General features: G+C 43.2%; 1 long non-coding RNA gene across 1 annotated transcript; it reads right to left on the bottom strand.

Annotated features, from left to right (window-relative positions):
- Nucleotides 1-38,615: 38,615 nt before the first annotated feature.
- LOC124668570 lies at nt 38,616-42,437 on the bottom strand. The gene is made up of 2 exons (XR_006991743.1): nt 39,567-42,437; nt 38,616-38,953 (listed from the first exon to the last, which is right to left on the bottom strand). It is a non-coding gene; the product is annotated as an uncharacterized LOC124668570 (long non-coding RNA).
- Between the last annotated feature and the right edge of the window lie 29,652 nt (nt 42,438-72,089).

Below are 72,089 nucleotides of genomic sequence, written 5' to 3'. Positions count from 1 at the left end.
TCACCCACCATTCTGCCTGGGTTCAACACGTTATCCAACAGAGCCGATACCATCAATTCTCTTGACAGAATCGGCTCGGGGGGCACCCAGGTAGATAAAATACGAGGATATGCAACGGAAGCATCTCATCTTCTGGTGATGGGTATTGGAATATGGGGGCCGATGCACGGGTCGGCCGTAATAATATATGAAAATTCGAAAATTTGCGAGCACAGCCGATGCAGCAGGCATCGACTTCAGAATCAAGAAACAGCCGATGCGTAGCCATCGACTCTAGTTGTGCGATGATTATCAAGCCTCCACCAAATCCAGGATTTCTAATCTGTGGGGCTAGTTCAGCTGAAACGGAAGATTATCGGCTGTCGGAGGAAGGAAGAGGATCGGCTGTGGCGCATTCTCTCTGACATTCTCGCCTCGAGTGAGGCTCGGGGGCAGCGAGGCTCGAGTAAGGCTCGGGGGCAGCAGGCCTAGTGGATGCTCTGTTTAAAGAACCGATGGGGATACCATCGGCTGATCCTTCATTGCAACCTTCTTCACAATGATGGGTACTGAAAAGGATTATTGGGTTTGGTTGGAAAAGTTCGAAGGTTTTCCCGAAGATCCTGCATTTTCCGCCGGATTTAGAAAATCATCGGCTGAAGAAGAGAAGGGTGAATTTCAAAGGACCGATGCGGTGCGATCGGCTCATTACGCATTAGCAAAAGGGACGAATCGGCAAGGTCAGTAGGAGAGAGAATCGGCTCAATTAAACTCAGAAGGAATCGGCAAAATCAAAATTGGGGAAAAGTTCTTCATTGATTATGATGAGATTTCTTACATAAAGAGCTAATTGCTCTCAAAAGGGAGATACTAGGGGATCCATTGCCCTATCTCGCTACTACGGCCCTATTCTAGAGGTCCTATCTATGGGCCATCACTGCCCTCGTCGTCGCCGTCGTCGCTACTATCGGCGCTGCTCCCGGCGGGCTCGTCGTCGCTCCAATGGCCGCCGACCGGGCCCTCGTTGTCTTCATCTTCTTCGTCAGCATCGTCCTCGTCGCTGTCGAAGTCGCTAAGATTGCCCGGCCAAGGGCAGAACCGCTTGGCCGGCGGCTCGTCGGAGGAACTCTCGTCATCTTCCTCCTCCCCCTCTTCCTGCTCCTTCTCCTCCCCGGAAGAGGTGAAGTCGCAGGAGAAGCTGTCGTCGTCACTCTCCTCCTCCGCTCCCCCGACGGCGAGGAAGCGGAGGTCGCTCTCCCCGTCCGTCAAGGACTGGTCGTCCTCGGACCAGATGGAGAAGTCGTGGTCTGACTCCTCTCCGGCTGCAATGGCGCGGCGGGTGTTGGCCGCGTGGACCGCCGCCGCGTCGTACTCCGGCGTCGGCTCGCGGGACGTGGAGGATTGGCTGGCAAGATCCGATGGGGCAGAGGAGGAGGAAGACATGGTGGCTGGGAGGGTTTTTTGGAGTGCTAATGCGGAGGAGATACCAAGGAGAACTGTTCAGAGCGGTTAAATTGAAGGAAGATATAGTGGAAATTCAATGCCACAGCAGTTTCCGAGGAAGTGGTGCCTAAAACAAAAAAAAAACAAAAAAAAAAACTGCCAGGTCACGCGGAGAAGCGAGAAGGCGAGGCATCACCATGAGGGATACTGCGACGATTCTGCCACGACATGACCCGACGAAGGAAAGCAGAGTGATTTTGGAATTACCAATTCCAAAACCAGGGGGGCATGTGTTATCACCAGAATTTAACCGAGTCAGAGGTGGGCCGCAATCAAGATGGGCTTAGAGGAAGTATACATGGAGGATTACGTGGATCGGCCTTTTATACCAAGTTGGGCTTAATTGCCCGTGTATCTGTAACATATTAGATCTATTTTAGTTTAGAGATAGAATCTTATTCGTGCACGGTTTGGTGCACGCCCACATTAGAAAGTCCGCTGGACTATAAATATGTACCTAGGGTTTATGGAATAAACAACAACTCACGTTCAACCCCAAAACAAACCAATCTCGGCGCATCGCCAACTCCTTCGTCTCGAGGGTTTCTATCGGGTAAGCGACATGCTGCCTAGATCGCATCTTGCGATCTAGGCAGCACAAGCTCCACGTTGTTCATGCGTTGCTCGTACTCGAAGCGCTTTTGATGGCGAGCAACGTAGTTATCATTAGATGTGTTAGGGTTAGCATTGTTCTTCGTTTAAGCATGCTTACGTAGTGCAACCCTTGCATATCTAGCCGTCCTCACGCCTGTCTCAGGCGTGGGGGCGGCACCCCGCTTGATCATTATTTAGTAGATCTGATCCGTTACGGTTGCTCCTTGTTCTACAAGGATTAGTTTAATATCTGCAATAGTTAGGCCTTACAAAGGGGGGGAGGATCCAGTGGCACGTAGGGTGGAGTTCGCAAGTCCTAAACGGGATGTTCCTAGGATCAACTTCATGTTGGTTTTTTGGCCTTGTTTAGGATCGGCTTACGAGCACCGTGCGTGGCCGCAAGGCCCAACCTGGAGTAGGATGATCCGATTATGCGGTGAAAACCCTAAATCGTCGTAGATCTCATTAGCTTCATCTTGATCAAGCAGGACCACCAAGTATTCGTGCACCCCGTACGGATCATGGGTGGATCGGCTCTTCGAGCCGATTCACGGGATAACCCGAGAGCCGATCGAGGCTCGTATTTAACGTTTACATGTATGCCCTGCGAGGAAACTAAGCGAGGCATCCTCATCACCTTCCTGACCAGGTATAGGTCGGGTGGCACGCCCTTGCACTTCGCAACGCCGCGTGTGACCAGAAGAGCATTGCGGGCCGTCGCTCGGAGGGGTCTCAGCCAGCCGCAGCTCTAGGCTCTTCCCGGCTCTACGGTGTTGACAAGGCCGCTGCCCGCCGGTGGGTTTTGGCAGTCAACACCACCTTAGCGCTTTGGCTTTTGTGCAGTTGACACTGGCATGGAAGCTATCCTCTTCCTCTCTACCACAAATGTTGCAGATGCTGTCTAATTCAAGGGTCCTTCTGAACTTGTTCTTTTTTGTAGGAAGATTATCCGACGCAGCTCTCCAACCAAAGATTCTAACTTTGCTTGGAACATTTGCATTCCATATTGGGTTCCACACATTCCTGCTGTTGTCTTTGCTTTCACTACATCCAGCCTTCCACCTAATGCCATGGTCTAAATTATAGGCGAGCCTATATGCACTCTTAACCGAGAATTCACCAGTTCTCTCGTAGTGCCAGGCAAGGAAATCCTCACATGGTCTGTTTGGAATCTTTTGTTTGAGGATCCAATCAGCATCTTCAGTGTAGCATATTTTCTTTATCAACTCTTCATTCCACTTGCTTGAATTTTGATGGAAGAGTTGGTCGACACGTCTGATTCTTGTGTTTGTTTTAGCGATCCAATTATCTCTCCAGATGTTGATACTTTTCCCATCTCCTACTCTCCAGATCAAGCCCTTTTTGATCAGCTCAAGGCCAAATTCTATCCCTCGCCAAGTTCTCAAGTACCTTATTTTAGGTACTACTTATTTTTAGGTCAGTAGTTAGTACATTGAGATAAAATAGATGCTAAGTATGGTTTGTGTACGTTTATTTTCGGTAAATCCTTCCTTGTTGTTTGTTCAAAATATTAGTGTTTCAGCTGTGGCTTGTGGCCGTTGAAGTCCACTCTGTTATTTTAATATCATGATATTTGCAAATTTGAGGCACCTTCTAAAACACCATGTTAATGCACATCATGAATATTACCTGCACGATCAGATCTGAAGTTTACAATACTAGGTAGTTATTGTGCAGGTGCAACTCCCGTCTCAATTAATTAATTTAAATAACAGTGCAACATATTGACCAGAAGATTAAGTCTTACCCTGTCACCAAATTCATTTGATTACCAAGTCGCCAATTTTAACTCACCAAATTATTGATGTGTTCTAACCCACTCACCTGTAATTTTGCAATTTCGTATATGCATCTCTCCTTGAAACCAATATGTATCAAAACAAATAGAGCAAATAGAGCTCCGGCAGCAAAATATGTCTCTCCCCTCTCTCTCTCTCTCAGTCATCTCTCAAACGAGTAGCAGAGGCAGCAAGGACTGCGTCGTTTTATTCTTTCCATTCTACTCAACCTTATTAGGTGGACCAGCGTCATCTTAAGTAGATGGGACTGGTACAAAAATTAGGTTTATCTTCCTGATAACACTATCATTTTCATTATTAGCCGGATCCATGTCATCTTCATGACTTCATAGACACTATCTTCTTTGTTGTTGTCGGACTCGTTCGCCATATTCTTCTACATATATATCATCTACTTCACCATCTTCTATTATCCACAAAAATGTTTCTTCACCAACAAGTGTTGTTACAAACTCGTGTAATAAAAGTAGATCAAACAAAGAATAAGAACACATATTTTACCTGGAAAATCCAAACTGAAAAAAACATAAAACCACGGAGACGCTCTTACTATAATTGAGAGGAGTATTACAATACACAAGAGGACAAACCCTGCACGTGCTATCAATGAGCTCTTTTACGGTGATTGGGACGGAACCCCGTCCACTCCGAATTTTCTGAACCCTTGATTAAAACAACTCATATCATTTAATTAGCATGTATGATACTTCGACAGCCAAAACTGTACATATGAGCAGCCGATTATTTTTAATCCCAATGGTCGATTACTTTTAATCCCAGCGGTCGATCACTATATGTCGACCCTTCCTGTTCAATTGCCAAGTTTGGGCGCCGCTGCCACCATTGACCTGTAAGAGCACCATCGCCACGTGGCACTCCCCTTTGAAGGCCTGCCTCCTAAAGACCACCGCACGCCTCCCAGCAACCGAATCCTACGATTCTCCCGGCGCAGCCAGCTCGGCCGCCGCCCCCTCATCAGGTACGAGATCCCCGGCCGACGCCTAACCGACACCTTATCCTCCGCGCCCAAGGTTGATGCGCCATCACTCTCTTCACCGGCTGGTTCTGAGCCGCCAGCCTCCACAGTAGGATCAGACTTGGAAGCCGCCATGGCGCCACCCTCCTCGCCCGCGGGATCGGACGCCACTCCTCAAGGTTAGTCAATTTCTTCATACTTTCCTCATTTAGATGCATTGTATAAAATTACTGTCATGATACATCAGCCAATATAAGAATACGAGCTATTGTGGATTGTTGTAGGAGACAGCAGCAACCTTGTAACAGTATCGCTTGCCTCAAGAATGGCTGATCCTTCATCTAATTTAGAAGACCATTGCAATTCGTCAAGTCATTCTCCAGACTCTTCTCCAGTCTGTGGATGGTAGCACAACTACCTACCAGCATAAGCCACACTGTAAGTTTTTCCCTGCGGTCCTTGCTCTGCTACAACTACAATTCAGTTTTATGCATGAGAAAGAAAAGGGATAACTTACCGCGTGTATCTTCATCAGGAACTTCTCAAGACAAGTGATAGCTTAAAATAAAATTCAGCTCCATGCAGTATATTTCCAGATAAGAACGGGTTTGCGATAGGGTGATCCCTTGTCTCCTATCCTTTTTAATATTGTGGTGGATATATTGGTTATCATAATTGAGAGAGCAAAAAATGATAATCAAGTAGGGGGTCTTATTCCTCATCTTGTTGAGGGGGATCTCTATTTTACAATATGCCGATGATACTATCCTTTTCTTGGAACATGACCTCCAGAAAGCTGTGAATATGAAACTAATTTTATGTCTTTTTGAAGAACTATCTGGCCTCAAAATTAATTTTCATAAGAGCGAAATCTTTTGTTTTGGTAAGGCAAGGGATGAGGTTGATCAGTATAAACATATATTTGGATGTGATGCCGGTGCATTACCTTTTAAATATTTAGGTATACCTATTCACTATAGAAAGCTTAGAAATTCTGATTGGTACCCAGTGGAGACCCGATTTGAAAGCAAACTAGGTTGCTGGAAAGGCAAATTACTATCCTATAGTGATAGACTTGTTCTTATCAGTTGTTGACTGCCAAAACCCACCGGCGGGCAGCGGCCTTGTCAACACTGTAGAGCCGGGGGGAGCCTAGAGCTGCGGCTGGCTGAGACCCCTCCGAGCGACGGCCCGCAATGCTCTTCTGGTCACACGCGGCGTTGCGAAGTGCAAGGGCGTGCCACCTGACCTATACCTGGTCGGGAAGGTGATGAGATTGCCTCGCTTAGTTTCCTGCAGGGCATACATGTAAACGTTAAATACGAGCCTCGATCGGCTCTCGGGTTATCTCGTGAATCGGCTCAAAGAGCCGATCCACCCATGATCCGTACGGGGTGTACGAATACTTGGTGGTCCTGCTTGATCAAGATGAAGCTAATGAGATCTACGACGATTTAGGGTTTTCACCACATAATCGGATCATCCTACTCCAGGTTGGGCCGGATGGCCACGCACGGTGCTCGTAAGCCGATCCTAAACAAGGCCGGAAAACCAACATGAAGTTGATCCTAGGAACATCCCGTTTAGGACTTGCGAACGCCACCCTACGTGCCACAGGATCCTCCCCCCTTTGTAAGGCCAAACTATTGCAGATATTAAACTAATCCTTGTAGAACAAGGAGCAATCGTAACGGATCAGATCTACTAAATAATGATCAAGCGGGGTGCCGCCCCCACACCCGAGATAGGCGTGAGGACGGCTAGATATGCAAGGGTTGCACTACGTAAGCATGCTTAAACGAAGAACAATGCTAACCCTAACACATCTAATGATAACTACGTTGCTCGCCATCAAAAGCGCTTCGGTACGAGCAACGCATGAACAACGTGGGGCTTGTGCTGCCTAGATCGCAAGATGCGATCTAGGCAGCATGTCGCTTACCCGATAGAAACCCTCGAGACGAAGGAGTTGGCGATGCGCCGAGATTGGTTTGTTTTTGGGGTTGAACGTGAGTTGTTGTTTATTCCATAAACCCTAGGTACATATTTATAGTCCGGGGGACTTTCTAATGCGGGCGTGCACTAAACCGTGCACGACTAAGATTCTATCTCTAAACTAAGATACGATCTAATATGTTACAGATACACGGGCAATTAAGCCCAACTTGGTAAAAAGGCCGATCCACGTACTTCTTCTATATATATTTCTTCACACCCATCTTCGATCGCGGCCCACCTCTGACTTGGTCAAATTCTGGTGATAACACATGCCCCCCTGGTTTTGGTAATGATAATTTCAAAACCACTCGTTTTTCCTCGGAGGGGTCATGTCACGGCGGAGCGGAAGCTGTCGCAGCACGCCTTATCATGACGACTTGCCTTCCCAACTTCTCTGCACGATTTGACAGTTTTGGCACCATGTCCTCGAGAACTGCTCGGAAATTAAAACCCCCACCTCCTTCTATTTGGCCACAACGAACAGTTCTCTTCTTTACCCCTTCCGCGGTAGTGCTCCAAAAAACCCTCCCCGCAACCATGTCCTCTTCCTCTTCCTCTTCTTCTTCGTCGGATCCTTCCCACGTGTCTTCTCCCATCCGAGAGTCGACGCCCTCGTGGGGTACACAAGCGGCGTATGACATCCTTGCCCCGACGAAGTGGGACAAAGAGGACCATGACTCCTCCGTCTGGTCCGAGAATGACAAATCCCAAACCGATGGGGAGAGCGACCTCCGCTTCCTTGCTGACGAGGAAGTAGTGGAGGAAAGCGAAGACGACCGTCTCTCTTGGGCGGACTTCACCACCTCCGAGGAGGTGAAGGAAGAGGGAGAGGAGGAGGAGGATGAAGATAGCTCCTCCGACGAGCCGCCGGCCAAACGCCGCCACCTCCGGCCGGGAACTTCAGCGACGTCGACAGTGACGACGACGCCGACGAAGAGGACGAAGACGACGAGGGTCCTATCGGCGGCCGCTGGAGCAGCGACGACGAGCCGGCGGGGAGTAGCACCGGCGGTGGCGACGACGACGACGAGGGCAGCAGCGGCCCCTAGATAGGGTCTTAGCATAGGACTAGCAGTAGCAGACGGGGCAATGTATCCCCCTGGTCTTCTCTTTTGAGGGCAATCAGCTCTTCTCTGTAAGAAATCTGGCTCATCAATGAAGAAATTCCCCAACTCGATTTTGCCGATTCCATTTATGATAATTTAGCCGATTGTCTTCCCTCCTGATTCTGCCGATTGCTACACTAGACCATACCCAACAAGCCGATGGCATCGCGCCGGCCTCCCACACTAGATTTTGAGATAGATCCATCTAGACCCAAACTCCTTGCCACACAAGTCCAAGCCTTATTCGCGCGAATCCACGAGATCTCATTCAAGATGACATGTTGGACCTAGCGGCAAACCTCCTGAAATAATGTCGGGTCTCCTCTTCCTTATTCTCTCCGAATTCTGCTCGTTCAGCTCCGACAGCCTTCCCTCTACAATAAACACCGTCTTTTGAACGAGCCGATACGAAGAGCGGGCCCACCTTGACAGAGTTGGTTAGACCTCGAGGGCGAGCTGCCCCCGAGCCTTAGCCACGGCGAGGGTAAAGGATGGATCATCACCATTGAGATTTCGGGCGGGCCCAACCCTGTCCAAGAGAATTACCCCGCGAGGCCACCGACCGATTACCTCCCTTCCATTGAGGGTCCATACGGCCGATCCAAGCAAGCTATGATAATTTTGCAACATAGGCACCGTTCTTCGAGTAACTTGCGGTGCGAGTTCGGCCGATCCCAACGAGATCGGCTCCCCGGAGCAGAGACCTTCAAAGTGAGCTGCCCCCCGGGCCTTCAAGGTAAGAATAGCAGCGAGCTGATTACGTCAATCATCCTTGGTTTCTAACTCACAACGCCGTATCAACTGATTTAGAACAAATCGGCTTTTTTAGAATGAGGGAATTCCAGGACGAGCCGCTCTCCCCCGAGCTTCTTTAGTCCAAACCTTGCGCCTTGCTGATCGGATCAGCTCATCATCTTCGGCGAGGCTGAAGCACCTTCCGGTGAGAACGTTTTCGTGTTTCTGACGCTCTCCAGACTCTTGGAGGGAACTACCCCCTCTGCTCTTAAGTCGATGCCTGCTGCATCGGCTATGCCTGAAATTTTTCGAATTTTTTTTTTTATTTTTCCGGCCGACTTGTATATCGGCCCCCCCATGTTCCAATACCCATCAACAGAAGATGAAATGGTTCTGTTGCACACCCTCGTGCTTTATATACCTGGGTGCCCCCCCGAGCCGATTCTGTCAAGAGAATTGATGGTATCGGCTCTGTTGGATAACATGTTGAACCCAGGCAGAATGGTGGGTGAGGATATTCCCGGCCGATTACCGGAATCGGCCTCCACGTTGTTTGCTCGGTGAAGGTCTTGTAATGCTCCTTTACAGATCCTTGGGGCCGATCACAAGGATCAGCCTCGCCGACTTGCACATTGCTTGGCTTACACTACATGGTCAGGCCAGTGGATAAAACTAGCTTAACCCTTCCCTTCGTCACATCGATGCGCTCGCAATCGTCCAATTTGATGCCTGAAAGGGGTTCTTGGCCTGCTGCTTCCCATGCGTTCATGCCAGCCGTTGAAACTTCGGCCGAGTCGTCGGCTTGGACGACCTCTACCTCATCCCCATCCCACGGTATTATGCATTGGTGCATCGTGGAGGGAATGCAGCAGTTGGCGTGGATCCAATCTCTTCCTAGCAAAACAAGCATAACTGCTCGTGCTATCAACGATAAAGAACGCCGTGGGGATGGTTTTTCTTCCTACGGTCGGATCCACATTCGGGACTCCTTGTGCTTCGGATGCTTGGCCGTTGAAGTCGCTCAACGTTACGTTGGTCTTGATTAGATCCGAACTCGAGCGTCCCAGCCGACGTAGCATAGAATACGGCATGATGTTAATCGCCGCTCCGGTGTCCACCAAGCATCCCGTTTACAGGCCTCCCATCAATATACCCTCGTAAGTACGGGGCCTTCGGATGCCCGTAGCTCCTGTCTCGTGGCTTCTCAAAGATAACCGGCCGTGGGCCGCAGATCAAGTTGTGCCACGGAGGTCTCGTCTAACCCCGGGGCATTGAACTCCGAAGGGAGGATAAACACCATATTTGTGCCAGCCGATGTTTCATCATCGGCTTTTCTTCGTTCGGGGCGCCACTCTCTTCTTCGTGGCTGACCTTCCTCGTCCAAGGTTCGCAGAATTTTGGCGGCCAGATCGGGCCGTGCCCTCCTTAGCGTGCGCAGATATAATCTTTCAGTTTCTTTCAACCCTTGCGGACGCTGGACTCTTTGCTTCTGGGAATGGCCGAGCCCATCGTGGTACCATCCGGATCGACGATATTTGTATTCTTCCCTATCGTCCTCTAGCTCCTCGAGATCTTCCATCTGAGGGGACTCGGCACGCTTGTCCCGATGCGGGAAAGGCCCTAGCCGGCTGAACGCAGACACGTTAGCGGCACCCTTCTTTCTTGGTTTGCATTCTGGGCAGTCCTCGATTGTTGGCAATCGGCTCATCCCTGAGTCCCAGCAATGTTTGAAAAACGGGCAGTCCCCAGTGCTTATCCATGTCACTCCGTCCGCTTGGCCTCCCTTTGGCGCGACGGCCGTACCCGTTGTTGCTTCCACCATGTTGGCGGTACCTTCCGACCTCGGCATCAGACCGGACATTCCTCTCATCGTCGGCGTCGTAGCGCCAACGTCGGTCTTGGTGTCGCTCGTATCTGCTGAGAGGGTGCTTGGAGTGTGGGCGTTGATACCGCATGCTTTTTATTCCCTCCCTTGCCAGGTACCGCATGTCCTCACCTCGGGGTTGGCCGCGCGGATCGGCCCCCTCTTCATCCTTGTCACGGGAGTGGCTGCTTCTGTTTCCCCTTTGTCATGGCGGCTTGCAGATCCTGCCACATTGACACCAAAGGAACACTTTGGCCGATCTATGGGGTGTCTGAGATCCACCGTGTCGACGCCGGGCCCCGGGCGTGGGTTCCTACCAAGCCCGACACTGTGCGGCCGGGTCTTCTCAGTGGAGCCGATGAGTTCGGCTCCACGGGTTGCCTTGATCCCGTCATGTTCCCTTCTGAGCTCCTTGGGTAGATCCCCATGCTTCAGAGACTTGGTGCGCTCCTCCAACGGGGTGGAGAGATCCCTCTCCTCGAGCGCGCCTTCGGGCGTGGAGCCCCCCCCCTGACGCCATGGGAGTGGGTTCGGTGGGAGGAGCCGAAGAGTGCGGCTTCGAGGATGGCTTTGATCTCGTCGCATGTGACTGGCGTGCCGTCCGCCATCTCAGATGTAGATGGCGATGTGGTTGATGTAGACGATCGTCCCACCGGTCGTGCCAGAATGTGTTGACTGCCAAAACCCACCGGCGGGCAGCGGCCTTGTCAACACTGTATAGCCGGGGGAGCCTAGAGCTGCGGCTGGCCGAGACCCCTCCGAGCGACGGCCCGCAATGCTCTTCTGGTCACACGCGGCGTTGCGAAGTGCAAGGGCGTGCCACCTGACCTATACCTGGTCGGGAAGGTGATGAGATTGCCTCGCTTAGTTTCTCCGCAGGCATACATGTAAACGTTAAATACGAGCCTCGATCGGCTCTCGGGTTATCTCGTGAATCGGCTCAAAGAGCCGATCCACCCATGATCCGTACGGGGTGTACGAATACTTGGTGGTCCCGCTTGATCAAGATGAAGCTAATGAGATCTACGACGATTTAGGGTTTTCACCACATAATCGGATCATCCTACTCCAGGTTGGGCCGGATGGCCACGCACGGTGCTCGTAAGCCGATCCTAAACAAGGCCAGAAAACCAACATGAAGTTGATCCTAGGAACATCCCGTTTAGGACTTGCGAACGCCACCCTACGTGCCACAGGATCCTCCCCCCTTTGTAAGGCCAAACTATTGCGGATATTAAACTAATCCTTGTAGAACAAGGAGCAATCGTAACGGATCAGATCTACTAAATAATGATCAAGCGGGGTGCCGCCCCCACACCCGAGATAGGCGTGAGGACGGCTAGATATGCAAGGGTTGCACTACGTAAGCATGCTTAAACGAAGAACAATGCTAACCCTAACACATCTAATGATAACTACGTTGCTCGCCATCAAAAGCGCTTCGAGTACGAGCAACGCATGAACAACGTGGGGCTTGTCGCTGCCTAGATCGCAAGATGCGATCTAGGCAGCATGTCGCTTACCCGATAGAAACCCTCGAGACGAAGGAGTTGGCGATGCGCCGAGATTGGTTTGTTTTTGGGGTTGAACGTGAGTTGTTGTTTATTCCATAAACCCTAGGTACATATTTATAGTCCAGGGGACTTTCTAATGCGGGCGTGCACTAAACCGTGCACGACTAAGATTCTATCTCTAAACTAAGATACGATCTAATATGTTACAGATACACGGGCAATTAAGCCCAACTTGGTAAAAAGGCCGATCCACGTACTTCTTCTATATATATTTCTTCACACCCATCTTCGATCGCGGCCCACCTCTGACTTGGTCAAATTCTGGTGATAACATCAGTTCAGTTTTAACAAGCTTACCGATGTTCATGTTATCTTTCCTAGAGATACCTATTGGGGTAAGGAAAAGATTGGATTTCTATAGATCAAGATTCTTTTGGCAATCTAAGGAAAATAAAAGAAAATATAGACTTACAAAGTGGAATATTGTCTGCCGACCCAAGAATCAAGGGGGTCTAGGTATTGAGGTCCTTGAAATCAAAAATAGATGTTTATTGAGCAAGTGGCTTTATAAACTTATGAGTGAGGAAGTGGTGTGGCAAGAATTGCTACATAGTAAATACCTAAGACAAAAAAACCCTACCTGAGGTAAAAGCTAAACCCACAGACTCCCCTTTTTGGAAGGGGTTGATGGGGGTTAAGGATGATTTTTTTACAAGAGGTTTCTTCAAAATAGGAAATGGAGTTAATACTCGTTTTTTGGAAGATGTTTGGTTGGGGAAAACTTCGTTAGCCCAACAATATCCATCCTTATATAATATTGTGCATCACAAGAATGTAACGTTAGCTCATGTGTTAGCCCAAACACCTCTAAATATTAGTTTAAAAGGTTGTTGGTGGGAAACAAATGGACTTTATGGTTACAGTTATGCTGAAAGCTTATGAGGGTTACTTTATATGATGAGAATGATAAATTTGTTTGAAATTTGACAACAAATGGTCTATTTACAGTGAAATATATGTATGAGGATCTTATGAATGACCATACACCTTATTTGAAAAAATACCTATGGAAAGTTAAAATCCCCCTTAAGATAATTTTTTTTATGTGGTTCTTGAGTAATAAGGTGCTGCTTACTAAGGATAATTTAGCTAAAAGACATTTGAACGGGTGTACAAAATGTGTTTTTTGTGGAGAGCAGGAAACTATTGAACACTTGTTTCTCACTTGCCCTTTAGCTAAAATACTATGGCGTACGATTAATTTTACTTTTAATCTTCCTCCTCCAACCAATATTACGAATATGTTTGGTAATTGGTTAAATGGAGTAGATAGACTATCTAAGGCTTTTATTCGTATTGGGGTTTCTGCCTTATGCTGGTCTATATGGAGGGCGAGGAATGATATTATTTTTAACAAAAAAAATTCTTTTCATTTCTTGCAGGTTATCCATATGGTGTCACATTGGGTCCAGTTGTGGGCTCTTCTGTCACCAGAGGAACACCGGGATGCTATGGATACTGGATGCACACGGCTCCAGATGGTCGCTCAGGATATCTTGTGCCAGACTGGCTGGCGTCACAATAGGCGGATACAATGAGGCGTAGTCCATTCTTTTTTGTTTTCTTTCGCTGGTTGATTTTTGTATCAACGCTTGGCGATGCCTGAGATGTATTAAACTTTTTGCTCACATATTTTGTTTAATAAAAGGCCGTGTGCATCATCATGATGTAGAAGCCGGAGTTTCACTCCCCATTTCGAAAAAAAAGCTCCATGCAGTATAACCACTGAGGAGAAGTTAGATTCAACACGGAAGGTTGTGCTGCCAGAAGTTTCAGCGAGCTCAGGTAATCACTGTTAGAGCTACTTCTTTCTTGCCTGGTAGAACTAGATCGAGGATGTTTAAAGGAAGGTGAAGAATTATGTAAAAGAGGTACTCACGTGCTCCAACTAATAGGATTGTGTGTGCAGGAAATGTTAGACTATATGTGTATATTAGGATAGAGATTGACTAGAATTTTGTACCATCTTGTACTCCAAGTCTACCTCCCCTTTGTATCTCTATATATATCCTCAAAGGGTCATGGCAATACAACACACAACAATTCCAGGGTTTCAATATTTCCAACATGGACCTCTGGCATTTTACAAAGGCTTCCTTCCAAACTTTGCTAGACTGGGATCATGGAATGTGATTATGTTGTGTTAGATTTAACACATCATTAAGGAAGAACATTAACATAATCTGATCATATCTTAGAGCACCTAACAGAGGGATTAGTAGATGAACTTACAGAAAATTGATGAAGAGTTCTTTGCCTGCCAGATGCAAGCATGGTGAAGCCCATGGCGATGGGATGTGGGGTGCTGGAGATGGCTGACGATGGTGATGGCCTTCCCGTTGCTTTAGCACTCCCTTCTGGATCGGTCTAGGATCGTTAGAGAATTCTGTGGAACTGGAAACGTACATGAACTCTCACATAGATATCTAGGCCCCACCCTTTTATATGTGCTAGCACCAGGGGACCAAAACCTTCTGTTAGTTAGGGGTGCCCCCGATCAGGGCGATTCTGTTGGGTCAAAGCCAACGAATGTTGGTTCGTGACTCCTCCCACTTAACGTAACCCTTTTGTTTACCCGGTCAGAGCCGAGATCAACTAACATTCTCCCCTTGATCGTTAGGCTCAACTACATTCGCCCATCCTCTATAGGAATAATATACCAAAGTAAGGTGTTGTAGTGGTCAAAGAAAATGCCACCGGACCTCAATACTTATAGCACACTAGCCTATATTGAAATAGAAAACATTTTAATTGTTGGGAGTGGTTCATATTAGTGGTCCATAACCCCAGGATCACAAAAGCTCTATAGCAACCCATGCCAGCAGCTTAATCATAAATATGGGTGACAAGCTTTCTTAAACGGATCCATACAAAGAACATATTTATATGCTTAACATCAATAGGTTGATCCTGGATTCTAGCTTTCACAACACAAAACATATTGTAAATGGTTTTGGAAACACCATTTGACGTGTTGTTACTTGCAAGGAAAACTGCATGTTCATAATGCAGTAAGTGGGTTTAAAATGTTGTCTACCATATTAATTTCGGAAAAAAATTGACATACACCTACCGATAGCCTCTTACAATGCCACATAGCTAATTGCATCATTATGATGCTATCAGTGTCATATTAGAGCTTTTCCACAATATAACTCCATATGCGAGGGTGAGGATGTACGTGACATGACGTGGAATTTTTATTATCCACACACCTCACAAAATCAATGTCTGAATAACCCACAAATCGAGGTTACTAGGCATGTGATACATCTCCGACGTATCGATAATTTCTTATGTTCCATGCCACATTATTGATGATATCTACATGTTTTATGCACACTTTATGTCATATTCGTGCATTTTCTGGAACTAACCTATTAACAAGATGCCGAAGTGCCAGTTCCTGTTTTCTGCTGTTTTGGTTTCAGAAATCCTAGTAACGAAATATTCTCGGAATCGGACGAAATCAAGACCCAGGTTCCTATTTTTCCCGGAACCATCCAGAACACCCGAGAGCCGCCAGAGGGAAGCCCTGGGGGTCCCACACCACACCCTGGCGCGGCCAAGTGAGTTTTACTTATGTGATCTCCGGAGACTCCTTGTCCCACGTGTGTAAAGGTGACAGTGTGTGCACCGTGTGGGTCTCTTAGGCTATATTTCACAGAATACTTACTCACTGTTATGAATGGCGTAGTGAAGTGCTTATTTATATCTCTTTATGATTGCAATGTGTTTTGTATCACAATTTATCTATGTGCTACTCTAGCAATGTTATTAAAGTAGTTTTATTCCTCCTGCACGGTGTAATGGTGACAGTGTGTGCATCCGTGTTAGTACTGGGCGTAAGCTATGATTATGATCTCTTGTAGATTATGAAATTAACTATTGCTATGATGGTATTGATGTGATCTATTCCTCCTACATAATGTGAAGGTGACAGTGTGCATACTATGTTAGTACTTGGTTTAGTCGAATTGATCTTTCATGCACTCTAAGGTTATTTAAATATGAACATTGAATTGTGGAGCTTGTTAACTCCGGCATTGAGGGTTCGTGTAATCCTACGCAATGTGTTCATCATCCAACAAGAGTGTAGAGTATGCATTTATCTATTCTGTTATGTGATCAATGTTGAGAGTGTCCACTAGTGAAAGTGTAATCCCTAGGCCTTGTTCCTAAATATCGCTATCGCTGCTTGTTTACTGTTTTACTTGTGTTACTATCGCTGCAATACTACCACCATCAACTACACGCCAGCAAGCACTTTTCCGGCACCGTTGCTACTTGCTCATACTTATTTATACCACCTGTATTTCACTATCTCTTCGCCGAACTAGTGCACCTATTAGGTGTGTTGGGGACACAAGAGACTTCTTGCTTTGTGGTTGCGGGGTTGCATGAGAGGGATATCTTTGACCTCTTCCTCCCCGAGATCGATAAACCTTGGGTGATCCACTTAAGGGAAACTTGCTGCTGTTCTACAAACCTCTCGCTCTTGGAGGCCCAACACTTGTCTACAAGAATAGAAGCTCCCGTAGACATCAAGCACTTTTCCGGCGCCGTTGCCGGGGAGGAAAGGTAAAAAGGCACTCATACTCCGGTTCCAGTGTAACGTACTTTTCCGGCACCATTGTGTTTGTGCTCGAAGCTATTTCCTTTAGATCCTGCAATTGCATCTTTTTGTTTCTTGTTTACACTAGTTTGGCATAATGGACAACAATGAGCTTCTTATTCTATTTCCTGATTTAAAACATGGATTGTTTGATGCGAAAATTAAAAAACCTATGAAATCTTATTTGCATGCTTGGTAGTAATATTAGTATGAACGCTTTGAACACCATTGTTGATAATAATATAGAAAGTTCTAAGCTTGGGGAAGCTGGTTTTCATGATCTTTTTAGTCCCCCAAGCATTGAGGAGAAAATTTTCTTTGATAATACTTTGCATCCCATATATGATGATTATAATGATAGTGCTCTTTTGGTGCCACCTACTATGGAGAGTAAATTTTGTTGTGATTATACTATGCCTCCTACACTTGATGAGAATAATAATGATAGCTACTTTGTTGAATTTGCTCCCACTATTACTAATAAAATTGATTATGCTTATGTGGAGAGTAATAATTTTATGCATGAGACTCGTGATAAGAATGCTTTATGTGATAGTTATATTGTTGAGTTTGCTCATATTTCTACTGAAAGTTATTATGAGAGAGGAAAATATGGTTGTAGAAATTTTCATGTTACTAAAATGCCTCTCTATGTGCTGAAATTTTTGAAGCTACACTTGTTTTATCTTCCTATGCTTGTTACTTTGCTCTTCATGAACTTGTTTATTTACAAGATTCCTATGCATAGGAAGCATGTTAGACTTAAATGTGTTTTGAATTTTCTTCTTGATGCTCTCTTTTGCTTCAAATACTATTTCTTGCGAGTGCATCATTAAAACTGCTGAGCCCATCTTAATGGCTATAAAGAAAGAACTTCTTGGGAGATAACCCATGTGTTATTTTGCTACAGTACTTTGTTTTATATTTGTGTCTTGGAAGTTGTTTACTACTGTAGCAACCTCTCCTTATCTTAGTTTTGTGTTTTGTTGTGCCAAGTAAAGTCGTTGATAGCAAGGTTGATACTAGATTTGGATTACTGCGCAGAAACATATTTCTTGCTGTCACGAATCTGGGTCTAATTCTCTGTAGGTAACTCAGAAAATTATGCCAATTTACGTGAGTGATCCTCAGATATGTACGCAACTTTCATTCAATTTGGGCATTTTCATCTGAGCAAGTCTGGTGCCCTTTTAAAATTCGTCTTTACGAACTGTTCTGTTTTGATAGATTCTGCCTTTTATTTCGCATTGCCTCTTTTGCTATGTTGGATGAATTTCTTTGATCCATTAATGTCCAGTAGCTTTATGAAATGTCCAGAAGTGTTAAGAATGATTGTTTCACCTCTGAACATGTGAATTTTTGATTATGCACTAACCCTCTAATGAGTTTGTTTCGAGTTTGGTGTGGAGGAAGTTTTCAAGGGTCAAGAGAGGAGGATGATATACTATGATCAAGAAGAGTGAAAAGTCTAAGCTTGGGGATGCCCCGGTGGTTCACCCCTGCATATTTCAAGAAGACTCAAGCATCTAAGCTTGGGGATGCCCAAGGCATCCCCTTCTTCATCGACAAATTATCAGGTTCCTTCTCTTGAAAATATATTTTTATTCGGTCACATCTTATGTACTTTACTTGGAGCGTCTGTATGTTTCTTGTTTTTGTTTTTGTTTCAATAAATGCTTGTGTGGGAGAGAGACACGCTCCGCTGGTTCATATGAACACATGTGTTTTTAGCTCATAATATTCATGGCGAAGGTTGAAACTGCTTCGTTAATTGTTATATGGTTGGAAACGGGAAATGCTACATGTAGTAATTGGTATGATGTCTTGAATAATTTGGTACTTGGAAATTGTTGTGCTCATGTTTAAGCTCTTGCATCATATACTTTGCACCTATTAATGAAGAAATACATAGAGCTTGCTAAAATTTGGTTTGCATAATTGGTCTCTCTAAAGTCTAGATAATATCCAGTATTGAGTTTTGAACAACAAGGAAGACGGTGTAGAGTCTTATAATGTTTACAATATGTCTTTTATGTGAGTTTTGCTGCACCGTTCATCCTTGTGTTTGTTTCAAATAACCTTGCTAGCCTAAACCTTGTATCGAGAGGGAATACTTCTCATGCATCCAAAATCCTTGAGCCAACCACTATGCCATTTGTGTCCACTATACCTACCTACTACATGGTATTTTCCGCCATTCCAAAGTAAATTGCTTGAGTGCTACCTTTAAAATTCCATCATTAACCTTTGCAATATATAGCTCATGGGACAAATAGCTTAAAAACTATTGTGGTATTGAATATGTACTTCTGCACTTTATCTCTTATTAAGTTGCTTGTTGTGCGATAACCATGTTTCTGGGGACGCCATCAACTATTCTTTGTCTGAAGTAAGAGAGATCTACCACCTTAATGGTTGGAGCATGCATATTGTTAGAGAAGAATATTGGGCCGCTAACTAAAGCCATGATTCATGGTGGAAGTTTCAGTTTTGGACATATATCCTCAATCTCATATGAGAATAATAATTGTTGTCACATGCTTATGCATTAAAGAGGAGTCCATTATCTGTTGTCCATGTTGTCCCGGTATGGATGTCTAAGTTGAGAATAATCAAAAGCGAGAAATCCAAAATGCGAGCTTTCTCCTTAGACCTTTGTACAGGCGGCATGGAGGTACCCCATTGTGACACTTGGTTAAAACATGTGCATTGCAAAGATCCGGTAGTCCAAGCTAATTAGGACAAGGTGCGGGCACTATTAGTATACTATGCATGAGGCTTGCAACTTGTAAGATATAATTTTCATAATTCATATGCTTTATTACTACCGTTGACAAAATTGTTTCATGTTTTCAAAATAAAAGCTCTAGCACAAATATAGCAATCGATGCTTTCCTCTTTGAAGGACCATTCCTTTTACTTTTATGTTGAGTCCGTTCACCTATCTCTCTCCACCTCAAGAAGCAAACACTTGTGTGAACTGTGCATTGATTCCTACATACTTGCATATTGCACTTGTTATATTACTCTATGTTGACAATTATCCATGAGATATACATGTTATAAGTTGAAAGCAACCGCTGAAACTTAATCTTCCTTTGTGTTGCTTCAATACCTTTACTTTGATTTATTGCTTTATGAGTTAACTCTTATGCAAGACTTATTGATGCTTGTCTTTAAGTACTATTCATGAAAAGTCTTTGCTTTATGATTCAGTTGTTTACTCATGTCATTACCATTGTTTTGATCGCTGCATTCATTACATATGTTTACAATATGATCAAGTTTATGATGGCATGTCACTTCAGAAATTATCTTTGTTATCGTTTTACCTGCTCGGGACGAGCAGAACTAAGCTTGGGGATGCTGATACATCTCCGACGTATCGATAATTTCTTATGTTCCATGCCACATTATTGATGATATCTACATGTTTTATGCACACTTTATGTCATATTCGTGCATTTTCTGGAACTAACCTATTAACAAGATGCCGAAGTGCCGGTTCTCGTTTTCTCGCTGTTTTTGGTTTCGAAATCCTAGTAACGAAATATTCTCGGAATCGGACGAAATCAAGACCCAGGTTCCTATTTTTCCCGGAACCATCCGGAACACCCGAGAGCCGCCGGAGGGAAGCCCGGGGGTCCCACACCACACCCCGGCGCGGCCGGAGGGGGCCGCGCCGCCCTATGGTGTGGTGGCCCCAGGCCCCCTCCGAGGCTGCCCTTCCGCCTATTTAAAGCCCCCGTCGCGAAAACCCTATGACGAAGGACGAAACCTACAGAAACCTTCCAGAGCCGCCGCCATCGCGAAGCCGAGATCTGGGGGACAGGAGTCTCTGTTCCGGCACCCTGCCGGAGCGGGGAAGTGCCCCCGGAAGGCTTCTCCATCGACACCGCTGCCATCTCCACCGCCATCTTCATCACCGCTGCTGCTCCCATGAGGAGGGAGTAGTTCTCCATCGAGGCTCGGGGCTGTACCGGTAGCTATGTGGTTCATCTCTCTCCTATCTACTTCAATACAATAATCTCATGAGCTGCCTTACATGATTGAGATTCATATGATGATGCTTGTAATCTAGATGTCATTGTGCTAGTCAAGTGAGTTTTACTTATGTGATCTCCGGAGACTCCTTGTCCCACGTGTGTAAAGGTGACAGTGTGTGCACCGTGTGGGTCTCTTAGGCTATATTTCACAAATACTTACTCACTGTTATGAATGGCGTAGTGAAGTGCTTATTTATATCTCTTTATGATTGCAATGTGTTTTGTATCACAATTTATCTATGTGCTACTCTAGCAATGTTATTAAAGTAGTTTTATTCCTCCTGCACGGTGTAATGGTGACGAGTGTGTGCATCCGTGTTAGTACTTGGCGTAAGCTATGATTATGATCTCTTGTAGATTATGAAATTAACTATTGCTATGATGGTATTGATGTGATCTATTCCTCCTACATAGTGTGAAGGTGACAGATGTGCATACTATGTTAGTACTTGGTTTAGTCGAATTGATCTTTCATGCACTCTAAGGTTATTTAAATATGAACATTGAATTGTGGAGCTTGTTAACTCCGGCATTGAGGGTTCGTGTAATCCTACGCAATGTGTTCATCATCCAAACAAGAGTGTAGAGTATGCATTTATCTATTCTGTTATGTGATCAATGTTGAGAGTGTCCACTAGTGAAAGTGTAATCCCTAGGCCTTGTTCCTAAATACTGCTATCGCTGCTTGTTTACTGTTTTACTGTGTTACTACTGCTGCAATACTACCACCATCAACTACACGCCAGCAAGCACTATTCTGGCACCGTTGCTACTGCTCATACTTATTTATACCACCTGTATTTCACTATCTCTTCGCCGAACTAGTGCACCTATTAGGTGTGTTGGGGACACAAGAGACTTCTTGCTTTGTGGTTGCAGGGTTGAATGAGAGGGATATCTTTGACCTCTTCCTCCCTGAGATCGATAAACCTTGGGTGATCCACTTAAGGGAAACTTGCTGCTGTTCTACAAACCTCTGCTCTTGGAGGCCCAACACTGTCTACAAGAATAGAAGCTCCCGTAGACATCAGCATGTTACAAATAAGCATGTAAACTTTATTATCTTGCATGTATCGCAAGACATTTTGACGACTTTTCCAATGGTCCATTTCTGAACTTACTGTATTTGCCAATTATCCCGGTTGTAAGTAGGGCGTGTTCATTATTGAATACACAAGTTGCTCTGACAACTGAAACATAAGGAACCCACGTTATCTGATCAGTTTAAAATGGTTCCTTGGACATTGAAATTCCCATCTTTATTGCCCTTTAATTTAGTAGCAGGTGAGGTAAAGTACTAGTACATAATATTTTCTTTTCGTACTCTATTTCCGTATGTCACCATAATGTAGAACTTATACTCCTTTTGGACATATATTTATATCTTGGTGAACCTCAACACAATCAAAGCATGAAGGCATTACCAAGATCCTTTATATCATAATTAGAAGATTGAAAACTCTTGGATAGCCAATAACATTCAATCTACATAAATTAGTGAAACTTACTCCCCTCGTCTTGAGGTACTATTGTAACATTCTTTGTTTGATCCTTTTAAGATTTCCCCAGAGTCATATTTAGTTTTGTGGAGCCATTATTTAACCCATTCAGGAAACTTTACTAAGTTTCATACATCACTAAAGATAATAATATTCATCCTATATGGCTAAAAACCACTAAGATGAATTTTCGCACACATTGTTTCTCACAAGAAAATGGTTGAGACTCAACACAAGTGTAGCATTAGGGATTGCATAACTCTCAACCTACCTGATGCATAGGAACAAAGATCTAATGGAATTCTCCTAAAAATTTATGCTCATAAGTTCCAGGTTCCTGATGATCAATTTACTTTCGAGAACATGGCTCCAAAACTTTATAACACTTCATTTCAGTTCTAAACCACAACACGGTTAGGCAGAAGGTGGAAAAGAACTTGATGAAATGTGGGACATGATTATAAACGACGTTGGTCAGAATTACAATCGTGAACCACATGGTACTAACAAACTCGCCACTTTAGCGAAGCATGGCAAACGATCATAAACGACATTGGTCGGAAATATAATCAAAAGCCACATGCTACACCATAATCGACATTAAAATGGCAAACTTGCCACTTTATCATTCATGTGTGTTTCACAATGTTCATAAGGGAGTAATAACACATTAACATGAAAAGGAGTCAAAACATTAATGTGATTCTCATTCATTCACACTCCAGGTAGGACTTCTTGTTGGTTCCATCATACTCGGAGAATTAATACAATATCATTCTAGCATAAGAAAAATGAGTACGATGACCCATGTCAAATGAGACATTCCCTTTCCCTCTTCGAATGTGGTAAACTTACCATAATTTCAACGAAGTATAATTTCTCACCTCTCTTACATCATAATTGTGTCATAGCACACATAATCATTACAAAAGATACATGCACCGAGGACATAAAAATTCTCACCACATGGTGAGACTTATATAAAATGATTTCATTCCAAAGAACAAAAATGTTCATATAAAGAATCAAATTGTCTTACAATGCTTTATTCGTCATTGTCCTCATAGCAAAACCCCTTATCCATTGGGATGAAAAAAAAGGGACAAAATCTTTATAAGCATCATTATAAAACATCAGACATGAGTAAAACTTGCAATGATTAGAATCACAACAAGTTTATTTGTTGTTCTAATCCGTATCACTGTTGGGCTGAAAACGGAAAAGAAACTTATTTATACAAAAAGAAATGGCACATGACAATAACCAATGTTGGTCAAAATACCGTCATGTACCATATATCATATGCTCATAGTTAAAATCTCCGATCAAAACTTCTCGTTGGTTACATTTGACCGGAGAAACTTAAAATCACATAATGACTAGTGAGAACATTTGCTAAGTTTATACCAAGCATTAACATGAAGTATTAATAACATAATACAACCCACTATGTTATACACATGGATTCATAATCCATCATTGATCATTTTTTTCCTAAACTTTGACACCATAATTTCGACAACATCGGGCATGGTACAGAGTAACATTCATTTTGAATATTAATAATGAAAATGACACTTTCGTGAGTAAACATGAAAGTGACATTCACAACGAAAATGACATTAACATCAACCATAAGTATTCTCCAAATGAAATCTGGACATTAAATTACATCATGGTTCACCAAATAATTGGTAAGCAATAAGAGTCAAATAAATGACAACACATGACCATGGTTTAAATATCACAATGAAAGTCTCCAAACAAAAAACTTCCTTCTTTAGAGAATCAACATCATTATGAGCCTTCATCACCTTCAGTGCATGTCAAAAGACAAAACGCACCGACACAATACTTGGAATAATTTCTCAACATTATTTGGTTACATAGTGCAGTGCGGAAAACCGAACCATGCAACCATAATCATTCAGCCCATTAGTCATGATCACATCATTAAGAAATAACATCAACATAAAATCGTTAGTATTGTGAACATCACCAAGACATAAATAATATCATAGTAATGACATCATCATAAACTTCTTGCTCAAAACTAAATAAATTTTGTAACATAATATTCAAAATTATGATAGGTTACCATAATTTTGCTCAAAATCAACATCATCTTATAGCAATAACCATATATGTCATGAAAAGGCAAACAAAACATTACCATTATTCTCATAAAACATAAAAAAGAGCATTAAAATTTCATCAAAATATGAGCATATTATTCTCATAATAAACATTATTAATTAAAAGGCACATATAGTACTGGAAATAGCCAGAAAATAGAAACAGATGCAATCCGGCCCAAAACAAAATCTACAGCCCATTAGTGCTTCTAGGCCAGTAGCAGAAAAAAACGCAACAGAACTTTATGGGCAAAGAAACCTGGGCCAAAGCCCATAGTCTAATTTGGCCTATTAAGCTCCTGAGACCCGGTACCATACCCGCAGCGATCTAGGCCGTCGGATCTAAATGGACGGCCGAAAATCGTTGTGGCTCGAACAAAACCAGCAACCGGTCAAACCTAACCCTAATCCCCATTTCATTCTCTTTTCCCGATTTCCAGCTGCCGATGGACGCCGGTTGCCTGCCAATCCATGACGGCGCGCGTCATGGTGGTGGCGGCCAAAGCATGCCCTTTCCCGGCGGCGTTGTGTCAGGCACTAGTAGTGGTGTGTAATAGTAAGATTAGTAGTATGAAATAGTGTGTTAATAGCTGTAAGGGTAGTATCGGTATTCGACCTGTGGTTGTCATGTTGTAGTTGGTTAGGTCTATATAACCTACCCCTTGTATCATGTTACAATCAACCAGAAATATGAACCCTAATTTTATCTTGCTTTCCTGCAATTTACTTTTTATTTAGTTATAGCAATTTATGTCTCTCGAATTCTCCTCGAATTTGTGTTCTTCGTGATCCTCTTCCGGTGAGATCCACCGGAATCCTGACAAAGTGGTATCAGAGCGAGTTTCATTGATCGACCTGCTTCCCACCCACCTTCCCGTCGTCCTTGATTTCTTTCCTCTTGCTTACGGCCGCACCCGGCGACTAATTCATCTGTTCGGTAGCAATTCTCCACCTCCCTTCCGAAATCAGCCACCAGCTACTCCCGATTCGGATCCATGGCGACCGTGCCAACGCCCTTCTTCCCCACCACCGCGGTTCCTCTGCCCCCGTGTGGCTGTGGAGTACCACCGTACACCCCTTGCTGCTTTTCTTCCGCCGTCGCCTACCCACCTCCTAGTTTTTCCGGCGGCTACTACACCTCCCCTTTCCCCTGCTTCTACGATGCCTCACCTCCCTTCCCCTACCCGCCTGCCGCCTCCGCTGAATACACGCCAGCGTCCGGCTTCTCCCCAAACTGGCCACCGCCTGCTCCACACCAGGCTCCTTCCACCACCCCATCCACTTTCCCCTATGATTCCTCTTGCCAGACGCGGGAGGCATCCCAAATCCCCACCCAAGTTGACCCAATTCAGGAGATGGGCAAGGACATGGCGCCCGAGAGCACCCCCAGCCCCAGAGCCGCCACACGCTGGACTGATACGTCTCCGACGTATCGATAATTTCTTATGTTCTATGCCATATTATTGATGATACCTACATGTTTTATGCACACTTTATGTCATATTTGTGCATTTTCTGGAACTAACCTATTAACAAGATGCCGAAGTGCCAGCTCTCGTTTTCTGCTGTTTTTGGTTTCGGAAATCCTAGTAACGAAATATTCTCGGAATTGGACGAAACGAAGACCCAGGGGCCTATTTTTCCACGGAGCTTCCGAAGACCGAAGAACATACGAAGTGGGGCCACGAGGTGGCGACACCACGTGGCGGCGCGGCCGTGGGGGCCCGCGTCGCCCTATGGTGTGGCCCCCTCGTCCGGCCCCCGACTCGCCCTTCCGCCTACTTAAAGCCTCCGTCGCGAAACCCCCGAGGCGAAAAACCACGATACGGAAAACCTTACCGAGACGCCGCCGCCGCCGATCCCATCTCGGGGGATTCTGGAGATCTCCTCCGGCACCCTGCCGGAGAGGGGATTCATCTCCCGGAGGACTCTACACCGCCATGGTCGCCTCCGGAGTGATGAGTGAGTAGTTCACCCCTGGACTATGGGTCCATAGCAGTAGCTAGATGGTTGTCTTCTCCTCATTGTGCTTCATTGTTGGATCTTGTGAGCTGCCTAACATGATCAAGATCATCTATCTGTAATACTCTATGTTGTGTTTGTCGGGATCCGATGGATAGAGAATACCATGTCATGTTAATTATCAAGTTATTACATATGTGTTGTTTATGATCTTGCATGCTCTCCGTTACTAGTAGAGGCTCTGGCCAAGTTTTTACTTTTAACTCCAAGAGGGAGTATTTATGCTCGATAGTGGGTTCATGCCTCGCATTGACACCGGGACGATGACGATGAAAGTTCTAAGGTTGTGTTGTGCTCGTTGCCACTAGGGATAAAACATTGGCGCTATGTCCGAGGATGTAGTTGTTGATTACATTACGCAGCATACTTAATGCAATTGTCTCGTTGCTTTGCAACTTAATACTGGAAGGGGTTCGGATGATAACCCGAAGGTGGACTTTTTAGGCATAGATGCAGCTTGGATGGCGGTCTATGTACTTTGTCGTAATGCCCAATTAAATCTCACTATACTTATCATGTCATGTATGTGCTTTGTTATGCCCTCTCTATTTGTCAATTGCCCGACTGTAATTTGTTCACCCATCATGCTTTTATCTTATGGGAGAGACACCTCTAGTGAACTGTGGACCCCGGTCCATTCTTTAATACTGAAATACAAATCTGCTGCAATACTTGTTTTTACTATTTTCTCTGCAAACAATCATCTTCCACACAATACGGTTAATCCTTTGTTACAGCAAGCCGGTGAGATTGACAACCTCACTCGTTTCGTTGGGGCAAAGTACTTTGGTTGTGTTGTGCGGGTTCCACGTTGGCGCCGGAATCTCCGGTGTTGCGCCGCACTACATCCCGCCGCCATCAACCTTCAACGTGCTTCTTGGCTCCTCCCGGTTCGATAAACCTTGGTTTCTTTCCGAGGGAAAACTTGCTGCCGTGCGCATCATACCTTCCTCTTGGGGTTGCCCAACGAACGTGTGAAATACACGCCATCAAGCATATTTTCCGGCGCCGTTGCCGGGAACTGAAGAAAAGCTACACCACAAAGATTTCTAACTCCCACGTCAACTACGCGCCAGCATATTTTCTGGCGCCGTTGCCGGGGAGATCAAGACACGCTGCAAGGGGAGTCTCCACTTCTCAATCTCTTTACTTTATTTTTGTCATGCTTTATTTTATTTACTACTTTGTTTGCTGCACTTATATCAAAACACAAAAAAAATTAGTTGCTAGCTTTACTTTATTTACTGTCTTGTTTGCTATATCAAAAACACAAAAAAATTAGTTTACTTGCATTTACTTTATCTAGTTTGCTTTATTTACTACTGCTAAAATGGCCAACCCTGAAAATACTAAGTTGTGTGACTTCACTAGCACAAATAATAATGATTTCTTATGCACACCTATTGCTCCACCTGCTACTACAGCAGAATTCTTTGAAATTAAACCTCGCTTTACTTAATCTTGTTATGCGAGAGCAATTTTCTGGTGTTAGTTCCGATGATGCTGCTGCCCATCTCAATAATTTTGTTGAACTATGTGAAATGCAAAAGTATAAAGATGTAGATGGTGACATTATAAAATTAAAATTGTTTCCTTTCTCATTAAGAGGAAGAGCTAAAGATTGGTTGCTATCTCTCGCCTAAAAATAGTATTGATTCATGGACTAAATGCAAGGATGCTTTTATTGGTAGATATTATCCCCCGCTAAAATTATATCTTTGAGGAGTAGCATAATGAATTTTAAAAAATTAGATAATGAACATGTTGCTCAAGCTTGGGAAAGAATGAAATCTCTGGTTAAAAACTGCCCAACCCATGGATCGACTACTTGGATGATCATCCAAACCTTCTATGCAGGACTAAATTTTTCTTCGCGGAATTTATTGGATTCAGCTGCTGGAGGTACCTTTATGACCATCACTCTTGGTGAAGCAACAAAGCTCCTTGATAATATGATGGTTAATTACTCTGAATGGCACACGGAAAGAGCTCCACAGTGGTAAGAAGGTAAATTCTGTTAAAGAATCCTCTTCCTTGAATGATAAGATTGATGCTATTATGTCTATGCTTGTTAATGGTAGGACTAATGTTGATCCTAATAATGTTCCGTTAGCTTCATTGGTTGCTCAAAATTCTAGACCATATCCTGCTAATGGTAATTCTTATAATAGATATGTTTCACCTAATGAGGAAAAGATGTTAGAAATTGAAAGATCCACCAAGAGCTTTATGCAATCACAATATGAGAAAAATAAGTTGTTTACTAAAACTATGAATGAGCAATCTACCTTGTTGAAGAATATAGGAAATCAACTTGAAAATCTGAATATGGAGATTTCTGGGTTGCAAACTAAACTTGCAAATGCTGAAACCCGAATCTCATACATGTCTACGTCACAATCTTCTTTAATTAATAAAATGGCTGCTAAACCTGAGGATATTGAAAATAAAATTGTTACTACAGCAAATGCCATCCAAGTTAGAATTAATGAGAATATAAGATTAATGGCTGAACTGCGTGCTAGGTGGGATAGAGAAGAAAATGAAAAACTAGCTAAAAAGGAAAATGTAGCTAAAGTTTGGACTATTACCACCACTAGCAAGGCTAATGATTCATATGCTGCTGCACCTCCTACTATCAATGGTAAAATAATTAGTGTTGGCAATGCTTCTACTCCTAGTGCAAAGCGCGCAAAATTACCTGAAACTGCTAAAACTGTTGAAACTGCTTGTGATAAAACTGCTGAAATTTTTTCCAACCTTGGGGATGATAATCCCATTGCTTTAGATTGTAATGATTTAGATTTTTATGATTTCCACATCTCTGAAGTTATAAAGTTCTTACAAAAACTTGCTAAAAGTCCTAATGCTAGTGCTATAAATTTGGCTTTCACAAAACATATTACAAATGCTCTCATAAAAGCTAGAGAAGAGAAACTAAAACTTGAAACTTCTATTCCTAGAAAGCTAGAAGATGGTTGGGAGCCCATCATTAAAATGAGAGTTAAAGATTTTGATTGTAATGCTTTATGTGATCTTGGTGCAAGTATTTCTGTTATGCCTAAAAAAGTCTATGATATGCTTGACTTGCCACCATTGAAAAACTGTTATTTGGATGCTAATCTCGCTGATAATGCTAAAAAGAAACCTTTGGGGAAAGTTGATAATGTTCATATTATGGTTAACAATAACCTTGTCCCCGTTGATTTTGTTGTCTTGGATATTGAATGCAATGCATCTTGCCCCATTATATTGGGAAGACCTTTTCTTCGAACCGTTGGTGCCACTATTGATATGAAGGAAGGTAATATTAAATATCAATTTCCTCTCAAGAAAGGTATGGAACACTTCCCTAGAAAGAGAATGAAGTTACCTTATGATTCTATTATTAGAACAAATTATGATGTTGATGCTTCGTCTCTTGATGTTACTTGAGATACACTTTCCGCGCCTAGCTGAAAGGCGTTAAAGAAAAGCGCTTATGGGAGACAACCCATGTTTTTACTACAGTATTTTTGTTTTATATTTGTGTCTTGGAAGTTGTTTACTACTGTAGCAACCTCTCCTTATCTTAGTTTTATATTTTGTTGTGCCAAGTAAGTCTTTGATAGAAAAGTAAGTACTAGATTTGGATTACTCGCGTAGCTCTGCATTTCTTTGTCGTCACGAATCTGGGTCTATCTCCCTGTAGGTAGCTCAGAAAATTAAGCCAATTTACGAGCATGATCCGCAGATATGTACGCAACTTTCATTCAATTTGAGCATTTTCGTTTGAGCAAGTATGGTGGCCTGATAAAATCCATCTTTACGGACTGTTCTGTTTTGACAGATTCTGTCTTTTATTTCGCATTGCCTCTTTTGCTATGTTGGATGAATTTCTTTGATCCATTAATGTCCAGTAGCTTTATGCAATGTCCAGAAGTGTTAAAAATGATTGTGTCACCTCTGAACATGTGAATTTTTATTATGCACTAACCCTCTAATGAGTTGTTTCGAGTTTGGTGTGGAGGAAGTTTTCAAGGATCAAGAGAGGAGTATGATGCAATATGATCAAGGAGAGTGAAAGCTCTAAGCTTGGGGATGCCCGGTGGTTCACCCCTGCATATTATAAGAAGACTCAAGCGTCTAAGCTTGGGGATGCCCAAGGCATCCCCTTCTTCATCGACAACATTATCGAGTTCCTCCCCGAAACTATATTTTTATTCCGTCACATCTTATGCACTTTGCTTGGAGCGTCGGTTTGTTTTTGTTTTTTTGTTTTGTTTGAATAAAATGGATCCTAGCATTCACTTTATGGGAGAGAGACACGCTCCGCTGTAGCATATGGACAAATATGTCCTTAGGCTCTACTCATAGTATTCATGGCGAAGTTTCTTCTTCGTTAAATTGTTATATGGTTGAAATTGGAAAATGATACATGTAGTAAAATGCTATAATGTCTTGGATAATGTGATACTTGGCAATTGTTGTGCTCATGTTTAAGCTCTTGCATCATATACTTTGCACCCATTAATGAAGAAATACTTAGAGCTTGCTAATTTGGTTTGCATATTTGGTTTCTCTAGAGTCTAGATAATATCTAGTATTGAGTTTTGAACAACAAGGAAGACGGTATGGAGTCTTATAATGTTTACCATATGTCTTTTATGTGAGTTTTGCTGTACCGTTCATCCTTGTGTTTGTTTCAAATAACCTTGCTAGCCTAAACCTTGTATCGAGAGGGAATACTTCTCATGCATCCAAAATACTTGAGCCAACCACTATGCCATTTGTGTCCACCATACCTACCTACTACATGGTATTTATCCGCCATTCCAAAGTAAATTGCTTGAGTGCTACCTTTAAAATTCCATCATTCACCTTTACAATATATAGCTCATGGGACAAATAGCTTAAAAACTATTGTAGTATTGAATATGTACTTATGCACTTTATCTCTTATTAAGTTGCTTGTTGTGAGATAACCATGCTTCTGGGGACGCCATCAACTATTCTTTGTTGGATATCATGTGAGTTGCTATGCATGTCCGTCTTGTCTGAAGCAAGAGAGATCTACCACCTTCATGGTTGGAGCATGCATATTGTTAGAGAAGAACTTTGGGCCGCTAACTAAAGCCATGATTCATGGTGGAAGTTTCAGTTTTGGACATATATCCTCAATCTCATATGGGAATAATAATTGTTGCCACATGCTTATGCATTAAAGAGGAGTCCATTATCTGTTGTCCATGTTGTCCCGGTATGGATGTCTAAGTTGAGAATAATCAAAAGCGAGAAATCCAAAATGCGAGCTTTCTCCTTAGACCTTTGTATACAGGCGGCATGGAGGTATCCCATTGTGACACTTGGTCAAAACATGTGCATTGCAAAGATCCGGTAGTCCAAGTTAATTAGGACAAGGTGCGGGCACTATTAGTATACTATGCATGAGGCATGCAACTTGTAAGATATAATTTTCATAACTCATATGCTTTATTACTACCGTTGACAAAATTGTTTCATGTTTTCAAAATAAAAGCTCTAGCACAAATATAGCAATCGATGCTTTCCTCTTTGAAGGACCATTCTCTTTACTTTTATGTTGAGTCAGCTTCACCTATCTCTCTCCACCTCAAGAAGCAAACACTTGTGTGAACTGTGCATTGATTCCTACATACTTGCATATTGTACTTGTTATATTACTCTATGTTGACTATTATCCATGAGATATACATGTTACAAGTTGAAAGCAACCGCTGAAACTTAATCTTCCTTTGTGTTGCTTCAATACCTTTACTTTGATTTATTGCTTTATGAGTTAACTCTTATGCAAGACTTATTAATACTTGTCTTGAAGTACTATTCATGAAAAGTCTTTGTTATATGATTCACTTGTTTACTCATGTCATTACCATTGTTTTGATCACTGCATTCACTACATATGTTTACAAATAGTATGATCAAGGTTATGATGGCATATCACTTCAGAAATTATCTTTGTTATCGTTTTACCTGCTCGGGACGAGCAGAACTAAGCTTGGGGATGCTTGATACGTCTCCGATGTATCGATAATTTCTTATGTTCTATGCCATATTATTGATGATACCTACATGTTTTATGCACACTTTATGTCATATTTGTGCATTTTCTGGAACTAACCTATTAACAAGATGCCGAAGTGCCAGTTCTCGTTTCTCGCTATTTTTGGTTTCGTAAATCCTAGTAACGAAATATTCTCGGAATTGGACGAAACGAAGACCCAGGGGCCTATTTTTCCACGGAGCTTCCAGAAGACCGAAGAACATACGAAGTGGGGCCACGAGGTGGCGACACCACGTGGCGGCGTGGCCAGGGGGGCCCGCGCCGCCTATGGTGTGGCCCCTCGTCCGGCCCCCGACTCGCCCTTCCGCCTACTTAAAGCCTCCGTCGCGAAACCCCCGAGGCGAAAAACCACGATACGGAAAACCTTACCGAGACGCCGCCGCCGCCGATCCCATCTCGGGGGATTCTCGGAGATCTCCTCCCGCACCCTCGCCGGAGAGGGGATTCATCTCCCGGAGGACTCTACACCGCCATGGTCGCCTCCGGAGTGATGAGTGAGTAGTTCACCCCCGGACTATGGGTCCATAGCAGTAGCTAGATGGTTGTCTTCTCCTCATTGTGCTTCATTGTTGGATCTTGTGAGCTGCCTAACATGATCAAGATCATCTATCCGTAATACTCTATGTTGTGTTTGTCGGGATCCGATGGATAGAGAATACCATGTCATGTTAATTATCAAGTTATTACATATGTGTTGTTTATGATCTTGCATGCTCTCCGTTACTAGTAGAGGCTCTGGCCAAGTTTTTACTTTTAACTCCAAGAGGGAGTATTTATGCTCGATAGTGGGTTCATGCCCGCATTGACACCCGGGACAAGTGACGCAAAGTTCTAAGGTTGTGTTGTGTCTGTTGCCACTAGGGATAAAACATTGGCGCTATGTCCGAGGATGTAGTTGTTGATTACATTACGCACCATACTTAATGCAATTGTCTCGTTGCTTTGCAACTTAATACCGGAAGGGGTTCGGATGATAACCTCGAAGGTGGACTTTTAGGCATAGATGTAGTTGGATGGCGGTCTATGTACTTTGTCGTAATGCCCAATTAAATCTCACTATACTTATCATGTCATGTATGTGCATTGTTATGCCCTCTCTATTTGTCAATTGCCCGACTGTAATTTGTTCACCCAACATGCTTTTATCTTATGGGAGAGACACCTCTAGTGAACCGTGGACCCCGGTCCATTCTTTAATACTCGAAATACAAATCTGCCGCAATACTTGTTTTTACTATTTTCTCTCGCAAACAATCATCTTCCACACAATACGGTTAATCCTTTGTTACAGCAAGCCGGTGAGATTGACAACCTCACCGTTTCGTTGGGGCAAAGTACTTTGGTTGTGTTGTGCAGGTTCCACGTTGGCGCCGGAATCTCCGGTGTTGCGCCGCACTACATCCCGCCGCCATCAACCTTCAACGTGCTTCTTGGCTCCTCCTGGTTCGATAAACCTTGGTTTCTTTCTGAGGGAAAACTTGCTGCTGTGCGCATCATACCTTCCTCTTGGGGTTGCCCAACGAACGTGTGAAATACACGCCATCAGGGACCGTCGACCCCACCTCATCTCCTCCCAAGGAAGTGGCCAAGTACACTGCGCGAGCTTCTCCATCTCATTCCGCTGGTCGAACCCTTCAACGCAGAAGATCTTGTCCTGAGGCAGATGGAGCCCATCCTCCGGCGGACGGCCATTGTCCACTTCAGGCTGCACAAGACGGACACCACGAAGCTGTCCCTCAGCAACCCAGGGAGATGGAAATTGTGCTCTCTGCCTCAACAACCCAGCAAAACAAGCAGAACAATTGGTCCGCTGCGTCAATGCCAAGGTCCTTCTCCGGTACCACCTCGGCTCATCCGTGTCAAGCACCATCCCTGCCCCTACTCCGATGTTCGGCTTCACAAAATCATCGGGAAGCACGGTGTTCTCGTCTGCTCCCTCAATTTTCTCCGGAGCTACTGAATATGCTGCCCCGAAAGTGTTCGGTGAAATGCCAACACCACTATCTGAATATGAGAACTATTGTTGTGGGAGTCCAAATAAAATTCAGAGTTCATGTGTGCAAGGTGGAAGCAACAATCTGTATGAGCATGATCTTGGTGGACAGCCACACCATTATGGCTTTGATAATCTCAAGCGCCAAACTGTAATTCGAGCAGATGGTACCGAGCATAGCTTCTATGGGCTACCAGAAAATTATCTGCTAGATCGAGCTACTCTTGGTCCATTGTTTGATGCCTATGATGATGACATGGATGGCTGCTCAACTGAATTGGTTGATGTGTTTCTTGGCACTCCGGAGCAACAGAAAAGTGACCACTTTGCCAACTGCTTTTGCGAGGCCTCCTGAGCGAGTATCCCATGCCTATGATGTCAACACAAAGGGCCACACTGATGAGTCAGTTCATGTGTTCGTTAGCCCTCCTGAGCAGCATCCATATGAAGGAGAGCAACAAGAAAGTGGACAGCTTCCCAAGTGTTTCAGCAAGGCATCAGAAATTGTATTATCATTCCAATAGCCTCCCTTGTCTGCTACTGCTACTGACCAAATGCAGTTTCAGGCATCCAAGAGCATGCCAAATTATGATGTGTACGAGAAAGAAGATAGTACTCGCATAAACATTATCTCAGGTGTGAGGGATTTCACTATTGAGCTGCAGCAGCAAAATGATGAGAGGGCATGCCATTGTCCAGTTATGAAGGCCTCCGATTCACTTGTCACAAGATCAAGCCAGCTCAGTGTTGATCATAGTATGAGCAAATTAAGGCTGCTATGGGATCCAGGAGATACAAACTTCTTGCAATCACTATGCGCAACCACAGCAGTGCAAATGACAGACTACATGCAATATATTGTTTCCAATGGAATTAATCATGTACGCCATCCTACTGTCTTTATCATGCAAAGGGCTGCACATTTATCTCAAGAAGTACACATACAACAGCTAAGAGACCCATCGTTCAAGGTGTTGGTAACTCGTGAGTGTAGAAAAGAATGGGATCTAGGAGACAATACAATTTTGAGTTCAGCACTAAACAAAGGTATTCTAGTTGTTCCTCAAACCTCAATGCTGACAACAAGTCGAATTTTTATACTCCTATATGTGCTCACAATGAGAGTCCAGTTTGGAGTGTTCACTTGTGTACCAAAGCAGAGCTGTTACTGCAGAGTGCCAGCAAGCCATGAAAATCATGAAATTCAGTTCTTATGGGATCCTGGAATTTTGAACCAAATGGATACTAGGCTAGAAGAAACTGCAGTTGCAAATCCAGTTCATTGTATGCAGACATTATTCAAGCTATTTTTTTTATTGAGCAACCGGTTGGCCTGAAGTTCTGGACTCAGCTGTGTCATTCTTAGTGCACTGCGTCTGTTTTCCTACAGGAGCTGCACGTACCCATGATTAAGACTAACAACTGCAGTAGTACATCTATTGGCGTTGCATCATCTGAATATGCATACATCTTGATCTTCCTTCATGACCAATGGAAGCTTGTCCGGCGAGGGGTCCATGAGACTGACAGTGCAAAGCATTTGCTGCTATCTTCACCAATATATATTCAGAACAGGGAAATGGATATTTTCTTTATTACATTTCTACCTCCCTATTATGGTGAATAAATCCTGAAGGATAGTTGATAATGATAAAAGTTTTTGAAGAAACTTGTCCATTGCTGAGCAATGGTCTTGAGGAGGGGGTAATGTCAGGCACTAGTAGTGGTGTGTAATAATAAGATTAGTAGTATTGAATATTGTGTTAATAGCTGTAAGGGTAGTATCGGTATTCCACCTGTGGTTGTCATGTTGTAGTTGGTTAGGTCTATATAACCTATCCCTTGTATCTTGTTGCAATCAACCAAGAAATATGAACCCTAATTTTATCTTGCTTTCCTGCAATTTACCTTTTATTTAGTTCTGGAAATTTATCTCTCTCGAATTCTCCTCAAATTTGTGTTCTTTGTGATCCTCTTCCGGTCAGATCCCCCGGGATCCTGACATGTTGTGGCTCCGCTCAGCGGAGCAGCGTGCTGTGGATTGGATCCCGCAAGCTGCTTCGTCAAGTGTGGCCTGTGCGTCGCCGCTAGCTTGGGGAGGAGGTGGTGCTCGCCGGTGAACCGTTGACCGTTTGAGCGACGAAGGTGAGGCTCGGAGCCCCGGGTCTTCTTCGTTCTTCCCTCCCAAGTGCGTAATTCTGCGCGTCCTCTCCGATAGGGAGCGGACGGCGTCGTGGTCCATAAGCGCCGATCGACGTCCTTTCCCGGAAGAGCAGCGGCTCCATCATGGAGCCGGCCATGAGGAGGCGACCTCTACGTGCAAGGCAAGGAGGCCATGAGCGTCGCCGTCCATGAGGATTTGATTGATTTGGAATTCTAGGGTTCCGTTTTACATTTTGGGAATTTCTTGCTAGGGCTTCATAATGGGGGAAACCTTGTGGGAATTTCTTAAGCATTTGATTCCTCTCCTTCTAATCTATCTATTATATACTAAAAGTAAAATACGGATGTTTAAAATAGAGACACCACGTTAATCCACATCATCTTAATTATATTGATTGTTAGATCTAAAATTTATGGCTATGATTTAATTAAAAATTATTACTTAAGTAACAGTGTAGGTCTATTTGACACGTTTATTTATAGAGGAGACGTGGCATAGTGCTAATTGCAAACGACATGGACTCTTCAAAATAATAGTCCGGTTTATATTTACCATTATGCAATTAATAGATCCACATGGCCTGTTCAAGACAAAAAAAAAACTTATAAATAGAGTACATACTACGTTTCCAGCCTGCAGCAAAAAGGTTTTCCGTGCAAAACAAATATGTACAGAAAAATCATGTTGCATAAACGCGTATGAATAGAGTACATGGGTTTCCGGCTAGCTGGAATAAACATGTACAGAAAAATCGCGTTGTCACGGAAGGAAAAAAAATATGAAAAGTTATCACGTACAAACTGGACATGGAGAAGCCGATGTGTGCATTTAGAAAAAAAACACACGGAACTACTCTAGCTAAATTTAAAATGTATTAGGAGATAGAGTACAGACTGACATATCTATTTGTTTGTAGTACAGTATATCGACACATATTCATTATACGAAAAATCAGATTTAAATTTAAGTACAATACATAAAAGAGATATACATGTTTGCAATCTAGGGAGAGAGTATAAATAAAAATATACATGTGTGCATCCAGTATTAGTATCTATACGTACACATGGTTGGCTATACAAAATGATTAAGAGACAGCTATATTTCTAAATTGAGTAAAAAGTATAAAAACTATGCCGATAATTTAAAATTAATTTACTAATGCACTATTTTTTCCAAGGCTGCATGTCTTAATTAGTCTCAAAAAAGTAAAAGCTTGAACAAATACAATAATAGACAATTACATTTCTCATTTGAATCTAAAATTAAGAATATGCATATATTTTAAAATTTGTTTACTAAAGCATTTCTTCAAAGAGTAATAAAAGCTTCAGAGTTCCATGTTCATAGAATAAAAAATCACACATTTCAATGTTAATTCATGAACCTTCAACTCCTTTTTGTCTATTATATAAGAATCTGGTCAAACAATAGGATATTGAGCACAATGATAATTGTTGAAATATAGCTAGCAATTTGCACATCAATGTACCATGACCTATAAATTCTTAACTTGATGTATAGTGCTAAACATAATACTATATGGTTTTAAAATTATAGGATATACTTATAGACTGCAAAAAAAGAGCTTACGAGATCAAAAGAAATAAAAATGCTAATGCATGATTCTTTTATATATTTGGAAAGCGAGAATGTATTATTTTTGAATGTAGCTTACTTAGAAATAAAATACAGTGAAGATGTGATAAATAGAGGCAAGCATGAATGGACATAAAAAAAAATACACACACTCCTTTTACTATAAAATCTGACAATAAATAACAGGGTCTGGTTATTAGTATATACTAGCAGGAATGGGCGCGCCGGCACGCCGCGCCAACCATGACATATCAATTGATGTAAGACCTAGATGGTGAGCCTGTTTGATGTTGGTAATAACAAACAGTGACTTGCTAGATTGCATCTATTTTACAACTTAAAACTGAGATGTATATATGCTTTCAACAGTGTACAATGGTTTGGTGAAAGAAAGAACTACAATGTTTCATAAAAAATGTGAGTCCGCTTAGTTTTTTTCTTTCTCTCAGACTGCTCTTCTCTCATCTGAGCAAAGGGAACTATTCTGGACGTCCAAAAATATGACTACATCTACAGATCATGTGGGGCATTAACTTATTGCACTTGCATTTTGCACAAGAGCTCAGCTGACATAATTCAGAACAACCAATCACTTGAAAGAAGATCTATATTGAAGATTGGAAGGTCCCACTGCAGATGTAGGTTGGAACTGCAAATGAAAATATAAAGTTAATGTGTGGTATTTTGAGTTATTATTACATATATATAGTTTATATTCACCAAAATCAGCAGAAGTACTGTCCAATCTTTAGCTCTTCCAAGATCATACATTAACATCTATCTAAGAATAATCATATGTATCAGATTGAGGAGACTGAAACACCCGCAGTTAAGAAACGCAGAACGTGCAAGAGCTATCCAATTCCTTCATCTGATAGAGGAAACACCAACATATGTTCCCATAAAACTCACTTAGTTACCAACACTGCAAAAGACTAATAAGTGAGTGTGTATTGGTAACTGCTAAGACAAAGAAGCAGCGAACCACCCTATTACCCTCTCCAAACCGGGGAAGGTTATCTTCCAAAAGGATTTAGTATTTAGGAAAAAAATTCCACCTAAAGGACCAGCCCAAATAGTATATTTAAGGTAAAAACAAATTTGTGGAAGAATCACTATCCTCTTTGTACATTACGTGAATCTCATTGCACTTTGTATGATCAGAAGATGAGAAAACTCAAAGATCAAGTTTTGGTGGATAATGTAATAACAGTCGACCATGCTACCAAGAAAAGGAAGCTAAATTAAGCATTGGACTTAACCTTATTGGCCGTGCAACTTCTGTATCATCACCTTCATGCTCTGCCTCTGACCAATTCAAGTCCTCTAGTTCAGTTATAAGTCAGAAAGAACAAAACAGAATTAGGAAAACCAAGAGGCACAAACTAAGGGAAGTTTGCTCAGGTTTCGCAGAGAAGTTCTATGCTATCACCGCTGCCGTAAATAAGAGCGAGACTTCCTAATCTGCAACGTGATTCTTTGTGCACACAAAAATGAGAACAACAAGTCAGGTTACCTCCTGTGCTAAACTGGGAATTATGTGGTAACATCAGCATGATATCCACATTACTCGAATTCATGGGATTAAATTACTTCGAAATAGTAGAAACTTACACTAAACTGGATTATGCTTTCTAGTACCAGTGCTCAGAATCAAGAAGATTTTAGCAAAATAAACGCAAAAAATATGAGTTTGGACATTGAAATGGTGTATGTACTTGGAAGATGTCTCTGCAAGTGTGCGGGGAAGGATGGATCTGACAGTGTCATTGCAATGATAATGAAATGATACAAAAAATGCATATCTTGGTATATTTATTGATGACTAATAACAATGTATTCAGCATCGCAGTTTACCTAAGAATTGCATTTCTCCCACTACAGTGAAGAAGAGCATACGATCTGAGCAAAGTGAAAGGCTATAAATACCAAGTACTTGCTAACAGATGGAGGATAGGGAATGTAAATTAAGGACCAATTGGACATCTAGCTGAACTTCAATCTATAAAAATACTACATTGTTGCCAACAGTGGCTATATTCTGAAACTTAGTGAAAAATGTCACTCGCCTGGTTTTTTCTCTCTCTTATATACATGATAAATTTAGACATGAAGTTAATTAGTACATTACAACATTTGTTATTTACAAACATGAAAGCTTAGTAGCCTTACCCAAAAAAAACATTAGGGGTTGGCGGTGCTCCACAGAGCTTCAAGGTCAATCAGTACATTCAACAACCATCATTTTTACTCCGACTCTGCTTCGGTGAATTCTGCAAATATCTATCAGAACACAGTTGGGCATATCAGTATTCATCTAAAAAGGAAAATAGTACTATGGTATGAGTAACAGAGAGTTTTTATTGCATATTCGCCCCAAAATAGTGAAGAGTAGATATTATACAATTGCATCATTTTTCATAACTTTCTCAGAATGGGAGGAGGAAAGACGATTTTTTTATCTTTTCCTCATTGTAGATAAACCTAAGAATAAGATTACAAATCCATCAATGTCTCGTTAACTTTTAACCATCATTTTTACTCCAACTCTCTGCTTCGGTGAATTCTGCAAATATCTATCAGAACACAGTTGGGCATATCAGTATTCATCTAAAAATGAAAATAGTACTATGGTATGAGTAACTGAGAGTTTTTATTGCATATTCGCCCCAAAATAGTGAAGAGTAGATATTATACAATTGCATCAATTTTCATAACTTTCTCAGAATGGGAGAAGGAGGAAAGACGATTTGTTTATCTTTTCCTCATTGTAGATAAACCTAAGAATAAGATTACAAATCCATCAATGTCTCGTTAACTTTTGAAATAAATTATGCCCCCTACAAAATTAAATAGACCTAGCTTAGTTATAGTTAGTACATACAAATGTCTGCAAACAAAATGTTAGGGTTAGTGACATCAAAGTTTCACTCACCTGCAGTCCTTAGTGGAATCAAAATTCCAATAGATAAAAGTGACCGCACATCAACACACACAATTCATAGTGCATTAGTTAAGCAGCAATGCACTGTCATGTAAGATTACTCTGAGCAACATGAAATAATTCGAATGTAGAACATGGGATCCAAGTTTCACTCACCTCAGTGGCGTAGCGTGCCAGTCATGGAAGCCGGGGCAGACCTTAACTGCTGATGCGCTAGTGAAAGTTTGCCGAAACAACCGTTGTCATTAAACGCTAGGAATAACACTGCTCTAAACGGATGCTTGCCAGATGAGCCCAGGTGCTGCCCGGGGTTGCAGGGAGGTGGCTCCATCACTGCTAATAAATAAAAGGAGCTGACGGATCATCAGACCAAGAGGCAACGAAATTTCTGTGCTCACTCTCACCCTCCTCTGCTGGATAAAGGATGCCGTACTTTACGGCTTGAGAGTTCATTTCAGAATAAAAAGTGTTGTTTTCTAGGTTGTCCCTAGACCAAAGTAGTCGCCATTATCTCTGCTTTCGTGGTCTCGCAAGAATATTACTTCAAATGCAAACTGACAATTAATTTTTGCGTGATAGGAGTCAATTAAGCGCTAATAACATTTCCCAACGAACTCAATTTTCACCAAAACAATGAGGCAACCTACCATGACAGAAGGAGAACTTCTATTTGCAAAAAGGGCATTCTCCTTCGCCCCTGTGTCGCAGCCGTCTCCATTGGAATAAGATGCAGAAAAAAGGGGATCAGAAGTGTCAGTAGGGAGAGGGAAGAACCTGGACCTGTAACTGAGTGCACGCAGCCTTGTTGATGCGAGGACGATAGCCAGGCACTCATCCTTGAGTGGGTGATGGCACGCTCGTCACGTTGGAGGAGAAATTGGCGCTCCTCCTAGTGATGGCCACCAAGCTCCTGCCTAGCTCTCCTCCTTGTGACGGAAGTGGCACGCTCATCTGGTTAGAGCAGCAGTTGGCGCATCTCCTAATGATGGCCGCCGGGCGCTCGTGCCATCAAAGCAGCGGCTCTCCTTCAGGCGATGCAGCGGCAAAAGTTTTCATCGTACGCTCAACACGCTAATCCCAGAAAAATCAAAATGCGCGAACTCGAGCAGCAGGCATGTCACAGTTCATCTGGATGGCCTCCCCTGGGTCGCCATCGACCCGAGGTGGTCCCTGCCGGTGGACACCGTCGGGTCCTCCGCCGGCTCCAACGGCCGCTCGGGGCCACAGCGTGGCTAGCACGGCTTGCCCTCGCGTGGCACCATGGCGCCGGCCTGCCGACCTCTTCAGCGCACCGGCTCAGGACATCGCCGGCCACCTGCTGCAGGGGCGCAAGGCCACGGCGCGGCTAGCACGACTTGCCCTCGCACTGTGCCATAGCGACGGCATGTCTGACCTCTTCCTCACTTCGTCCCGGAACATCGCAGGCCACCTGCTGCAGCCACCGCAGCAGCGGCATCGAAGACCTCGGCGAGGGCTCCTGGTGTTTTCCGCCGCCACTCAACCGCCGCATCTGGGGATCAAGGCAGGGAGAAAATCCGAGCAGGAGGCTTGGGCATGGCTATGTGGCAGAGTGGTGGAGGTGGGGGGAGAAAACGCCATAGATTCCGATCTTGCACGCTCGGGCGCTGCGCCGCCTAGGGTTTCCCCGCCGCCGTGGCCTCCCCTTCTCACCGCCGTCAGCCGCTCGCCCGCTAGCCCAGAGGGCCTCGAGTCACCATCTTGAGCTCCTGGGGCCTGCCCTCGCCAGAGCAAATACAATAGAGTCCAGTCAGCTGACTATAAAACATTAAATAATATATTTTAGATGAGTTGGAGGAGAGAGAAGAGGAGAGAGAAGGGAGGTGAGGCTCTACTATCGCGATAAGCCAGATTTCTAGCGTCTTCTATGTACTCTTGTGAGAATGAAATGTGGGCCATATATTAGTAAAGTATTACATTCTTATAACCAACTATTAGTACATGTTAGCTATATGATGACTACAAATGATATGACATCTTGTTATATGCCAACAATCGGCTATACTATCGGAATTGCTCTCAGGAACCGGTGAGAGGAAGAAAAAACATGAAGAAAACAGAAGAAAGAAATCAACCGACAAGCTAGCACAAAGCCCAAAATTTAGAACCCACCAGAGGCACCGCTTTGACCAACAACATGCAGGCCACCACCGCTTGGCCCAGCTTTTAGCTATGTCCACCCAAACGATGCACCAAAACAACCAACCACTGAAACACCAGAAAAGAAAAGATGTTAGTCTAAATTCCAATGTAGCATCGAAATTGTACACCCAGAAAACACCACGAAATTCAGTCACAAGATAGCCTACGTGTCAGCTCACAGTTAATTTAAAAAAAATCCAAAATTAGGAGAAAAAAGATGCTTGTTAAGGATTAATATAGTAGTTATGGTAACCGGATTCATTAAACTTTTGTCAAGTTTAATTGATTTAAAAAGTTCTTAATTTAATTATGAATAGCTAAAATGTGCTTGTATTCAGACATGTTGACGTCTATTGATTGGTAGAACCAAATGCTTGATGGCCTGCTGGTCATAGATTTTGTAACAAAAGATGGATCCATTATATATGCAAGCAAGAATATAAAAATATAGGGATGCAAAAAACTAGAATATAGGCTTGCAAAAAATGTGGAGAGGTATCCTACTAGCGAGCACACAACAATTAATCTACCTAGTAGCCAGTGTTAGTTTTGTTGGTGTCCTTGGAACTTCCGTCTAAACAATAAACGTGTTAGGTGTAGAGAACCATGACCACTAGCATTTATTAGTTCATATTATTTTTATTACTTATTAGCAATATAATCACGTATAAAATGAATACTTATACATGTCTAAAATATTTTCTGCCAAGCAACAAATGGGATAAATAAGAGAAAATTAATTTAAAATATAAAATTAGCACTCTTGATATACCAAAGATGGAGCCCTCGCATTTGCGAGGGCCACGCTGCTAGTTGCTAATAAAAACGTAAAAAATACTGGACATCATCAAAGGAATTAGCAGGCCATAACCGTGAGCATGTGAACACTATCATGTGAACATACCAATTAGAAGTAAAACTTGATCATCAGCATGCTATTTATTTAGGTCGAGGCTTGGCATAATCTCCTAATCATAATTAGGACTCTAATATGATCAGATCTGCTCTGATATCATTGTTAGATTTAACAGGTCATTAGGGGAGAATATTAACATAATCTAATCATATCTTAGAGCTCTTAGAGCACCTAACAGAGGGATTAGTAGATGAACTTACAAGAAATTGATGAAGAGTTCTTTGCCTGCCAGATGCAGGCATGGTGAAGCCCATGGCGATGGGAGGTGGGGTGCTGGCGATGGTGATGGCCTTCCCGTTGCTTTAGCACTCCCTTCTGGATCAGTCTAGGGTCGTTAGAGAATTTTGTGCAGCTGGAAAACGTACATAAACTCTCACGTAGATACCCAGGCCCCACCTTTTTATATGTGCTAGCAACAGGGGACCAAAACCTTCTGTTAGTTAGGGGTGTCCCCGATCAGGCAATTCTGTTGGGTCAAAGCCAACGAACGTTGGTTCGTGACTCCTCCCACTTAACGTAACCCTTTTGTTTACCCGGTAAGAGCCGAGATCAACTAACATGTTGTTGACACTAGAGCAGGTAACTGAGTTCATATCTATCATACTGAAACTTGAAGCATATTGTTGCAGAATGACATCCAAAGTCATGATAAGTTGAAGCTTACAGCCAGAGAAGAGGCTTCTACTCCACGATTTCCTGAATGGAGCATACAAACAAAACTATGCAAGTAGTCTAGGACCGCCACGAATCGTCGATAGCCGCCATGATGCGTGTCGCGCGGTGCTTGGGTTACTCGTTAATGCATCCGTGCCATGCCGGCCTGACCCGGTAGTCTCAGCACTAAGTTTGCTCATTCCTTTTCTGCATAGCTAGGCAGTTCTGTGCTTCTGTACTTAGGCTAACACGCAGGGTTACAGCCTTATAGGGAAGCTGAGCTTCTACATGATCAGACAAGAAGATCTGAACCCCAATAGCAAAAACTCTGACCATTTTTCAATCGGTAGGATCCTGAAGCGATTTGTTTACTGCTAATCGGCTTTCCTTGTTGCATCAAAGCACTTCCAAATAAGTCTCAACCAAAATTCTCCCAAATAAGTAAGCATCCTGGCGCTTTCCTTGTCTGCATAGCTGGTAGTGATGGACTGAGTTGTGGACTGTCAGTTATTGTTAGGTGACACATTATGGTATCTATGGCACTCCATGTAGTAATAGGTAAACTTAGAGCTCTCTGTTTTTAACTTTTTATACACTAGTAATATGATGCTGGTAAAACCTAGGAAATAGGTGTGCAATGGTGGGAATGTTTTGTTTATGTCCCTGATGTTTGTGTGCCTGAAATAGTGAAATATGTGTTGAACTTAAAATCATAGTCTGGTTTAGATGTTTAGTTATGTCCAGATGGCATATACAACAATACAAGTGTGCTGTTTAATTATACAAGTTTCTCCACATGATTCAGTATGAGAATGATCTATAGATCTTTATAAATTGACTTCTGTATGAATGGTTGAAGCACGTAAAACACACAAAGCTACAGTCATTGGATTGTGGGTGCATGGAAAGCTAAGATTCTTGCGGCATGTTGGCTTTTGTTGTTGATTACATAATTTGGCTACTAGGTATTTACATGCCAAATTGACTTCAAATGTATGGTTAAGTTACTGATTGCCATATATATTTGGAATTTCCATTTAGTTTAAAATGCAGGCGTCATTAGAGCTCAATATAGGTGCTGCAGGAGATGATCGAGACAATTATATGACTACCGAGGACAAATCCTGGGCGCATTCTGAGATAATACAGTAATCAAAAATATGGTCGCCTAGGACAAGTCCTGACATATTTCAGATACCACAGGCTTAGACGGGTGGATTGTAGATTAAGAAAATGTGCAATAGGACAATTCTTATGCATGAGTGGTGATGCTCTGATGGTGTAATTTGGCTATTGGCTTGTTCAGGTTCAATGTTGCATAACTGGATCAGGCGTGCCAAATTATTCCCTCGGGCCAAATATATGGAGCTTCACATGATGACGAAGAGTCTGAAGAAGATCCGCGTCTACACCGTGTGCTACCTCAAGTGAATTTATACGTGATCTTGTTTGGATGATACGTAACAGGTTAGAAGTACATTTGGGAGGCAGATATTTGTACATGGTAACCGAATCAAGAGGGACATATCCTATTCGGTTTTGGCTTTTAGAATTTTAATCCTGTACTTCAACTGCTTTGTACGCAAAGTCCTACGCCTATATAATGGCCCAGGCCGATTGAAGTTCCCAAACCAATCGATCTATCAATACATACCTCTATTTTCTTTACCTTTACGTTTGTTTATCGTTTTTCTGCCATGCCCTAGCAACCCTAGGGTTTGGTTCAATCTTTGCCGTTTTGCGCTGAAAAATGGTTGTCTTTCCTCTCGAAAATTGATCAATCAAATTAGAAATCCTCCGTTCGTCGTTACGAATGTAAGATGGCTATCCTGGTGTAGATTTTAGCTTGCTGATTTCTAATTTGCCATCGGTCAGTTTTTCCACCGTCTGATTTTCTGTATGATTCGTGCTTGTGCTTGTTGGGTCATTTCTTATTTTTGGGTTGCACTCGTCTTTGTGCTCAGTCGTTACACTCTTTTAATTTTATGCAGCTTAGTGCGCTGTCCTCATTCTCATTCTGAAAATCTCTTCAACTATTTTGCGAAATGCAGGGGCATTATTGGCGTGTCTATGCTCTTAAACTGGTTCAGGATTTCATCATTCTGCTGCATTTATCAGGAAAATTGTGGATGGGAGGTGAATGTTTCTTACTACCAATCCTGACCCGTCATTTCGAGCTTACATTTTGCTATTTCCCCTATCATAGATTGTGTGCATGTTGTTTGTAGAAGATATGGAAATACTAGTTTCAACTGCTAATGGATCTACCCTTGTTTACTGTACTATAGGTAAACTGCTTACAAATTGGAAAGTCTGTGTGCTCGGGCTCCTAGCTCTCTACTTTGCCCGGAAGCATGATATATATAGTTCACAGCCACTTGAATGCATACTCCGAATCAGTGGAAGCCTTTTGTGCTGTCAAGCATGTTTTGCCGGAGGGGCTCATTTCTGAGTGTTGCAGAAGCTGAGACATATTGATACCGTGCCATATGTGGTGATTTTTTTTCCGATAAAGATATGTGATGACATTAGTCTGCCATGATTCGAATTCCACATGGTACTTATGGTTGTTGGCGCCATATCAGCCCCTAAAACTCCCAAGTAGCTTCAGGATAATATTACTGGTATGCATTTCTTACAAACTTATTTTTGCTTATTCCTTCTTGTTAATATGGTATGGAGCATCTATGTTAGTATTAAAATTAGCATATAGAATCCACGGGATTTTTCTTGAACCTTGCAGTAAATTTTGTATCAACCCGCGTAAATATAGTCTGCATAAGCAATGCAAGCCATCTTTTCGTATATACAAACCTTTTTGGCTGCCAGATAGTTCAAAGCTTGGTTTTCTGAATATCTTCCTGGTTGGTGTGTTGGAATTTTCCCATTTCAATAATTTCTAGGATCATATTTTTAATTGTTGAACTCCTATTAAATGTGTGACACAAAATGAATCAGATGGAAATAAATTATGATGCCTCTTTTGAAACGCCAGCAAACGTCGTCAGTTGTAATACCATTTTTCTCATAATCCATGAGAGTTCAGCTAAATAACATATATGTTTTACCATGATCATTTAGAACCTCTTTCTCAGTGCCAGAATAGGTACAATCTCATATCTGGCAACTGGAGGTCCAGCAGTACAAAATATACTTCTTTGTGTCTCTTTGTTGTGATAGAAAGGTGACAACAAAGGCAAGGCCATGGGCTAACAAAATTGGATGCTTGAACTTGAAATAACCTCTTAGTTCAACAAAGAAATTGAGCTCTAATTAGATTTTTTTTCTAACAGCAACATTGTAGATTACATACCTAAGCATAAATTGTAATGTGATTATCCAACACTGAATATGCCTGTCATATTTTTTTAATACTAGCATATGACTATTAGTTGTCAGGATTTCCAAATGTTCATTTTGCCAGTGTATAAATTGTTTCTTCAGTGTGCTCTTTCTTCATTCCTTAGTTCTCTTTCTTAGTTTCTCAGTCCTCGGGTTCTCCTTCAGTTTTCACTCCTGAAGTGTAACTCTTTTTAATCTTCACTCTCTCCCTCTTTTGTCACTTTGAAGTCTCTTCCCTTTACACTCAGTTCCTCAGCTTAACAAGTTCATATTATTTTCTCATTTGTTTTTCTTGTTTTCTCACTTCTTAGTTTCTTAGTTTGTTCTTCCGTTTTTAGTTTCTTGGTTTGCTTTCCTCATTTTCATTCTGAAATTTTATTTTTTTGTAAAATAGACGCATTATTTACTCACAGTTTCCTTATTTGTTTTTACCCAGTCTTCTCATATGTTCGTTCTTTTGATTCTTATTTGCTCAGTTTCTTTTCTTTATTTTCTCAGTTGTTTTTTTAGATCAACAGGGAGCGCTCCCCAGCTCCATTGTCATTGATAACAAAACATAACAACATCGCACAAACCAGACCACAACAGAAAGAAAAGAGGCACTTTCTTGCCCCTGAGCTACCAGATCTAGCAAAATAGCACTAACAGACCAGGGTTTTCCCAAACATAGGCTATTACAAACTAGGGGGATACCCGAAACTAAAGAGGTTTTAAGTAACCAGGTTTTTTTCAGACAAGCTTCTTCCCAAAGTCAGAAGAGGCACCCCTTTTCCTCCTTCAACTCATCACCACATGTACCGTCTCTGCCTCCTCCGGGTGCTCCTTCAGGTAGGTCTCGGTCTCCCGCCAGCCATAAGAAGTAGCAGAGGTAGTCTTCAGGTAGCTCTCAGTTGCATGTTCAGTTAAATTTATGTTCTTCAACAATAATTTCTTAGTCGCATTTTCTTTGCTCAGTCTTAATTTTTGTTTCTTATTTTTTAATTTTTCATAATGATAGATATTCTAGTTAGCGCAATTTGTGAGTCTCTTTGCTCAGTCTTATTTTAATCTTATTTCTTCATTCTTATTTACTCAGTCTTACGTTGGTCTATTTGGTGAAACCCAAAACTGATCCCAGGTGCGGTATGTATAAAACATATTTTAGCACCAAAATTTCACATAAAACCGACAATTTTTGTGCCCTGTGTAAAAAAGATAAAAAAATGTCTCGAGAAATAGACTATTTTAGCACCAAAATTTATCTTTATTACAGAAGGCACAAAACATGTCGATTTTTGCCCAAACAACTATGTAAGCATGTAGCATGTCAACATATACATGAGGCATTTTTTGTATTTTTTTAGAATTTTTAAATAAGTTTAAAATGCATTTCAAATAAAGGGTGGTGCAGAAACACCCTGTCGGTCTATTTGCTCATTCTTATTTTCCTCTGTGTTCAGTCTTTGATTGTCTCGGTCTTTTCTGTTAGTCTTATGTTTTTCACTTATCAGTGCCATTCAATTACTTGTGATGCCGTGTTCTCGCCATTGCAGGGCAATGGTGCTTCGGGTATTTTGGTGAGAGCGTTTGAAGGGCATCATTGCGGCAAAGTAGCGTTGGTACCCAGCTTTTTAGAATGCTCTAACAGTGGAGGTGATGGTGTGGAGGGAAGTGTTTCAGCTAGCGCACCATGTCGCCCTGAACACGGTGATCTTTGAAACAGACTACTTGTAAATCCTGTTGGGGCTGTGGAACACAGGGGAGTATAGCAGAGTAGACATTACTCCAGTCCTGAACCAGGTAGTTGTACTATGTTCCAGATATTATTTGTTTTAAACATGTCAATATTAAGAGAGGCGAACATGGCAGCTCATGTTACTGCTAGAAAATGCCTTAGCTAAGCAACCTGATTGTACCTAGAATTCCCAGCCCCTTGCTTTCCTAACTCTTTGCATTCAGCATAAATGTAATATGAATTTATTATCAGAAATTCCCTGTTCTAAAAAATGGGATATGTTCGAAACAGAGGAGTCATAGAGGAGAGGCCAGGTGCTTTTGTTTGTTTGCAGCTAGCCTACAAAACAATCGAATTCACAGTCAGCTAGCCTACAAGACTGAGTACTGAAGGACTTCGGGACTACCCGTGTGAGACTTGAAACTGCTAAGGAGAAAACCTAATGTCCGAACAAACTAAAAAACTGACCGCACCAAAATCTCATCTGAGGCCAAATAGAATTCAGGCAGGAGGCCAAATATAACTTGAAATACCGATCCATACCTACTAGTACCTCCGTAGCTTTCCAAAACATTCTCCATTTCGGAACGGATGTAATACAATGGGACTATTATTACATGGTTCATGGTACAACAAGCAAATGACAAGACTTAAAAGACATGATAAGAACTTCTGAGCAGTCAAAGAAAAGATACGCTAGGCACCAATGAAGCCCTAGACCATGATAACACCACTTTCGTCTTGTTCCAGATGAAAGGAGTGCGCAGCATCCAAACTGCAGGTGCGACAATTGAATCTTGAGTAAGAAGAGTGCATGTAATATATTTATTTCAAGACATCACAGATAAAGTCGAACCATTGTGACCCAATTGTAGTGCAATGTGTGTTGTATTCAGAAGGGTTTCAGGGTTGAAGGATTTGTTCACTTACTGTACAACGCTGCTGCAAGCAATCCATTAACAGCACGCACGACCGCACTCCACCAACCAAAGTCTATTGTCCACCTAAAGTAAGATGGATTACAATGTTGATAAACTATGATAGATGTTGTTATGAGCAATATATAAATCTTTTGCTTCCTCATTGTCTCTGTTATGTCTGAAGTTACCTTTCAGTTGTTTTATGTGCATTCCAGCCAACAAGGAGCATGCCGAAGTACATGGAGCCCAGGGCAAAGACCAAATGGAAGTATCCAAATCCATAGGGAATATTATCCTCAGATGGTACTTCCTCATTGAACTGCAAATGGTTGAGGAATTTCTGTTTCATCCGTACAGCAAATCTAGCAGCATGTTTAATCAGATGATTATAAGTTCACCCTTAATGGACAAACATACCTGGAGCCATTCATGATCTTCGCCAGTGCTGAGAGTAGAATATGCCATAAGAACGAAACTCTGCCAATGTTCAAATAACACTTCAAAATATCTAACGATATATCACTATGGACATAAATTTGAATAGAAGGGAGGATGCCTTTACCCCGATTGTCAGCCAATCTACACCTTTTGTATCTTTCGCTTTCGTCAAGTCCCCATGTGGCTCACTTTGGTGCAGAATTTCACAGTGCAAAGGAAAGAATAAGGCATGCCAGAAATCAATATGAGCCTGATCTAATAATCGATCAATGGTATACACAAAAGTCTAGTCTGAACTTACCTTTTAATTACTGTCCAGCACATGAAAACAGTGTATGCTATCATCATTCCTGGTGCCAGACAACTTGTTGTGACCTGATTTTTCCGATAGATAACAAATTCAGAATGGAGCTATAGTGTTTTCTCCACACCTCAGAGTTTGAACCTAAAGTGAATTTACCTCGGACTTCAAATAAAAGCACATCATGAGTACCACCAGAATTAGTGTGATGCTGACAACCGCGAGGTCAACTACGTTTGACGTGTGATCATGCAGTAGCCAAAGAATAGCTCCGAAAGAACCGAAATTCAATAGGGCAGCAACAGCCTGCACCAGCCAACGCCTGCAAGCAGACCATCCCATAGGGTATTATTATTAGATCCTAGAGTGCATTACACAAAAACTTTGGTACGGACATGAACAGCCTTACCTTCTATTGGTGAATGACTGCTGCCTTATGTTCCACTGCATGATAAATCTAGTAACAGTAATGAGCTGTATGACTAGAAATAACCTATCCAATTTCCAAACCAACTTAACACGTGTTAATAACTGAAAAAGATTGATATGATCAGAAATCATCAACATATATTGAAGTGGTTACCATGCTCCAAAACGTGCAATGCCCCCTGAAAAATGATGAAAAACCACAACCATCGTGAGAAAATTATCAACTATCCAAAAAATAAGTTCAAAAAACATGTTCTGGTGAAACAACCGAGATGATCTTTTTACCCCGTTTAGAAAACGTTTTTTCGCTGTACTTTTACCTGTCAGATCCAGGCAATAAATTCGTCTAATATTCATGTCGACAATAAGTTAGACTGCCTATTGTTTGCAACTAGCAGGACTAACAGTTTAAAAATTATATTTTGATTGACAAAACTAGTCATCGACCCATGCGCAGCAAAGTCTAATGTAATTTGAAAAACATGGGTTTTCATTAAGAAATCATATTTTTCAATTGGTAAGTAATTACACCAGATGTATGCATTCAGATCTGTTAGAACTATATGAGTGTATTTCCAGTTGTATTACATTATAACATTTTATTACTAAAAACTATGTTATTACTTGTTTAATCAGATACATTCATATCAATTAGTTTCCCATTTAACACACATGATCTATATTTGTTCTATTTCAATGAATGTTTCACGGATCGGCTACAGACTTAACTAAAATATGTGGAACCACAAAGCATGGACATGCTCACAATTTTTGGCATGAAGAAAAATAGAGCGCTATTTCAGCACTAATAGCAAGCTATAGCGTTTCTAGACAGCACATGCTACACCATTTCGGCGCTATAGCGCGTATTTTTCGGATGACGCTATTTCGTTATAGCGTGCTATTTTTTCCTTGTTTTTTTGTGAAACACATAAAACATATGGAATAACGTTTAGAAGTATAGAAAAAGGCGTTGTTGGCACCAATAGTATCAAGTAGTATACTAGGTCATTACATCGCTAGCCATGAATTCAGATAGTATTTGTTTAGGATCATTGGCGGACCCAGAAGTTTCTAGAAGCCTGGGCAAGCATGCCTACCATGCTGTTTTTTTGCCAAAAAGCTATAAAAGATCATGTGTTATAAGGCGTCGTGCTGCCGGCAAGCCTGGGCGGCCGCCCGGGCAACAGGGATGGTGGATCCGCCACTGTTTAGGATGTCTCCATTTCATAATGAGATAACTTTTTTTATAGGTCATTTAAGATTTAAGAAGAGAATACACAAAGCAGTATCAAGACTTCATAATTATCATACATCTTATTATACCTAGATGCACTTAAAGTGAGGACTGCTTATATTCTAGCGAGAATCAGATTAAACTAGACTGATCTTAAGTCAATATAGGATGTGTGTTGTGAATAACGTCATTTCATTCTTTCCCAGAATGATATAAAGAAAAAATTCTAATTTTGTACAATTTTTCTATGTTACATAATTAGGACTGGCATATGGGTATTATACATTTGATTGCTAGGCCTTAGAAGTGTACTATAGTAGAAATTATTTATCGAGTGCACATTTCGTAAAACCATGGCGACTTCCAAAATGTCAGTTTTTTCATAAATAGTTGTAGTGGGTGTATGCTATTCACACACACACACACACACATGGACACAAAAATTAAATGGAAATCATAATTATTTAATTTTTATTGAATATTTTTATACGGCACAGAGTATTTTAGGATCAAATTAGTGTTTATGGAGACCGGAGAAATATATACATGGGATTGCTTCTTATTTTAGCTATGGCAAATGTTGCGATATTTGATAGATATGCACCATCGATCACAAAACTTGTCTAGGATGAACGCTTTGGTCACTGAACTTGCAAAATGTTATGCGTTGGTCACTGAACGTATCCAGGATGAGCATACCGGTGGAAATGGTGTCACCCGGCTAAGTGGCGCTGACGTGGCACGCTGACTCGGCTAAGTTGTCCGGACCAGCGCGGCGGCGCCGCTCGCCGTACGTAGGTGGTTCGACTTCCAGGCTAGTTGCTGCAGTACGTCGCGGCCCTCGCGAGCCAGCACGGCCATCTGCGGACGAGGAGGTCACGCGCTCACGTCGGGTGGCAGCGCAACGCACAGGCTAGCTGCTCTGCCGCGGCCGAGCCAAGACGAGACGAGCAGCGTATCGACATCAGCTGCAGGGCCTTTGGAATCCCACGTTTCCCTCGCTCTCGTTTTATGTGTGCAGAGAACGCATTTGGCGTTCAGTTCACGCGGCCGCCGGCGACGTGCTCCGTTTCGGGGATGAACCGTGATGTCATGGTCTTCCCCGCCGACCATGGCCCTCGACCAGCCAGCCCTGTATTACTGACGTCGAGCGGAGCCCGCCTTCCTCGCCTCTGATGTGCCGCCTCCGCCGTTCGATCTCCTCTACCGCGGCTCCCCTCTCCTCCTGGTATGCTCCCCAACACCCTGAAGAGGCCACGAAGCCTTCGCCCCATCCACGAGCGACTGTGCTTCCTCGAGCCGACATCGCCATGTCGCTCTGTTCCGGCCGCCGCCACCGTTGATCATCTCGTACCTACGATACCGCCGACGCAACCGCGCGCGCGCGCACTCTGCCGCCATGTTCATGCTCCGTGGCCGCTCCACCGCGTGCCTCCTCGTCCTCGTCGTCCGGCCCACTGCGTCGGCGCAGACGCACCTCCCACCGACGGCCCGACGCAGCCGAGCTCGGCGACGGTCTGGCAACGCATGCAGGTGGGTCACGGCGGTGTCCAGCCACGTCGACGGTTATGAACACGAAGGTGCAGCCGGGCTCTTCACCCTCGTGCTCTTCGTCATGCTCGAGCAGGTTCACAAGTTGCCCAAGGGTGGCTCGGAAGAACCTCACATTGTTCCCGTCGCCCTCGTGGACTCCCAAATGTCTAACCAGAATGTTTTATTTTTGCAATCAAAAAAATTCACGCAGGCCATTGTCGTAAAACAACAGCCCAGTAAGCTTGCCATGTCAGCCCAACCTAGCCCGGCCGGAACCATTTCGACCGGTATATGTTCATGCTGGACAAGTTCATCGACCAAAAGCACAACATTTTGCAAGTTCAGTGACTTGCTCATCTTAGACAAGTTAAGTGACCAATGGTGCATATGCCTATATATTTCTATACTAGTGGATAAACTGCATTAGGAGCTTCGGCTACATGGAGGCAACTTTTTCAAAATTTGAAAATGGCATTACAAAGTTTATAGAAAATTGTAAACGCACTCACTGATGTATATTCTACCAACTTACAAGATCTCTACACGAAATACCTCGACGGAGATAGGGGTGTGAGCTAGGGTCATGCCCCTAGCAGCAAGGGGGTACCCTTTTGTATTCATTGAACCTTTCCGAAATGTTTTTGAACATGAACTGATTTACCATTTTATAGTGTGTACAGAAGGCAAGTGAAATTCTCTTCGCTAGTAGACAAAAGTTAAGTTGCAAAGGACTTACCGTATAACTGGATGAATGGGGACGGTGTGAATTGGACCGCGTACAAGCACCCCACCAGCAAGGCGATCTTAATAAACATCGGCGCCACCAAGTTTGAGTTCCAGAAGTTGCGCCAATCATGCACCTTCTTAGTCCAAACAGTGGTAATGAACATAACCATGAAGAAGATCTAGTTGGGATTATGTTAAGGCAAATTCAAAGTAATAAACCAAACTTTAACAGCAAAATAATATAGTACTACAGTATATCCTTTTGGTGGATACGAAAAAGGCCAAGCTGATCCGCAAAGCACTCTCCGCACCAAGACAGTACCGATCATGCCCGCAGCCATGTTGACGCTCTGCCTGGGAGAAGGCAGATACCTCCGTGTCCCACGAGTTCATCGCTAATAGGATGCCGCCGAGGATCATTACTGTGTAGACCCACTTGGCACATTTTGGGTGGGGTAACACGCACAAGATAGTGACCCAGTTGTTCTCGGCCGGGGTCACCGTACGCAGGTTCGCAGACCTACATAGAGAAAAGAAATCGTTTTGGTCAAAATTTTGCTGACATGTGAAAATAAGTGGGATTTCCGAAATTTCGTAAATTTTAAATTATTTTACACAAATCAACGATTTTTTAGTTAAATTATAGTAAACATGAAATCAAAGTAATGGATATAAAAATATACTACTCTTGATTGGCCCAGGTTCGGCTCAACAATACTTCCTTTCATCTAATATTTTTCCTTTTAATGATTCTTCAAAGTCATGGGCCGTGGGGTTACACATAACCCCACTAGTGTGACAACCCCTATCTCACAAGTGTTAATTATTTTGATCAGAATTTAAAGTAGTTAGTTTAGACCAAAGCTCTCTTAGACTAGGCACAATGAAAGTATCATAGCAAGTATCATGTGTGACATGTTGGCAAAAACATGATGTTGCACAATAATTGATAGGAGAGGTGGGAGTGGTATTTTAGGTAGATACGGTATTATAGCACGTAAAACTAGAAAACTTGATGTTAAATGCATCATGTACACAAATTTGAGTTGAGATTCTACAAAACATTAATATGCTAAAATTATGAACTACCTTATTATACTACACATTATAGGGATGTTAACATAAACTATTATCATATGCATGATACTTCTCATTGTGACTAGTCTTAATTGTAGCTATCAAATATTCCGGAACAACTTCTTGTTTCCCACTTGGGGTTTGGCTAGTTTTTACTTGGCAAGTTCAAATGTACCGAAATATTTTGAGAGAAATTCAAATGTTTCGCTGAGCCTCAAAACGCACGAAAAATCGACAAAGTTTGGCGAAACTTTACCTGCTCAGGCCGCTGTCACTCTCCACGTCGGTCTCCTGTCCACCGTGGACAGGCACCCCAGCAGTAGGAGGAGTTGTTGCGGCTCGTCGAGAATCTTCTTCTTCCTCGGACTCGGACATGATCTCGCGCTCGCCTGGTGACTCTAGAACAGGGGCATCCAAGGCCTGTGGCATATCCCGATGGAGGCCCTCGCGCGCCAGGGTCATCTCCACACCGTCAGCCGTCGGCACACCAACAGAGGTAGCTTGGGCTTGCGGCAAATGCTGGTGCAGGCCCTCGCCGGCGCTGGCAATCTCCATGCCATCAGTCGTGGGCAAACCCTCGCCGGCGCTAGCCACCTCTACACCGTCAGCCGCCGGCACGCCCTCGCCGGCGCTAGCCACCTCTACACCATCAGCCGCCAGCACGCCCTCGCCGGCGCTAGCCACCTCTACACCGTCAGCCGCCGGCACGCCCTCGCCGGCGCTAGCTACCTCTACACCGTCAGCCGCCGGCACACCCTCGCCGGCGCTAGCCACTTCTACACTGTCAGCCGCCGGCACACACTCGCCGGCGCCGCTAGCCACCTCTACACTGTCAGCCGCCGGCACACCCTCGCCGGCGCTAACCACCTCTACACTGTCAGCCACCGGCACACCAACAGAGGAAGCTTGGGCTTGCGGCAAATGCTGGTGCAGGCCCTCGCTGGCGCTGGCAATCTCCATGCCGGCGCTAGCCACCTCTACACCCGTTGGCATAACCTCGCCGGCGCTAGCCACCTCTACACTACCAGCTGTCGGAATACCCTTGCCAGTGCCCTCCATCACCCTCCTGCTCAATGCGGAGCCCTTGGCGTGCCTGCTACTACCTAGCTAGCGCTTCAAAGGTCGTGAGAAATTTTGCGTGTGTCTACACTAGAGAAATGTCAGTATATCACAATGTGGCTGCTAGTGCTTCAAACCTTCTTATACACTATCCCACGAGGGCAACATGGCACCGTCTCCCATTGTGTCAAAGAAACAAACAGTCTCCCTCAAACAAAAAAAGAGAGAAACAAACAGTCTCCCTCAAAAAAAGAGAGAAACAAACAGTCTCATCATGCAGGCCACATGCACGTACGGCATCAGCCAACGCAGACGACATGATGGACGGACGGTTAGGTTCTAGTCAAAATATCCTTTGACTGCTCTTTTTTTTTCTTTGAGACGGAGACTCTTTTATCATTTCATGATTTCCATTGAGAGCTGATCCTTGTTTTGACTGTTATTTAGCTCCGATCAGCGGTCAGTACGCCGTCGCTGATCTGCATCTGTGTTGCTTCAGTATCCTTCTTCAGTGTACGTGTGTGAGCTAACTAATTCAGGCAACACGGGAACTTGGCTTTCAAGATTTAAGGTGAATGCATGATACATCTAACTGTGGCAATTATTAAATGTTTTGCCATTTGCAAAGTTAAGTGAATGCACAATTAGTAAAGACCTTAGTTTTTACTGAAACAACGTACCCTCTGAACCACTGGTGGAGCTTCACCAAAAATATTAGTGTTTGGGGCGAAATGCTAATTTTTCAGCAGCTAAATCCTCTGAACTCATTTTTTTCGAAAAGGGGGAAGAATCGCCCCAGCTTCTGCATCCAAGGATGCACACGGCCTTTTATTAGATTATTCGCAAACCTTACAAGAAGCAATACAAAAAATCAACCTCGAAGCCACCTCACTAGACCTACAGTGTGATGAAGGGGGTGACAATACACCAACTGACATCATCCAAAAACCAAATGCCTTCCCAAACCGCCCAATAGCAGGTGAGAAGTACATCCAGTCAAGCAGACTCTCCGCGCATGCCAACGCACACGCCACAGAAGTTGCTACCGCCGTCTTCCTCGACTCCATCTTCAAGAGAGATCATCGCATTAATCTTGCAAGACCTGCCGTCGATGCCACCATGACGCCAGACAGCCCCGCCATCCTGCACGCATACATCATCCCGCATCTGTCGTCGATACCCTGCAGCACCATGCCATCGAGCCTCAGCGCAAACAATGTGGTAGATGAATACTACTCCACCGACATCCGCCAACATCCAGCAGCTGCTCCAAAAACGATGCCCCAAGAGGTAGAACGACGCAGGGCGCGCCGCCATCATCCGATCCGGGAGACCTGGACCTAGGGTTTCCCCCGGAGCAGCACAAGTGAGAAACCGCAGACTGCGACGACGATACCTTCAAGAAGGTAGCGGCGCGACACGTCGCCATCGTCCGCCAACCGAGGTCGGAGCACGGTTTTCACCGGCAGCTGCGCATCCCCAACTCGCTGAGTGTAGTGCCAAGACGGGCAAAGATGACGCCTTCGACAAGGTAACGACGTCGACCGACGCTGCCATCATCCGCCAAGACCGAGGTCGAGGCTCAGTTTTCACCGGCCGCCATGACACCCCGGACTAGATCACCATTGCCGGAAACCTGTGTGAGATCCCATGATCCCCCACACAGGACTACCAGCCTGGCCGACCACCTCCGACGAAGAAGATGACCACCACCACCATGCCCGGGGCTGCTGCCCCAGGTTTCCTCATGACGCGAGGGATGCCCACGAACGCCTCCCTGCCGAGGAGGCAGAGCCACGATAGGCAGATCGTCACCCGCCCCGGCCCAAACGGACCAAGATTGGACCCGATCCACGCCGCCGCCCGCCGCCTGCAGATCGACGCCATAGCCGTCGCCTCCCTGCGTCGCCGCATCAAGAAGAGGCCGGGCAGACGCCGCCGCCGTGCCCTCCAGGTCGTGGGGGCCAGAGGATCGGCCGCCGCCGCCACGCCGCAAGGCTTTGCCCGGCAGCGCTCCCGGCGACGGCGGCGGGGAGGAGGGGGCCCCTAGGGAGAAGAGACGGCTGCGGGGGAGGAGGACCCCGGCGCGGCGCCGCCGGCGCGGGGGCAGAGGAGGGTTAGGTAGGGGGCGCCCTTGTCAGAGGAGGGTTAGCTCTGAACTCATGTGTTGCATTACTAGTGACTTGGACAGTGTTGTAAAAAATGTTGGTAAATGTCGGGCCAAATAATAGAGTACATAGTTTTTACTTTGCAATGGATTTATTTTGCTCGGCGGCTTCCTTCCATGAGCATATGAAAGATGCATGATCCATAATAAGCAACAACGCACACGAAGCCTTTAGGATTTAAAAACAGCATCATGATCCATAATAAGCAACAACGCACATGGAGCCTTTAGGATTTAAAAATAGCATCTACGCACTTTTCTTTTTCCCATTGTCCATCGGTGTTCACGTATATGCCTCTTGAGCTCTACCTCCGAGTCACCAGTCCACGTATTGACCTCTTGAGCCATACCTCTGAGTGCATGTCTTGACATGTCTTCCCGTCGTCATACGTGAGGGAGGTGTTCATGTGCTATGATCCTTTCGTGACCGGCTTGTGTCGATCTCTTCTTCGATCGATTGCGGATTGACTCAACGGGTTTTGAAGACTCTTCGTGCTACGACGCCACTCAAGATGCGGATTTTGGATTATCAGTTTTTTTTTTGTAGTTTTGCCTTTCTTCAAATGCAATGTATTGCATACGCTTTGCATTTGAGGGTAGTTGTTAAGGAGTATTAGTATTGGTCTAGGTCTCTATGAGTCTGTATTTATCTAGGTTTACTATTCTTGTGACTCAAGTCTTTTGTACTACATATTGTGGCCTTTGGCCCTTGGTAATACAAGTTGTTGTTTGTCTAACAACCCTTTCTCACGCCAAATGCAACATGTCGGCCACTTTCGCGCTCAAAAGTTTGTTCGGCCATGTGAATGCCGATAACATCATGTCGGCGTCGCCAACACCGACTTGTTAGCCGATGAGCCTGCACCAAGGCTATATTATTTTTGGAAAACCCCAGATTTAGTTAACTCAGATACTAAATCCGAATCAATTAAAAGGGATCGGCGGGAGTATTTTAAAAAATATCATTAGCAGGAGCATGTTATCTAGCATAGTTTTTTGCATCGAGAAACAGTCGGAAGAGCTGCACACGCGCGCTAAACCGGGTAGCCAGTCACGGGTTTTGTGCTGAAAATTGGCAGTAAACCAAACGAGAGAGAGAGAGAGCTTTTCACGTGATCAATATTTTGGAAGGGCAGCTTGTTGACATGAACCAAACAGACCCAAGTTAGCTACAGGTGAGTTTGTCCAAGCATGGAGTTGCTAGCTAGCCATGCATGAATGCTGGCCGGGTCGTGCCTTTCCTGGAGCGAGTCTAGGAATTAGATCGGGTCAGCTGTTAGTATGCATGGCTAGCTGGGTTAGTGGTATGAGTGGATGAGTTAGTGTGTGCGTGGGTTAAGGCCTTGTAGTACACAGGATGTTCATTTGACAACGAGGAATAGAGAGACAGAAAACGTCAGATTGTGTGAGACAGCTCACACCTAACCATTGTCTACATTATGCTTGTGAGGATGAAGTGAGAATCGAGAGGTAGAATAAGGGAGCTGCGTGAGGCAGCTCCAACTCGTACGCCTCCGCCGCGACGCCGCTGGTGCCTGGTGCCGTGCGCTGTGGAACTGCAGGAAGCACCGGTCACGTTGCCGAAAGCATCGTAACGGCCTGCCCAGCTGAGTCCAAGGACCCTGCAGCATGATACATGGCGCCGACCACAACGGCGGGAATGTTGGCGTCACCTACATCCTGGGGAATATCTCATTTTGAGTACAAGGATTTTGTACCAACAACATGTAAAACAGAATACAACGATACAGTTCTCAAATTGCTATAAGGGTGTGTTACAAAACTAGGGTTTGCAGTAAAAGCATTTTGTTAGACGTTATATTTTTTGAAAGAAATAATAACAACAGAAACCAATGCAGGTGAAACTTCAACGTGTGCACACAATTTACGAACCAATACTTCATTTAAAGTTTAATTTTTAAGTGCCTATTATATTTGAAAAGAAGAAAATGCTGCATGTTGTTATACTAGACTTGGAGCATCTCCATGAGAGCTGCTCCTTTATTGACCGGCCGAACAGAGAGGGCCCAAATCGAACGTGCAACGGCAGCACCCAAACATGTCCCGGGATCCGCGAACAACCCACTTTCCCAAAAAGTTGGGGGAGGTTTGGGGGTTGGTACACAATATCCTTTCATGTAAACATCGTGGCTCACCACATCTATCACATGTTCCAAACAAATTGAACCCAACATCCCCCTCCCCCACCGCATCACTCTCCACTCGTTGAGTTGCACCCAAAAGGCCAAAACCCTAGCTCTTACACACAACTGCAAAGATCACGGGGTTCCACCCACCTTCGGAACACCGCTGCTACCACCCACTGACGCCTTGATTCCGAACTGCTGGCATGCAAGCGGGGATAGCTCAGGTCCTACCAACGATGGGGCAGGCTCCTCCCGCAATTGTGACTTCAACCCACCTACGCTGCTCCCGTTTGCCGGCATTCGACAAGCATCCGTCGCCACATCAACGACAGCTTCACCTCCCCCACACCAGCACTACTAGGAAAAAGGCTTATAACCGCAAATGCACTTATGACGTAAAACCGAAGCTCCGCTGGTGGTAACCCGTACCGCTAACGGGAAAAAAAACCTCATCACCGGTACGCATTTTATGGTCTCCGCATCGTCTACCTATGACGGTTAAAATAAAAATACGTCGTTGGTTGTTGCTTCGGGGTCCGTCTTGAGGGCCTAAAAAAATCGGTGATAATGAACTATTTGTTGGCATCACGGGTGTAGGACACAATAGTGACAAAGTTGCACAACACAGTCCGTCGCTGGTTCTTCTCGTAAACTAATGACATGCGTCTTTTCCTCGGTTGTCATGGTTATACGTATACCACTGACAAGTATTTATAGGCATGTGTTGTTTGGTTATGGTACTTACTTGCGATGTTCCAATTATTGGCTTCTTTGCACTATATTATTGATGACCGAGACAAGAAAATACATGTAATATCCCAGTTTTAGAGGCTACAAAAAGAGAGAATAGAGATGTGCTACAAAAGAGAGAATATAGATGTGTGCATTAAATTCATGCATAGAAAATCCGGAGAATTTTCGCGCTTTCAAATAAAAAAATTCACAGTAACTGAAATTTCACTTGACTTGCTGGAATTGAAGTAGATCATCAAGTCAAGTGCTATAAACTTCACTGTGATCTTCGCTAAAACCTTGTTTTGGGTAGAGATGATTTGATCTATGGATTAGATCAAATGAGATTAGCTTTACTATAACAACACTTAAAGTGAGGATCAAATACCAAATCCTATAAAGGATCATAACATGGTATTCCTTACAACAACATATTCTTTAAGAATCAAACCCTAACTTATTAACACTTAAAGGTTAGCAACTACCTTTGTGTATAATTTAATTCACTTCTAAACTTATTACCAAATAAGGTAAACCACAGGGTCTAAATTGCATAAAAGCCACACATTCTTATTTAAATCTGTTATCGCCGGATTTTAGCCAAGCAGAGATGGGCCGTGATTGAGATGGGCTTAGAGGATATGCACATAAAGTGTTTCTGAATCGGCCTTGTGCGAGAGTTTGGGCTAGATTGCCCGTGTATTTGTACATTATGGTAGATCACGTTTCAGTTTAGAATTAAGAGATAGAGTTTGCTTCGTACACAATTAGGTTTATTCCAAAAATAGAAAGTCTACGGACTATAAATATGTACCTAGGGTTATTGAGAAAGGAGGACGATCACGTTCACAACAAACACAATCTAGGCGCATCGCCACCCCTTGTTTCGAGGGTTTCTTCCGGGTAAGCGTCATGCTGCCTAGATCGCATCTTGCGATCTAGACAGTATCAGTTTATTCGTTGTTTTGTGTTCCTCGTACTGAAGCCTTGTTGATGGCGAGTAACACCGTTATCATAGATGTTTTGGGGCTAACATCGATACTTTTCTGATATGCTTGCTTAGTTATGCTGCCCCTAAAATATCTAGCTGCCTTTGCACCTATCTTGGGTGTAAGGGCAGCGTCTTGCTTGGTCTTTATTTAGTAGATCTGATCTGTTATGGTTGTTCCTTGTTCTCCAAGGATTAGTTTGATATCCGCATGGTTAGGCCTTGCAAACGGGTTGAACGATCCAGTAGTGCGTAAGGTATGGTTTGCCGATCCTAGAGGGATTGTTCCGGGAATCGACTTTGTGTTGGTTTTTAGGCCTCTTCTAGGACTAGTTTTCTATTATCTTTCGTATCTGCCAGGCTCAATGATGGCGTGTAACTCACACGTTCGTTGGGAACCCCAAGAGAAAGGTATGATGCGCACAGCAGCAAGTTTTCCCTCAGAAAGAAACCAAGGTTTATCGAACCAGGAGGAGCCAAGAAGCACGTTGAAGGTTGATGGCGGCGGGATGTAGTGCGGCGCAACACCGGAGATTCCGGCGCCAACGTGGAACCTGCACAACACAACCAAAGTACTTTGCCCCAACGAAACAGTGAGGTTGTCAATCTCACCGGCTTGCTGTAACAAAGGATTAGATGTATAGTGTGGATGATGATTGTTTGCAGAAAACAGTAAAGAACAAGTATTGCAGTAGATTGTATTCGATGTAAAAGAATGGACCGGGGTCCACAGTTCACTAGAGGTGTCTCTCCCATAAGATAAATAGCATGTTGGGTGAACAAATTACAGTCGGGCAATTGACAAATAGAGAGGGCATGGCAATACACATACATGATATGATGAATATTGTGAGATTTAATTGGGCATTACGACAAAGTACATAGACCGCTATCCAGCATGCATCTATGCCTAAAAAGTCCACCTTCAGGATATCATCCGAACCCCTTCCAGTATTAAGTTGCAAAACAACGAGACAATTGCATTAAGTATGGTGCGTAATGTAATCAATAACTACATCCTCGGACATAGCATCAATGTTTTATCCCTAGTGGCAACAAGCACATCCACAACCTTAGAACTTTACATCACTTGTCCCAGTTAAATGGAGGCATGAACCCACTATCGAGCATAAATACTCCCTCTTGGAGTTAAGAGCAAAAACTTGGCCGAGCCTCTACTAATAACGGAGAGCATGCAAGATCATAAACAACACATAGGTAGTAGATTGATAATCAACATAACATAGTATTCTCTATCCATCGGATCCCGACAAACACAACATATAGAATTACGGATAGATGATCTTGATCATGTTAGGCAGCTCACAAGATCCGACAATGAAGCACATGAGGAGAAGACAACCATATAGCTACTGCTATGGACCCATACTCCGGGGGTGAACTACTCACTCATCACTCCGGAGGCGACCATGGCGGTGAAGAGTCCTCCGGGAGATGATTCCCCTCTCCGGCAGGGTGCCGGAGGTGATCTCCAGAATCCCCCGAGATGGGATTGGCGGCGGCGGCATCTCAGTAAGGTTTTCCGTATCGTGGCTCTCGGTACTGGGGGTTTCGCGACGAAGACCTTAAGTAGGCGGAAGGGCGGAGTTGGAGGGGTCACGGGGGCCCCACACAGCAGGGCCGCGCGGGCCCCTCCTGGGCCGCGCCGCCCTAGTGTGGCGGCGCCCCGTGGCCCCACTTCGTCTTCTCTTCGGTCTTCTGGAAGCTTCGTGGCAAAATAGGCCCACAGGCGTTGATTTCGTCCAATTCCGAGAATATTTCCTTTGTAGGATTTGTGAAACCAAAAACGACGAAAACAAGAATCGGCTCTTCGGCATCTCGTTAATAGGTTTGTGCCGTAAAATGCATAAATACGACATATAATGTGTATAAAACATGTAGATATCATCAATAATGTGGCATGGAACATAAGAAATTATCGATACGTCGGAGACGTATCACTCAACTACGCGTAGGATGTTCCGATTATGCGGTGAAAGCCCTAGACTGTCGTAGATTGATTTAACTTGGTATTGATAAAGCAGGATCCCATGTGGTCACAGATCCAATATGAACCGTGGGTCAATCGGCTCTTTGAGCCGATTCACAGGGTAACCTGAGAGCCGATCGAGGCTCGGATTTAATGTTTACGTGTCTGCCATGCAGGAAACTAATCGAAGCAATGCATCACCTTCCTGACCAGGTATAGGTCAGGTGGCACGCCCTCGCAACAGCCAGGACGTGTGCCGGAGTTTTGCGGGCCGTCGCCCGAGGGACCAGGGCCCACCAGCAGTTCTGGGAGCCTCCCGGCTCTTCGTGTTGCTCGTCGCTGCTCGCCGGTGGGTTTTGGCAGGCAACAAAATCATAACTTATTAAATATATGGAATATCACAAAACTAAATTCGTTTACATTACGAATTATAGTTCAACATATTTGAATAAAATTAACTATGAGTATTTTGAAACTCATATGATCATGCCTTGGCGAAACCAAACAAGACCATCCAAAATTGGGGCATAACCTTTATCTTTAACATTTTGAACCCAATTATAATTCGGAGACACTCACACATGATATAGTGCCTCATCCACAATAATAGAACCATCCACAAGATATTTAGTAACAAATGTCACTTGGCTATCCAAAAATTAATCATATGAGAGGATAATGATCATGCCACATAGGATGAAAATATCTGCATGACTTGCATTTCAAGCTATGCCACCTCATGCTCAAAGGAATGCTAGGGATGAGGGCATGACAACCAAGCACCTTACTCATCAAACCAAAACAAGAGTCACCCACCCATGTGTCACGATACTAGAGCTTGCCCAAGCCTATAAATAAAGCCACACCCTTCATCCATTTGATCATCTAGTACCATGCTACAAGGAAACCAAAACTTTCCGACCATCCATATATTAGCTAGGATCAAGATGAAGAAGTTAGGAGGTGGATGCATACCGCAAGATGCAGGTTTATCATATTTCCTGAAGATCAAGCTACAGAAGATAGCAAGGTAGAATTCCTAGGAAGACCATCTATTTACAAGATCATATCATCATATGTTGAGTAGAGTCCTAAGATGTGTCAAAGTATTGAGAAGTGAGAGAAGTAATGATATTAACAATAGCTTATGCCCATATTCCAATCCAAGTTTGTGCATCATTTGGGTAAATCACAACTAAAACCCTAGACCACATTTGAGTTCCAATCCATGTATCACTTGGGATCATAAGTAGCACCCTACCACACTTCATTTCCACTTATGCTTCAAGCAGTGAAACATAAGCAAAAACCTAGACCATTCAACATTAGATTAACTCCACATAAAATAGTGTTCCCTAACTTGTGTATCATGGATCACAAGTATAAACCCAAGCCATATATACCTTAAACTTAAATGTCATTTAGGTGGTTAGTGTAAAACTAATATTAAACCCTACCATTCAATCCTAGTGGATCAAATGAAGTAGTGTTTTATAAAATTAAACCATCATTAGCAAATGCATTACTAATGATAAGCTTAGGATCTATCCTAAGTAATTCAAATTGAAATTTGCTAAATTAGTTTAGTGATTAAAGAGTTTATCTAACCATTTTTCTAAATCCTTAGAAATAAATTGGCACATGAAATCATGACCCTAACACATCTTCATTAATACCTATTTCAAATTCTAGCCATAACTAAAATACATATGAACAACTAATGTTGTAAGGCACATTAACAAAACCTAATAATATATTCACCATGAAAATATTATAAATTTCATATCACTTAAACAGATTTGGTTCCTAAATAAAAAAGGAATTGAAATAAACACAACAATTCATGTCTATTTTAAATGGCCTCACATAAATACCACTTTAAGCAAACATTAAACATTTGTTTTGTACAACAAAAGGATGCAATAATCATTATTATCAAATCTTAGTGGAATTCAAATAGTTAAGAATCTGCAAGGATACCCAAAATTCAAATATGAATTCAAACAACAAATAACAAAAGAAAAAATAGAAAAACAGAAAATAGAGAGAGAGAGAGGAGCTTACTCACCTGTCAGGCCGCAGCAGCCCAGGCGCAGCCTAGTAGCCGAGCCCACGAAGCAACCCAGCCCACTAGAGACCATCCCACCGTACACGTTCGTGTAAAAAGAAGAAAAACGCCGTCGTCTTCTTCTCCGAAACCGACAACGCGATGGGGCTCGCCGGCCACGTCTCTCGTTGACGATAAGTGATACGTCTCCGACGTATCGATAATTTCTTATGTTCTATACCATATTATTGATGATACCTACATGTTTTATGCACACTTTATGTCATATTCGTGCATTTTCTGGAACTAACCTATTAACAAGATGACGAAGTGCCAGTTCCTGTTTTCTGCTGTTTTTGGTTTCAGAAATCCTAGTAACGAAATATTCTCGGAATTGGACGAAACGAAGACCCAGGGGCCTATTTTTCCACGGAGCTTCCAGAAGACCGGAGAACATTCGAAGTGGGGCCACGAGGTGGCGACACCACGTGGCGGCGCGGCCCGGGGGGCCCGCGCCGCCCTATGGTGTGGCCCCCTCGTCCGGCCCCCGACTCGCCCTTCCGCCTACTTAAAGCCTCCGTCGCGAAACCCCCGAGGCGAAAAACCACGATACGGAAAACCTTACCGAGACGCCGCCGCCGCCGATCCCATCTCGGGGGATTCTCGGAGATCTCCTCCGGCACCCTGCCGGAGAGGGGATTCATCTCCCGGAGGACTCTACACCGCCATGGTCGCCTCCGGAGTGATGAGTGAGTAGTTCACCCCTGGACTATGGGTCCATAGCAGTAGCTAGATGGTTGTCTTCTCCTCATTGTGCTTCATTGTTGGATCTTGTGAGCTGCCTAACATGATCAAGATCATCTATCCGTAATTCTATATGTTGTGTTTGTCGGGATCCGATGGATAGAGAATACCATGTCATGTTAATTATCAAGTTATTACATATGTGTTGTTTATGATCTTGCATGCTCTCCGTTATTAGTAGAGGCTCTGGCCAAGTTGATACTTTTAACTCCAAGAGGGAGTATTTATGCTCGATAGTGGGTTCATGCCTGCATTGACACCTGGGGGAGTGACAGAAACCCCTAAGGTTGTGTTGTGCTGTTGCCACTAGGGATAAAACATTGGCGCTATGTCCGAGGATGTAGTTGTTGATTACATTACGCACCATACTTAATGCAATTGTCCGTTGTTAGCAACTTAATACTGGAGGGGGTTCGGATGATAACCTGAAGGTGGACTTTTTAGGCATAGATGCAGTTGGATGGCGGTCTATGTACTTTGTCGTAATGCCCAATTAAATGTCACTATACTTATCATGTCATGTATGTGCATTGTTATGCTCTCTCTATTTGTCAATTGCCCGACTGTAATTTGTTCACCCAACATGCTTTTATCTTATGGGAGAGACACCTCTAGTGAACTGTGGACCCCGGTCCATTATTTAATACTGAAATACAAATCTGCTGCAATACTTGTTTTTACTATTTTCTCTGCAAACAATCATCTTCCACACAATACGGTTAATCCTTTGTTACAGCAAGCCGGTGAGATTGACAACCTCACTGTTTCGTTGGGGCAAAGTACTTTGGTTGTGTTGTGCAGGTTCCACGTTGGCGCCGGAATCTCTGGTGTTGCGCCGCACTACATCCCGCCGCCATCAACCTTCAACGTGCTTCTTGGCTCCTCCTGGTTCGATAAACCTTGGTTTCTTTCTGGGGGAAAACTTGCTGCTGTGCGCATCATACCTTCCTCTTGGGGTTGCCCAACGAACGTGTGAAATACACGCCATCAAGCTCTTTTTCTGGCGCCGTTGCCGGGGAGATCAAGACACGCTGCAAGGGGACTCTCCACTTCTCAATCTCTTTACTTTGTTTTTGTCTTGCTTTATTTTATTTACTACTTTGTTTGCTGCATTATATCAAAACACAAAAAAAAATTAGTTGCTAGCTTTACTTTATTTGCTATCTTGTTTGCTATATCAAAAACACAAAAAAATTAGTTACTTGCATTTACTTTACTTATTTCATCATGTTTCCTTTTAATTTTACCGCAAAGAACATACCGGTAGGACGCGGGTCTATCATTGGGAGAAACAATATAGAAGAATTTTTCACCCATGTTAGTACCATTGAAGATTTTGAAGATAGACACTTGGTAGACCTTGCTCCCACTTATGAAATTGCTGCTGCTGCTTTAGTTCGCCTGTTGGAAACTAAATTTGTTAATCTAAATCCTATAATCCAACACATGTTTCTTACACTTGGTGATATGGAAGAAGGGGAAAAGAAATATTTTGTTTTAGAAACCCTTCTTAGAGAATTTGGTGGTCTAGCAAGAGAAGCTAGAAAGGTCTTTGCTAAATTTAATATGCTTGGTTCTCATACTAATTTTGTTGGTCTCCTTGAAAAGATGGACATGGATAGAATAAGATACACTAATAATATTGATGATGGTGGGGAGATCAAAGCACCCATACCATGTAAACTCCTAGCTATGAATGATGCACTAGAACATAACTATGCTTGGCTTGTTCTCGAAAATTTGTTCGATGAGAGTAGCAAGCCCAAGACTAATGAAAAGGGAGACGCTGAAACTTATGTATCCAATATACTATGCATGGTTGAGAAAACTCCAAACCCCGCTGTAGGTGCACCACCCTTCGATGTTACTTGAGTTACACTTTCGCGCCTAGCTGAAAGGCGTTAAAGAAAAGCGCTTATGGGAGACAACCCATGTTTTTACTACAGTATTTTTGTTTTATATTTGTGTCTTGGAAGTTGTTTACTACTGTAGCAACCTCTCCTTATCTTAGTTTTGAGTTTTGTTGTGCCAAGTAAAGTCTTTGATAGAAAAGTAAGTAATAGATTTGGATTACTGCGCAGTTCCAGATTTCTTTGCTGTCACGAATCTGGGTCTATCTCCCTGTAGGTAGCTCAGAAAATTACGCCAATTTACGAGCATGATCCTCAGATATGTACGCAACTTTAATAAAATTTGAGCATTTTCGTTTGAGCAAGTCTGGTGGCCTAATAAAATCCATCTTTACGGACTGTTCTGTTTTGACAGATTCTGTCTTTTATTTCGCATTGCCTCTTTTGCTATGTTGGATGAATTTCTTTGATCCACTAATGTCCAGTAGCTTTATGCAATGTCCAGAAGTGTTAAGAATGATTGTGTCACCTCTGAACATGTGAATTTTTATTATGCACTAACCCTCTAATGAGTTGTTTCGAGTTTGGTGTGGAGGAAGTTTTCAAGGATCAAGAGAGGAGTATGATGCAATATGATCAAGGAGAGTGAAAGCTCTAAGCTTGGGGATGCCCCGGTGGTTCACCCCTGCATATTATAAGAAGACTCAAGCGTCTAAGCTTGGGGATGCCCAAGGCATCCCCTTCTTCATCGACAACATTATCAGGTTCCTCCCCCGAAACTATATTTTTATTCCGTCACATCTTATGCACTTTGCTTGGAGCGTCGGTTTGTTTTTGTTTTTTGTTTTGTTTGAATAAAATGGATCCTAGCATTCACTTTATGGGAGAGAGACACGCTCCGCTGTAGCATATGGACAAATATGTCCTTAGGCTCTACTCATAGTATTCATGGCGAAGTTTCATCTTCGTTAAATTGTTATATGGTTGGAATTGGAAAATGATACATGTAGTAAATTGCTATAATGTCTTGGATAATTTGATACTTGGCAATTGTTGTGCTCATGTTTAGGCTCTTGCATCATATACTCTGCACCCATTAATGAAGAAATACTTAGAGCTTGCTAATTTGGTTTGCATATTTGGTTTCTCTAGAGTCTAGATAACATCTAGTATTGAGTTTTGAACAACAAGGAAGACGGTATGGAGTCTTATAATGTTTACCATATGTCTTTTATGTGAGTTTTGCTGTACCGTTCATCCTTGTGTTTGTTTCAAATAACCTTGCTAGCCTAAACCTTGTATCGAGAGGGAATACTTCTCATGCATCCAAAATCCTTGAGCCAACCACTATGCCATTTGTGTCCACCATACCTACCTACTACATGGTATTTATCCGCCATTCCAAAGTAAATTGCTTGAGTGCTACCTTTAAAATTCCATCATTCACCTTTGCAATATATAGCTCATGGGACAAATAGCTTAAAAACTATTGTAGTATTGAATATGTACTTATGCACTTTATCTCTTATTAAGTTGCTTGTTGAGCGATAACCATGTTCCGGGGACGCCATCAACTATTCTTTGTTGGATATCATGTGAGTTGCTATGCA

The sequence above is a fragment of the Lolium rigidum genome, chromosome 6 (genome assembly GCF_022539505.1).
Source record: "Lolium rigidum isolate FL_2022 chromosome 6, APGP_CSIRO_Lrig_0.1, whole genome shotgun sequence".
NCBI lineage: Eukaryota > Viridiplantae > Streptophyta > Magnoliopsida > Poales > Poaceae > Lolium > Lolium rigidum.
Note: the sequence above shows the minus strand (reverse complement) of the source record. Positions and strands in the feature narration are given on the sequence as shown.